Source organism: Peromyscus eremicus, chromosome 6 (genome assembly GCF_949786415.1).
Source record: "Peromyscus eremicus chromosome 6, PerEre_H2_v1, whole genome shotgun sequence".
Lineage (NCBI taxonomy): Eukaryota > Metazoa > Chordata > Mammalia > Rodentia > Cricetidae > Peromyscus > Peromyscus eremicus.
Genome location: NC_081421.1, coordinates 31,714,792 through 31,786,880, shown reverse-complemented (window position 1 = coordinate 31,786,880; position 72,089 = coordinate 31,714,792). Strand labels below are relative to the sequence as shown.

The 72,089-nt window shown below is 41.1% G+C and overlaps 2 protein-coding genes across 3 annotated transcripts; one reads left to right on the top strand and one right to left on the bottom strand.

The window, feature by feature from the left end:
* Positions 1 to 21,969: 21,969 nt before the first annotated feature.
* Ccdc39 (coiled-coil domain containing 39) lies at positions 21,970 to 54,130 on the top strand. Its single transcript, XM_059265347.1, has 20 exons — positions 21,970 to 22,191; positions 26,923 to 27,042; positions 27,514 to 27,660; positions 28,819 to 28,977; positions 30,341 to 30,433; positions 30,522 to 30,650; positions 34,928 to 35,119; positions 36,526 to 36,629; positions 38,153 to 38,285; positions 41,145 to 41,339; positions 42,175 to 42,339; positions 44,106 to 44,243; positions 45,730 to 45,938; positions 48,663 to 48,786; positions 51,056 to 51,215; positions 51,616 to 51,722; positions 52,362 to 52,502; positions 52,613 to 52,789; positions 52,877 to 52,950; positions 53,918 to 54,130. The coding sequence occupies exons 1-20, from the start codon at positions 22,102 to 22,104 to the stop codon at positions 54,066 to 54,068; spliced, it is 2,808 nt and encodes a 935-aa protein (XP_059121330.1). The 5' UTR covers positions 21,970 to 22,101; the 3' UTR covers positions 54,069 to 54,130.
* A 2,926-nt stretch (positions 54,131 to 57,056) lies between these two features.
* Ttc14 (tetratricopeptide repeat domain 14) lies at positions 57,057 to 66,706 on the bottom strand. Of its 2 annotated transcripts, XM_059265346.1 has the most exons (12): positions 66,459 to 66,700; positions 65,824 to 65,948; positions 65,517 to 65,716; positions 64,058 to 64,142; positions 63,803 to 63,932; positions 63,436 to 63,591; positions 62,986 to 63,057; positions 62,460 to 62,579; positions 62,239 to 62,361; positions 60,209 to 60,326; positions 59,185 to 59,294; positions 57,057 to 58,543 (listed from the first exon to the last, which is right to left on the bottom strand). In XM_059265346.1, exons 1-12 carry the CDS (start codon positions 66,614 to 66,616, stop codon positions 57,625 to 57,627), a joined length of 2,316 nt encoding a protein of 771 aa, XP_059121329.1. In that variant the 5' UTR covers positions 66,617 to 66,700; the 3' UTR covers positions 57,057 to 57,624. The 2 variants fall into 2 exon arrangements, 1 of the variants encoding a protein (XP_059121329.1); XR_009379791.1 differs by lacking the exon at positions 57,057 to 58,543 and having other exon boundaries at positions 59,714 to 60,326; positions 66,459 to 66,706.
* Between the last annotated feature and the right edge of the window lie 5,383 nt (positions 66,707 to 72,089).

Here is a 72,089-nt window from a genome sequence, read left to right as displayed (position 1 = left end):
TGGTCCTGGGCACCTTCCTTCCACCATGCACACCAGAGGCTCTTGTTCTGAAGAACGTCCTTGTGGGGACTGGCAACCCCGAGGAAAGACAACTAACAGCTTTAAGGAAAGCCCTGGGAAAAAATCCAGGAGATTTCAAATTCTGCTAAACCAATGCACTTACTAACAGTGAGTGGTGCTTTCCAAAGGCTCCTAGAAACTGTTGTCTTGATGTTGGTGTATTTCTCATCTGGATTACGCCTTGATCTCCAGGTTAGACAGCACTTTATACAATAGACGTGCCCCTCTGCCACACTGACAGTGAGATGGTGCCTGTCTTCCATCAGTGCTGCTGGGGCAAGGGTGGCCGATCTCCACTTGTACTAGCCCACGGACTGCTGGGTAAACCAGTCTCTCTCCTTCCCCATTATTGCACTGGAGAGGAAACTCGGGGGCCATGCTCTACCACTGAGCTCCATCCCCAAACCCCTTTGTATTAATACTTGAACTATTCTTGTTCATGAACCACCTCATCATTCTGTCATAAGGTGGAGCCCAGGCTTCATATGAGGCGCCGTGCTAAGCATGGGATTTATAGAAATCTGTAAGATACAGCATTCAAACCAACCAACCCCAAACGCTGAGTAAGTATACATAGCGAGGAAAACAGATTAGACTATACTGTGTTGTATTACATAGTTCTGTATCATCCTTGGAGCGTACCTTCTGATACCAGATTGTACCACAAGTCGTGATGAGTTCTGGAGACACTACCAGAACCAGAGGGTCAGGAGTCCCAGGTGAAAGCGCTTCTGGTGTAAGTGAGAGCATGGAGTGTCCTAGGAGTTTCTGGAGCAGCTGCTTCCCCTTGCCAGGGCATCCTGTGAACAGTGAGGAGGGGCTTGAGACTGAAGCAGTGAACAGATGGAAAGATGCCTGCCGGCCTGGTCAGCCCTTTCAGACGAGGTGAACCAGAGGGCTGAAGGCACACAGGCCAGGTTCAGGCTTGGAGGTCACCCAGGGGACACGGGTAAGGAACTGAGCTAGTCAGCTCTGGGTAATGGTCAGAAATGTGCAGATTCAAGGATCCCAGGGGAGGAACCATGCTTGGTTCTCAGTGGTGCTTGACAATGTGGACCAAGGACAGACAGACTCCAAGTGATGTGCAGAGCTGGGGAATTGGGAAGTTACTTACCTATTTCCTATTTGTGGCTTAGGGTCTTTCTCCTGCTACCCCATAATAAGGAGGAAAGGTGGGCCCCAAAATGTGTTAATTACAGGGAAACAGGTGAATATGGGATTTTAAAAAGTCTCAAGGGAAAAGTCTTCTGATCTCTTATTGAAGTCTGTGTATCTCACAAATTTTTTTTTTTCAAGACAGGGTTTCTCTGTGTAGCTTTGCGCCTTTCCTGGAACTCACTTGGTAGCCCAGGCCGGCCTCGAACTCACAGAGATCCGCCTGGCTCTGCCTCCCGAGTGCTGGGATTAAAGGCGTGCGCCACCACCGCCCGGCGTCTCACTAAAATTTTAATTATAAATAAAATATTGTAATTTAACAAATGTGCGTACTTTGCTAAAGAAGAAAAAAAACCTCTCATCTTGTATGGAACTAGATAATCTTCCTACTTTAATATACAGGCATTTTTAACTGCCTAAATTCTTATTACTTGAATTAAAGACATGAATGGGGTTGGGTAGATGGAATTTTTGTGTTCTCTTCCAATCTTTTTATGTACTCATTCATTTCACAGCATTACCTACAATTTGTGTGTGTAAATGGACTGACTTTCCACAGAGCATTAGATTGCATGGATTTTTGTTTACCAGTCCTTTTGTTTGAGGGTAGTTTTCTTTCTGAAATTATTTATTTTTCTGGGACAAGTGAGCCACTTTGAATGTGGACCTCGGAGGATGTTTAGAGCAGTTTTGTCTAACTAGAACATCACCTTCGGAGAGAAAGGGATACTCTCAGACTCAGGAGCTACACAAAAGATCCAAGTTTTTGCAGGCAGAACTTGGGAGGCTCTTGAAGTCTCCCAGTTTGACAGAAGGAGCGAATAACCAGGAGGAGACTGCCCAACAGAGGGGGAAGGAGAGGGGGTTCTTGGGCTGTGGAGCTGCCTGTGAGGTGTGCAGAGAGCTCCAGCTTTCTGAGCCATCTGTGTTGGGGTGAACTTTGGGGAATGAGGCTGCTTCGGGGTCATTCTAGTCCCCATAAGTAACTCCTTACTTGTCTCCTGTTAGTGACCCCAATTATACACCTGTTGGTTCACTGAGGTGGACTTTGGTGGAATCATACTTTGTTCTGCCATGGGTCCCTTTCTGGGGTGAGTAGACATATGTGTTATGTCTCCCCAGGAAAAGTCCCTCATATTACAGAACGCAGTTTGTGGAGACAGTTGCCCACTGCCCTACAGTCTGTTGAACCATGGACCTACTTTTTCATCATAATAAATATGCAGAACTGTATCTGCTTTTATGCCCTATTAGACTCTGGTTTTCTTCCTTAGGCTAAATCATTAGTAGACTCACTCAATGAAAAGTTATTCATTTCTTTAAGTCTCTTAATAAAGAAATACTAAATTGACCCTATGGCTTATATCGATATTTTAATATTCTACATCTTCCTTAAAAGTATTTTCATTCTGAAAATGACCTTAATTCAGGAGTGTGTGTGTGTGTGTGTGTGTGTGTGTGTGTGTGTGTGTGTGTACATCAGATATTTGGGGCAGTAGAAGAATTGGGGGTGATATATGGGTGCTTGGTGTTTCCATGCGTCCTGGACTTGCAGTCCATCCTAGCCCAGCAGTATGAGGTTGAAAGAGACCAACAAAGAGTCGATCATCTTGGGATGTGTTCCATGGAGAAAAATGAGACAGAAATCATGTGTCTGGCTTCCTATGATTCCTTCATACACTTCCTAAGTGACTGCCAGACCCTGTGTTCTTTGCTGGAGGCCAGAGACGCAACGAAGAATGCGCAGGCTTCCGGTCAGGTCTGGCTGAAACAGGCTTCCGGTCAGGTCTGGCTGAAACAGGCTTCCAGGCCTCTAGTGACTGTCTTAGGCTGGCATTCCAAAGTTTTGTGATCATTTTGTTTATTCTTAAAGTGCTTGGTGAGGGAGATATTTGTCCGGCCCCAATTTTATTACACAGAAGAAAACCATAGCTCATAGATAATCTGCCCAGGCCTGAGATTAGTGGATTATAGTGAGGAAATTTGGCCCAGGTCTGTAGGAAGTATGATATTTGCACTCTGGGGTCCAGTGCTGTGGAATAAAAATATTTTTAAGAAGGATGATGAATAAAGAGCCAGAGGCCAGGCAGCAGAGACCAAAGTGCCCATTCTACCAGAGGATGAAAACAGAGTACTGTGCTTTGTGTATTAATTAAAATTTAATTAATTAATTAATTAATTAAAACAATCAATACTTAAACAAGACAGAAAATGAGTAAAAAAGAAAAGAGTGAAAGACACAGAGATCCTGTGCTTGAGTGATGTCATTTCAAATGGATGTGCAGGCGTAAGGTAGAAAAAAGGAACAGTATTCCAAGATGAGGGATTCACAGGAGGAAAGGCTCGTTCTTTCTTTTTAATATTGGTTTATTTGCTTTATGTTTACATGCGTGTATGCCTTGAATATAAGTATGTGTACCATGTGTATGCAGATGCCCACAGAGGCCAGAAGAGAGTGTTGGGTCCCCTGGAACTGAAGTTAAAGTGATTGTGTGCTACCATGTGGGTGCTGGGGGCCAAACAGAAAGTTCTCTGAACAGCCAGCCCTCCTAACTACCGGAGCCACCTCTTCAGGCCCAGGATTACTCATTTGATGCTAACATTTCAGGACAGAGATGATCATCTTGTACTGTCATACTTCTCGTGGTATCTGCTGCCTGTAAACAATCTTCTCCGCTAAGAGACTGTAAACACTGACAACATACATAGCTCTCAAGCCTGTGTGTTTGCTGTGACCTTCTACAGACCCAAAGGCTGGTGGCATTCTTGACAACCCACTGGAGAGGAAGCTCCACTTCGAGCTTCAATGGGCACTTAAGAAGAAACATGATTTGTTCCTTCCCAGCCAGCATTTATTTACCAAAGTTAATCTGACTGCAGAATCTTCTTAGATTTCTTAGGTTGTCTCAACATTTTAGACAACTTGGGGTAAAATAATGTGTCTGGAACCATTACTTCTCCTTCTTAAATATTCCTTGAATTGCCTTTCTTGCCTCACTGCTCTTGCCTTAGTTCAAACCGTTTTGCTGTTTTCAACTAAAGTATGCTTTCTAACTGTATGGGGGCAGCAAGGCACAGAGAGGAAGCAGTGGAAAGACATAGGTTTGGAGTTGAGCAAAACGTGTAGAGTATCATCTCCAAATCTCAATAGTTAACTTTCCCATTATTCATGTCCTCTCCCTTTATAGAATATGCAGTCCTCTTTACTTCCTTCCCTAGGCTGCTACATAGATTTAAGAACGTGGTAATACGCACCGAGGACACATGTATCAAGTGCTCAGTGAAGGACAGGTGTCTCTATTAGCCGGGTTATTTTCAGTTGAGTGAAAATATACAGTTCACATGAACGTAAACAAAAGAAACATGAGTTGATGCATGAGACTTGGAATTTCCCAGCACTGTCAATCCTGGGCTGAAGTTGTATCTGCAGATCTCTACCTCCACACTTCAAGCCTCATTTGCTCTTGTCTTTGGTGTTACAGCACCTCTTTTTTATTGAAAATTTCCAGTCTACATTCTTGCATGAGTATGATTCCTCTGGCTTTTACAGTCTTTCTGCCTCTTCCAAGATGTTCTCTGAGCCTCATGTGTAGAAGCTGCGCTGTATATGGATCCACTAGGGCTGGGTACCCCATGATCAGTTGATCTCTGCATTTTGACCAGATGTGGCTTTTTGTAATAGTTTCTGTCTGCTGCAAAAGGAAACTTCTTTGTTGAGGGGTGAGCGCTGTCTTACCTGTGGACATAAGCATATTTAGAATATGTTTAGGAGTCATACTTGTTAGTGACGGTAGTGGGTTCCCTTCCAGGTTACAAGGCCTCACCAGCCACTAGCAGTTGGCGAAATTTAGAGGGCATAGATTCTCTTCTATTGATTGGACCTTAAGTCCAGTTGGGTGGCACTGGTTACCCTGGGGTATGTGTCACTAGTTTATCTTTCTGCGATGGTCATTGCTGTGGTTTGTAGGCATTACAGCTGGGTGGATAGTACTATGAATCACTTTTCTCCTTTGGCAGTTTACATAACTCCTTCTAGTACCGTAAGCCCTAATCATTCGGGAGGAGGCTTCCAGGTCAGATCCAGCCTGCTTCTTCCAAGTCCTGCGTCTGAAGTGGTGTCTTCAGTAGTAGGATCTTCCCTTCTTTCTGGAAGGCATCAAAAGAAACAGCAATAACTTTTATTGGTGGGGGTTTTCTGACTCAGAGGTTTCCCATGACTGGCATGGCGGGGTTTACTAGATAATCTATGGTTTAGGGGAACACATTTTACCCCAAATGGTGTAAATTCAGTTAAACTCTGTCTGTCTGTGTGTGTGTGTTTGTGTGTAAACAAATATGTGTAATTTTAAGTAAGCATAAAATAATGTAGCTCTCTGTCTTTTTTAGACATCTTGAGTGTTATTTATCCTTCCTCCTTCCATCTTTCTCTATGTTGCCCCTCCCTTCCCCCTCCCTAAGTCTCCCCTACCCATTTTCCCCATTTCCCCCTTCATAGCAACTGTGTCCTACTACCCCACCCCCACCCCGTTTCTTGATTTTTGCTGGAATTCTTTCTCTTGCTTGAAACAGCCATCTTGGCCATGTTTTTGTGGAGGTGGCTGACTCATTTTCACAGGCTGTGATGAACTTATGTTTGCTTCTACTTGGATCCCTTCTTCCTTTGAGAACGTGGGACCGTATTGCTCATCACAGTAGTGCCCCAACTCTAGCCACATGGCCTAACCTTCACATGCCTTCATGCACACGGGCACAGTGAATTGTTTAAGGATGAGAAAGAACCTGGGATGAGCCAACTGGAGCCCCTCCTTGATAAAGTAGACAAGAGGCTCTTTCTCCTTTTGTGTTACTAAATTGGAAAGGATGTCAGCTGAAAGCTGTTTATGGCCATGTTCGCCAACGTACATGGGAATCCCATATAGATTACTATAGACAGCGAGGCTACATGTGATCAGAGCAAGCAGAGAAGACGAGGCAGAGAACTAGAGGGCTTGAGCATCCCAGACCCTCTTCTAATAATGCACCAGACCGTCTGATTTTGTTTTACTTCCATTAAATTACTCAGAACTGAGCCTGTCACTTCAAAGCAGCTTCCAGCTTAAATATTTCTTCCTGTAAGACGCCTTTTTGGACTGTGCCCTTGCAGGCCTTTGATTATGTGGTTGCTGTCTGCATTTTAGAAGACACACACTAGTGTTTACCCATTCACAAGGTTCTTTGATTCAGTAATAGCAGCCAAGTGCGACCATGCATCTAGCTGTGCTGGATGTGGAACTTGACTCCTGCTCCTCTTTGCACAGGGTCTTGTAAAAGTAAGAGTTTGAAAAAATGGTTATTGAATCGATTTGCCAAAGGTCACTAAAAAAAGATATTCCCTATCATTGTGTTCCTACATGTCTCTCTCCATCCTAGACTCTGCACTGATAATTGATTCATAAACGGTGATCTAAAATACTTCACTGAAAATGTAATTTCTGAAAAAAAAAAACAACCCTGGAGAACATTAGCTATATTTGAAGTGGAAAAGGCTTGCATTTTAAAATAATGAACTGAAGACATGTCTATCTTACCTCTAAATAGCAGGTACAAATTGGTTTATTTGCATTTTCTTGGTTAATTACACATTTTGGAATGATCTTTCCATGTGGAAGTCATTGATAACGGGATCTAATTCCAGAGACCAAAGTGCTATTGAATTGAAGTATTTTTAGGGGTTAGAGGCTTTCCTGGGAATTAGAAATCATGGGTCTTAATTACATCGTGGTCACAGATTGAATGTTGTTGTTATTGTTGTGTGTGTGTGTTGCTTTGGAAGCATAAAACCTCAAATATTCAAGTGCCTGTAAATGGAAGATGAGACCATTCGCATCCTTTAATATCAGACCTGTATAGTTTCATGAAATATTACCCATAAAGCCTTCTAAGACCCTTAGGTGGCATTCATTAATTTCCTTAGACCTTAAATTGAGGGAAAATTTTAGCATTATGGACCAAGAAGTGAGTGGGCAATGCCTTTATGAATCCCTTTTACTGTAGCAGTTGCCATCTGCTTTGAGGCTTCTGTTCCAGTGATGTGCAAAGTCCATTTGTCTACGAAGAAGGCACAGAGGTGGGGGAAAGGAAGTAGACTTGAGTGGATCATTGGACTAAGGTTATCATTCGCTTTTTACTATATTTGGTGTGCGTGTGCTGGTGCGTGCACGTGTGTTTGTTCCAGTGTGTGTCCATGTTATTGCAGAAGCTAGAGGCTAGCCTCTGCTATTGTTTTCCGGACCACCCACCTTATTTCTTTCGACAGAGTCTATCACTAGGACTTGGGCTTGTTGGTGAGGCTAGGCCAGCTGTCCAGAGAGCCCTAGGGTTCCAGCTGTCTTCATTCACTAGCATTGAGACTGTAAGCGTGTGCCACCATACTTGGCATCTTACATGGGCTCTGGGGATCAAACTCAAGTTTTCGTGCTTACAAGGCAAACATTTTCTTGACTGAGCTAACTCCCTGGCTAGACTTGCTTACTTTTAATTCTTAAAAAAAGTTGTATGAACTTGAGAATACATTCTACACATACAGACGATGATGTTTGGATACTGTAGGCAATTTTTCAGAGTCACACAATCAGAAACTGGATGTATAGAACCCTGTGTGGTCTGTGTACTGGTCTGTACAACCAATTATGATGTCATTTACTTATGACTGACTTTAACAGAAGCAAGGCACCTGCTGTGGGTGTCCTACCAAAGAAGGACAGTGCTGTACATTTGATGGCTGATGAGAACGTCGGATTTTAGTGTGTGTCTCACTTTTTCAGAGTGACTCATAAGCTGAGATATCTTTCCCTTGAGTTGCCCTTTGATGGAACTCTAGGAATGTCATCGCAGATGACAGTTTAGACATTAGATTCACCCGTGAAGCTTGTGGAGAAAATCTGCCTTTAGGCTCATTTCATGTAGCCTCTTTGTGTGGTTACCACCTTCCTGCTTGGGATATGAGACAACCAAGACTTACAGATTCCCTGGAGAGAAGACAAAACCAGTCCTGTATATGTGGGGGTTCCTTTGATACTCGGGTTTCTAAACTGGCTTCAAAATTGATCCGCTTTTCATAAAATGCATCGGGCAGAGTGTGTGCCATCTAGAGTAGGTTAGAGCTGAAACACATCCTCTTCTGGCCTCCACAGGACCAGACATGCAGGTGGTGCACCAACATTCATGCAGGCAAACATTCATAGACATAAATTTTTTTTAAAGAATCTAAAAAAATAAAAAGTAAAATTTCAAATATATCTAAAAGAATCACTATCTCCTCCCCAGAGACAAATGTTTCCTTTTTGTCCCTAGGTTCTTCTAGTTCATTTCTATCCTTATACATATTGATAACTCCTCCACAAGGAGGTATTGCTCATTTATGGAGAACCTTGTGGATTTTCTAGCCTACTACCCTATTGGGCATGTTTTCCCAATTTTGACTTTATGAACAGATATACAAACTTCTTGTGCATTGAAGGGGGAACCTTTGGCAACAAGCCAAGAGCCTCACCATGAAGGGGTCTGCACCCCATTTGACACCAGATAAGATGGGATAGTGCAGCTGTGTCTCACTTGAGCAGTTCCTAATGTGCCCCTGAAGGGAGACAGGGCCTTGGAGCTGGTCTCACAGTTATCTGATGCTCCCTGAATGCTCTTGACCCCCCTCCCCGACACACACACACACACACACACACACACACACACACACACACACGCTGTTTGGAAGTGGTTTACTTGTTGGAGCACTGAGGCTCAGCCAACATGGAGCGTGGCTGTGGGAGGATTACAGTGAAGGGCAGTGCTGCTAAACTAATGTGGAGAGTGTGGAGAGGGGATCCTGGAGACCTATAGCAAGCCAGTTCTGTCTGCCTCAGCCAGCAGAACCAGGTGAAATGCTGGTTCAGATTTGGATGTAACAACTCTATTGGCAAGAGACAGCAATGGTTTCCTAAGGCAGGTATTCTTTGGAGCTCAACGAAATAGACTTTGAAGGAGGTGAGTACCATTCTCTTAATGTCACTTATTAAAAAGGAGTATGTGCAGATGTGTGTGCATGCATTAATTGTACGTTATCACACACAAATTTGGTGGAGTGGCTTTTGGAAATAGCTGTAGAGTACTGAGGGATAAAGCCCAGATCACATTTCATCTATATTGGAGCAAATCAAGTAGCCTACTGTGTACTCTATGTGTCAGCAAAAGATGGGCCAGGAAGGCTATATTTCTTAAGATTGGAGCAGAGCATGATCTGCCCTTACAGACTTCTGTAGCATGAGCACCATCTGTTAGAAAAAGGAAAATCCAGACAGACACAAGTACTCAAGTAAACCTTCTCATAGTATTGGGGATAGGACCCAGGGCCTCACTCTGGCTAGGCAAGCACTGCATCTTGGAGCTACATCCACAGCCAACTGCTTCTTAACCAAGAACTGCTGTTCAGAAATATGCTTTCATTATTTAACATGGAAAACTAGGGCTGGAGAGATGGCTTAGCAGTTAAGGGCACTGGCTGCTTTTGCAGAGGACCTGGAGTGGGTTCTCAGCACTCACAATCTATAACTCTAGTAGGGGGTCTGACATCCTCTTCTGGCCTCCACAGGACCAGACATGCAGGTGGTGCACCAACATTCATGCAGGCAAACATTCATAGACATAAACTTTTTTAAAGAATCTAAAAAAAAAAAAAGTAAAATTTCAAATATATCTAAAAGAATCACTATCTCCTCCCCAGAGACAAATGTTTCCTTTTTGTCCCTAGGTTCTTCTAGTTCATTTCTATCCTTATACATATTGATAACTCCTCCACAAGGAGGTATTGCTCATTTATGGAGAACCTTGTGGATTTTCTAGCCTACTACCCTATTGGGCATGTTTTCCCAATTTTGACTTTATGAACAGATATACAAACTTCTTGTGCATGTCCATAAATGTTCCCAAGAATTAATCCCTAAAATGCAGGCTACTGGACAGTAAGGACCAGATTCGGCAACCACAAATGAGCTTTATACCTTATACACTGTGAAATGTGGGAGCTGCTTGGACCCAAGTGCCTTAATTTGCCTTTCTATAAAATAGAAATGTTATATCTACCTCAGAGCTGTGCCACAGGCTTTGTTTTGGACTATTTTAGAGGAACTTAGAGCAGTATCTGATACATAGCAAATATGATGTAGGTATTTGTAAGTGAAAAAATAAATCTAGGAGCAAAAATAGTTAATTTTTGCATTGTTTTAAATTTTGAGATTGACTTATTTAAGTTTATGTGTGGGGGTGTTCTGCCTACATGTATTTCTATGTACCACATGTGTGTAGTGCCTTTAGTGGCCAGAAGAGGGCATTAAATCCCCTGGAACTGATGTTACAAATGGTGCTGGGAGTCAAACTCAAGTCCTCTGGAAGAACAGTCAGTGCTCTCAACCTCTGAGCCACCTTACGAGCCCTGACAGTCACCTTTTAAAAACTCTAATGCCTATTTTCTTGCCTCAGTGGCACAGTGGTTACAGTATGGATGACCAAATCACCTCCCCCAAGTCTGGCTATGTGATTTTTGGTGTGGGGGTTTCAATGAGATGGCTCCCACATTCTCAGGCATCTGAATACCTGGTCTGCAGTTGATGGCACTGTTTGGGGAGGATTAGGAGGTGTGGTGTTTCTGGAGGAAGTGTGTCACCGAGGGTGGGCTTTGAGGTTTCAGAAGCCATGCTCACTTCCCAGTGCCCTCTCTGCTTCTGTTTGTGGTTGGAGAAGTGAGCTCTGGTCTGCTGCCATATTTTCCCTTGGTGATTGTGATGGACTATTGTCCCTTTGGAACTATAGTTCTGAAATAAACACTTCCCGCCTTGGTTGTGGTGTTTTATCACAGCAATAGGAAAGTAATTAAGACACCTGGGAACATACTTTAAAAATGCTAAACTCCTGTTTTGTTTTGTGGAGAACAGGGTGATGATAAACAGCTACCCTACAGAACTGAAGCTGGGATGGTGACAGACACAGAGCAGGTGACTTGGTACTCAGCAGAGGACGAGGGACCGATACAGGTGGCTGGTCTTTGTTCCTTTCATTTTAAAGAAAAGGAGACTCAGAAGGCAAGACCTGCATCCTTAAGGCACTAAGGTCAAAAGACACAGTGAGTCAAAGGATATACCCAGTTCTAGGCCATTCGTTTGTTGGGTCGGGTCAGTCAGTACGGGTATTTTAGGTAGAATTTATCCAGCTTGTGTTAACATCCAGCGATGTGCACAGGGGGGGGTCAGCTGTGAAACTTGTCATCAGGATCTGAGAGGTGTGGGGCTGGATTATCTCTCCGAAGAAAGAGGTGAGAAAACAAAACACAAGACGAAAGTGAGGCGGTGAATGCGCCCATCAGGTAACAAGCTGTGTTGGCCCCCTGTGAGAATGAAAGAAACAAGGGACCCTGAGCAGGAAGATGGTTTCATGGGTAACATCCCCCAGATGCTTGAGGACCCGAGAGCTGGGTGGGGACAGCGCTTCCCATCCACTGGCCTCTTTGAGGAGTCAGGACCGAGTCCCTCCTCGGAGACAGCCCTGAGGAGTACAGAACTCGCCGTGAAGAAGATCGAGTGCCAGTGGCGGCAGGAGAAAGAGGGTCTGGCTCTAGTCACCGGGAGAAACTTAAGGCGCAGGAAAGAGCAGCCGTTACTCTCTACTCAGAACGCAACGGTAGAAGTGAACTCCCAGCTGCTGCGTGAGACACTGAAGAATCTCCGAGAAACATTAGCCATAGTGCACATTTTAAGAGACCACAAATGACTACAGAGAAAGCCATGCAGGCTCTTCAGGTGTGTTTAAAACAGGACCTTTTTGGGGGGGTTAGGGGTGGGAGGTGGGGGTGCTTGTTTCCAATTATCTTAGTGGGTCTTCAGTAGAGATGGGAACAGGCTGGGCAACTCTCAGGGTTCTGTTCTTTCTAGGATTTGATGATTTAGAAAAAAAAATGATCTTATGAAGATCATTCTGGCTTCTTTTCTATTGTAGCCACCCAAGGAATAGCTGTTGCCTTGACAACAAGGGACAGTCCTAGGTTCCTCATATGCTAATAGGAAAACGGCCAATTTTCTTGTTCATAAAAGAAAACTGTTGGTTAATAGCTCCCTCTCTCTCTCCCTCCCTCCCTCCCTCCCTCTCTCTCTCTCCTTTTCTCCTATTCTTCCCAGTCACTCTACAATGAACCTCACTGAAAGGATAGACTGGTTTATATCTTCAGAATTCTCACTGAAACTTGAGAAACTCATTCACAAAGGAGTTGGGAGTGAGCCAATGGTGTAAGCATTGGGGGAAATCAACAGTCAATGTTGGAGAAGAAAAACAACGAACGAGTGCATAAGATGCTGTGCTTGTGGTAGGGTACAGCAGATGGACCAGATCCCGAGAGGCACAGACTGGACCAGGAGACTAGCAGCTTCCTTCCCATGCAAGTCTCCCAAGTTAGAAGCCACGATTATTTGCTCAAGGGCAGAAATCATGCAATAACCTCTGATGTGTCCCTTGCTACCTTAAATATAGTCAGGTACAGGCTGAAGCAGACTGGCAACTGATAGTAAGCGCCTGAGTAAATTGACCCATGTGTTATGCAGAGAACTAAAGTTCACAGAGGAAGAGCCAGCCCTCTGCAGAGTGTCTTAATGCCCTAACTGTAAAAGAAGACAAGTGTCCCAGGCCACTGGTTTCCTTTGCACATGGCATGTGGGGTATCTATCTGCAGCTTCCTGTCAGCCTTGCTTCTGTGTGTTTACATAGAAGGCATGATGGTACCGTGACGAACCGCCTCCCCTGGAGTCCTGACCCTTCATTTCTTCATCTGTCAGCTTCTTGCTAGGTGTGTTCTCTGTTTGCGGTTTTCACTAGTCTCCACTGCCTCTAAGGATATTTAATTACTACTGTCAAAGGTTATTTTTTTTGCCAGGCAGTGGGGGTGCACACCTTTAATCTCAGCACTCAGAAGGTGGAGGCAGGCTGATCTCTGAGTTTGAGGCTAGCCTGGTCTACAGAGTGAGTTCCAGGACAACCCCCCACCCCCCAAAAAAAATCAACCCAATATTTTTCTTTAAATTATTAAACTAATCCAGGCTGGGGAGGTGGGTCAGCAGGTAACGCTACTTGTCCCCATGCCCAACAATACGAGTTTGAGCCCCAGAAGCAACAAGAAGTGGAAGGAGAGCACCAACTCCAGCAAGTTGTCCTCTGACCTCTACACATGCTGTGATGTGCTCCTCCTCCTTCAATTAAAAATGTAAATTTCAAATCGAAACATGCTCACTGTAAAGAAAAGGAAGAAAAGAACAAAGAAGGAACTAAGAGACTGTGTTGTGCTGAAGAGTAGGGCTGAGAGCAGAACACCCCTGCCAGTGTTTCTTGTCCTAAATGCCAGACACCACAGGATGCAACTCACACAGTCCCTTCCTAGCTCCATTCTGTCTCTCACCGAAGACATGTTCATGCACACTTGCAGATGCCTGTAGGTGTTAGCATACACTCTGATGACTGGAAGACACACGAGCATCTAAAATAATGAGGTAAAAACTCACTTGCCAAAGTCATCCCAGGGAGGCTGGGAGAACTTTGCTATTCGTCCTGCATTTTACTGGAAGGTTTGGGGCTGAACAATGGGATTTCCCACAGAATGGGAGACCATCCTCTTGGTTTGTCCGGCTTCTCAACATCCACAGAATAGCACCTCTTCCTCCCTTTCCTTCCCTGAGTTTAAATATTGTGTGACCTGGTACCTTTCCACCGCTCCTGTCTTATCTCGTGCCCCTCCCAGACAGACGCACCCTGTGCCTAGCCATATTGACTATTTTTGTAGTCTCTCAATCCCTTCTCCATTGCAAGGAACTTTTACTGGAAACCCAGTTTTAGGCAAGAGCTTTTTCTTTCAGGGTTGCTCCTTGACCCCTGACCCCTTCCCCCAGGAAGGCAAAGCCCCACTCTGTTTAGTGAGCCCTGTTAGCCCTGCAACACTGTGGGCACACTGTGGGCACACAGTGTGCACTTAACGAAAGTTCTGGAAGCAGTTAGGATCTGCCTCTCTGCAGCAACGGTGCTTCCCACTTGTTCCCCCAACTTGCTTCCTACTGGCTTAGGGGGACTCAGAGCTCCCCTGTCTTCTCTAGCACGAAGATCTGGGTTGAGCCACGCATGTTACCAGCACATCAGGGAACGCGTTAAAAGACAGATTTCTGGATCCCAGCTGCAAAGCCTCTCACTCAGGAAGACTGAGGTGAGGCCTGAGCCACTACAGTGTTTCACCCGCCCACACTGAAAATTCTGCTGTGTTCATGGGAATGGTTCTTTTGAGAAAGTCTGATACTGTGGCTGGGGTGGGTTTTGGAGGCTGGTTCGGGTTACAGGGTCCAGTACTGTCATGATCTCCTTTCACAACTCTAGTACCTGGGTGAAAATGTCCATGGGTTGTGGAGGCAGATTCTAGTCTGTTTTGTTCATAAATGTGTGTCCCTGTCACTGACACAGACAATGTACCTGATGTATTGCTGGCGATCAGCAACCATTAAAAAAGAATGAGTGAATGTCTACAGAATTCTTAGTGTTGGGAGGCCAGAGCCAAGAAAGTTAGCACCTCCCTGATCTAGTGGCTAACCATGGAGTAGAGGACCCAGAGAATAGAGGTTTAGTAAGAGCAGAGTTGCTTGTGAAGCGTCCTCATGACAAACAGCTGATGGGAGCTGAGCTGGGGGAACACCCAGGCAGAGGGAACATGTGCGGTATGACTGTCGTGAGAGAGAGCATGAAGACAAGAAAATAAATTGAGCTGGACCAGAATTTCCAGTACAACAGATGAAAGATGGAGCTGGGAGCAAGTAGGAGCCAGTTCATGGAAGTAAACCAAGCTTAGAGGCCATGGGGAGCAGGTGTGTCCAGATGTGAGGGTTAAAGAAATGATCATGGCTGACATATTGAGATGGCACTAGATGTCCGCTATGGGAGGCTGGAGACTGGTCAGGGGCAGCTTCCACAGTCAGCTCCTTGAGGAGTAGTGTGCTGGCTAGTTTTATGTCAACTTGACACAAGCTAGAGTCACTGGAGAAGAGGGAACCTCAATAGAGAAAATGCCCCAATAAGATCAGGCTGTAGGCACACCTGTAGGGTATTTTCTCAATTAGTGATTGATATGGGAGGACCCAGATCATTGTGAGTGGGGCCGCCTTGGGCTGGAGGTCCTGTATTCTATAAGAAAGCATGCTGAGTAAGCCATGGAGAGCAAGCCAATAAGCAGCACCCCTCCAATGGCCTCTGCATCAGCTCCTGTCTCCAGGTTCCTGCCCTGCTTGAGTTCCTGTCCTGACTTCCTTTGATGAGAACAGTGATGTGGAAGTCTAAGCCAAATGAACCCTTCCCTCCCCAAGTTGCTTTGGTCATTGTGTTTCATAGCAATAGAAATCTAACTAAGACCAGAAGGAAGACTGTGTTAATGTTGAAGAACCTCAAAGAGCAAGGATAGCTAGGTCTGCTGGTGTATGTCTAGTGTCTCTATTTAGCAAGTCCTGGGCCAGGGCTACATAGTGAGACCCTCTCAGAAACAAACAAACAAACAAAGAAACAAACAAAGGGCTGATTTTAATACAGGCCAGGGAATATTCTCTCATATTCCCTCTCTTTGTCTCTCTGTCTCTCTGTGTCTCACTCCACCACTCACCTGTGCAGGCCTGTCTGAGCTTGTTCACAAGCTGGTAAGAAACTTAAATGAAGAGATGGGTAAAGAGAGGAACAGATGACTGAGTGGTCACCTGAAAAGTTGCTCCTAAGTCAGTGTGTCTGTTTTAAAACACAGTCCATACAAAAGTATAGTCTACTGAATGAATTCATTTCATTAAGCCTTCAGTGAGCAGACTGTGAACACCTGCCTCGTGGCTGGTGCTCATTACTAGCCACGGCTTGCATTTCAAGAGTAAAAGAATTTCCAAAGAACTCACTTCATGAAATCATATCAGAGAGAAGCAAATCAAAATAGAACACCGTAGGCTACTACAGCAGAGAACTCTACCTTTTTATGAGCAGCCAATGCCATCCTTAATCTTGATTAAGTGACATGATGACACTCCTAAGACCTCTTAGCTGATTCATAACACACTACAAATCCTCCAGATAACAGAAGTTGACATGGATAACTTCTGGTTTAAATTATGTTTCCTAGTACTGCTTAGGGTCAGTAAGTAACAATAAATTAATCAATCATTGTTTTGCTGGGTGATAGATGGGGTGTCTGTGAATTCTACACACCATCCTTACTTTTCTAAAGCCTTTTGTCTTTGAGAATTCATAATGAACTTTTTTAAATATACAGTTAGCTTAATCACTGATTCATGTTTATAATTTTTTACATATTACCAATGCTAAAATGTACGTAATCTTTCTAAAAGATTGATTTACAAGTTGCAATCTTCAGCTTACATTGTGTTGTTAATTATCACCATGACTATGACTGTTTCATACAATGTCAGCTGTGGCATTTGGAAAAGTAAGAGGGACTATGCTTCCCACACTCGGGCGTTTGTAATACGGAATCAGAGTAGATGGTAGCGACTGCTAGGTTGCTATTTGGTCCATGGTTACTTGGGGGAGGGACTTCTCAAGTTCATCTCCAATGCTGCATCCAGATGTTTGGCTCAGATGTTGGGAATAATGGTCTTCATTGTACTAGTGAAGCTCTGGCGTGAACCAAAAAAGAAAAGAAAAAAAAAGGATAAAAGAAGAAAAAAGGCATTGATGGTGCTTTACATATACAGACGTGTAGCGCCATCTGCTGGATTCCAGCAAACATGAGACAGCAGAGCACAGGCTTCCACCAGCCGTGAAGGCCTAAGCAGCACAGCTCTGAAGGGACTTGGCCCACTCAGGGCTTCCGACTTCAGTCTACTAACACTGGGAATACTTTGATATAAACAGCCTTTCCGTCCCTGACTTTAGGAAACAGCCAGAGAAAATTGTTAGCTGTTGTTTATAGTCACACACCTACACAACTGAGTATACAAACACACAGTCACACATACATACAAGCACATACATACACACATATACACACATGTTCATGCATATATACACAGATCCATGCACACACGCAGATACACATATGTTTTCATACAGACAGAAACACACATGTACACATACATAAATGTGTACATACACACATGCTTATACATATCCATGCATACATACATATATACACACACACACATGCACATATACACACAACACTGTGATACACACACAGTGCATGCTGGCTTCATTTCATCACAGCATGTGAACATACGTGGACTGCACTCAGTTAGTTATACAGCACTTATGCATGCAGTGGCTGACATTGGAAAAATTAATCTTGTGACTATTTCAGAAAATGATTAGGAAGTCTTTTAGGGCTGGGGTACAGTCAGGTGGAAGAGTACTTATCCCGTGTGTGAGGTCCTGTGTTTGATCTCCTGTACTGGGAAAAAAAGGTCAATAATCAGAGAAGCCTTTTTATTGTTTTTCTGCATCAAAAAATGTTTTCTTTAAATATAACTATGGAAATTTTTCACATAAAAATACATATGTTGAACAACCCACTCATTAATTTGGCAAGTATTAGGATGTTAACAGGTACCAGAGACAATGACTTGAACACTGGGGCCGTTCCAACAATGCCATCAGAGACACTGCAGTGTCTCTACATGTCAGGTTAATGCTCAGTGGTGAGCGCTTGGAACCCACATTAATGTGCCCCCAATCCTGATAAAGCCTGTGAAGGACACATTTCCACTAGGTACGAGCCACTGGACAAGAGCCACTAAACACGTGGAGCACAGCAGCCACTGGCCTTGTGACATCCTCCCTCTGGTCTACTCCATCCTCCATCCTGCGATACTGCCTCCAGGGCCTGGGCACACACCAGCTGACGTGCAGTTCCGTACACACCTTATCCTCAGGCATGATCTAGTTCTGCTGGGGATAAATTCCCTGTTTGTTCAGGTGTAACTAGGGAGGCAAGAGGCAGGTGAATCTCTGTGAGTTCGAGGCCAGCCTGGGCTACCAAGTGAGTTCCAGGAAAGGCTCAAAGCTACACAGAGAAACCCTGTCTCAAAAACAAACAAACAAACAAACAAACAAAAAGGCCGGGCGGTGGTAGTGCTCCCCTTTAATCCCAGCACTCAGGAGGCAGAGCCAGGCGGATCTCTGTGAGTTCGAGGCCAGCCTGGTCTACAGAGCGAGATCCAGGACAGACACCAAAACTACACAGAGAAACCCTGTCTCGAAAAACCAAAAAAAAAAAAAAAAAAAAAAAAATCTGAATAAATGGAGAAACAGTGGGGAGACAACATGGGACTTCCTCTTTTTTTTTTTTTTTTTTTGGTTTTTCGAGACAGGGTTTCTCTGTGTAGTTTTGGTGTCTGTCCTGGATCTCGCTCTGTAGACCAGGCTGGCCTCGAACTCACAGAGATCCGCCTGGCTCTGCCTCCTGATTGCTGGGATTAAAGGCGTGTGCCACCACCACTCGGCGGGACTTCCTCATTTGAAGACAACATCTCAGTCACTGTTCTATTGCCGTGAAGAGACACCCATGACCAAAGCAGTTCTTAGAAAATGAAGTATTTAATCGTGGGGCTCGCTTACAGGGTCAGAGGTCCAGTCCATTATCATCATGGAAGGGAGGGACCATGGTGGCGCACATGGTGCTGGAGCAGCAGCTCAGGGCTACAGCCTGACCCACAGGCTGAGATGGAGAAAAAGTGAACCACTGGGCTGGGTGTGGGTTTTTGAAAACCTCAACCCCACCCCACCCCACCCCGCAATGACACACTTCCTCCAGAAGGCCACACTTAGTCCTTCTAATCTCATGAAAGAGTTCCACGCCTGGTGAGTAAGCATTCAAATATATGACCCTATGGGGGCCGTTTTTATTCAAACCACCACAGACGAGTTAGGGGCTGGCCAAGATGTCTCAGTGGTTAAGGGTGCCTGCTGCTGCTGACCTGAGTTCCGTCTCTAGGACTCACCTTGTGGGTGGGAGGGAAGAGCCAACTTCTGAAAGTTGCCTTTGGCCTCTGTAGGTGACATACGCCATAAATACAAGGGCATGGAGGCGCACGCCTTTAATCCCAGCACTTAGGAGGCAGAGGCAGGTGGATCTCTGTGAGTTTGAGATCAGCTTGGTCTACAAAATAAGTTCCAGGACAACTGAAGCTACATAATAGATAAAACTTGTCTCCAAAACAAAACAACAACAAAAACAACAACAAAAAAAGTACTTTTTTTTTAATTGTTTCCATTTTGGCGAGACGGCACAGAGTAAAGGTACTTGCTGTGCGAACTTCACAACCTGAGTGTGATCGCTGGATCCCACAGTGCAAGAAGAGGCTGGCTTCTGCAGGTGGTTCTCTGGTCTCCGCATGCATGTCGCGGCGTACATGCAGTGGTACTCACAGACACTCATATCACACACACACACACACACACACACACACACACACACACACCTTAAAATTAGGCGTGTGACAAGAACAGCACATAGTTTGTTTTTAGGGTATTAATGAAAGGGCCAGGTCTTGTCACACAGCTCCTCCTCAGGACACAAAACAACACATAAAGGTAAAAACAACTCCCACGAACTGCCACGGCACAGACAGATGGGCTGACAGCTCTGTGACAGCGCGGACTAGTTGGGCCAACTGTCACCACAGACACCGGAATGAAAAAGAAAACACTAGGACATGCGCAGGAAGACAGGAAAGAATGTGCTTTCTCGCCCCCGGGCTGTCTTGCCAAACATGTTACCAGGGGACAATGAAAAAGTGAGCTGTGTCTGGGTTCTTGGCCTCTAGTCAAAGGGTTGATGCAAAGGCACAGAGTTTCAGCAAGGTGACTTCATTCAAAGCAAGATGACGGCTCAGGTCAGATACACAGTTGAGACTGACTGTGGGCAACATGAGTGAGGACACTCAGGGCCTGATTATTGTTGTTGGCGATGTTTAATGGGGTTAAGAGAAGGAGTTCAGTGACTAGGGGCATAGTTGGGGTGTTTTGACTGGCAGGTTTGGATGATGTAATCCCTTGCTCAGTGTTCACGTTCCTTCCTAAGATGCATGATTTTAGCTATTATGCATAGGCATGAGATGGTAAGTAAGGGATTCTCCCTAAAAATCTCACTTAGAGGACACTGTTTACCTTACTGTACGTGTACTCCAAACCAGTTATACCAGACCAGCCCTCCTATCATCATACTTAGGTATTAGGAATATGTCTACGAAAACCACCAAAGTTTGATGGCCATTAAGGAGAGGAGAATGTCTTCTATTGTTCAGAGAAGAGTGTAGACACAGCTCAATGCAGATGGACATTGTGGGTTCTAACAGGTGGCTAGGCTAGGCTGGTTATTGTGTCTGAATCTGTGATAGGAGGGAGTATGGGGAGCTGGGAGGAAGCGGAAGAATTCCTGGTGTATATTCTATCATCTAGGACCACTGATCCTTAAGCTGCCACCTTTGTGGATCTAGAGATTATAGGGTTAATTGTGTGAGCTGCCTCTCAAGCTATGCCTCCATTTGGGGGAGTGGGGTGTACATTCTAACAGCTGGCTCCGAGAGCTGCCCATTAATGTCCTACATTTCCCCCTCCTATGTTTCCCTCTTCCTGTCCCTGACTTTAGCTGTGGATAATTAAGGCACTACAGTCACTGCCATTAGCACCTGCCACCAGAAACCCCTTAGGGGTTGGGTCTAGAGAGGCCACAGGCGACCGGAAGAGTGAGCCACTAGAGCTAAATACTAGGACTTTGGGTAGTGGCATGACCTGCTGCAAGTGGGCTTGGATGAAACTGGTGAAGACCATTACAACCGGAAAGAATTTAAGAAGTGAATTAACTTTTCAAATACCACATCCTCCTTGGCTTACTCTCACAGCAGTGTGTGGCACACATACAACACTCAAATGGCGTTTGGAAAGCAGTGTATTAGCTCTGTCAGCTTGCCTTTTGGGTAGGCAGGACTGTTGTGCTGTGCACTTCCATCCAGGCCTCCTGACTTGATCAGAACTTCGATGGTTTGAGAGCTGGAATGTTGCAGACCCCAAATTATCTTGGTCTATCTTCAGTTTCCTTAACACAATGGGAATCCATTGCCCATTTTACCAGGTAATACTTTCTGAAGTGTGTTAACTTAGCAGACTGTTAGCTTCCACCAACTCAGAAGCTAAGAATGTCATCAGATTATATCCAAAGCCTATAGCTCAGACTTCCCAACTGTGCTATACTGTCCTTGGTGACATTTTCATCAAGGCATGGGAAAATGCCTTGATTTATAGTTTCCTTTTCTTCTGCAACTACAAAAACGCCACCAAACAGTTTCCATGCTAGAACACGCTATTTGGGGCAGCCTGGATCTGTGTTCTCGGACCATGGTCCCTCACATATGGCTCAAGAATAAATTCGAAGTTCCTTTTGGGTACTATAGTCTCTCGCAACCTTGTGGTCCTCCATCCTTGCACCCTATAGTCCACCATCCTGGCATCCCAGGAACCCTGTGTCTTCCGTTCCCTGAACTCTGTGATCCTCTGGGACACCCAAGGTCGCAGATTTACTCGTTCTGGAAGTCCTGGAAGTATGTCTATCCTTGCAAGGAAAGTTGTGCCTCACAGAACCGGGCAAGCAACTCCCATCCCCACCACCCCCACTTCAGAAAGAACGAGATATTCTCAAAGGAAGTTCCGCCTTCCAGCCTTAGCACTTCCTGTTTGGTAACTAAGGGCGCCTAGCTGTTGCTAGGACCGCAGAGTACAATCAAGCAGGCTCTGCAGACTCAGGCTGCGCGCTCCAGGGAAGGTTTTTGGGGTCTGTCTGTGCTCGCTTCAAGCCCGTGCATCATGAGCAGCGAGTTTCTGTCAGAGCTGCCCTGGGAAGATGGGTTCGCCATCCCAGTGGCAAACCAGGAGAACAAGATGCTGGAGGATCAGGTGAGGAAGATCCGGTAGGAGTTAGGGGACAGACAGGAGAGGACCCGCTGAACAACCGGGAGGGGAGTGTGGGGTTGGAGGGGTGAGGGTGGGGGCTGGTTGAGCACCGCCAAGACAGCCAGATGAGGACCAGTGGTGGGATGGAGGACTAGGTAAGGACCGACTAGGATGCAAGGCCAGATGGGTATCCATTGGGAATCAGGGGAGGGCCAGGAAAGACCCTGGAGGTCTGGGTGCCACGCCGCCCAACTCATCTGCGCCTACCATGCCCTGGCCTCATCCCTTAGGTCTGATGCCCATCCTCCTCACTTTCCCTGCTGCTCCTATCATTTATAACACATTTGAAAGTTTTATCGAAGTAACAATTTCTATTCAGGATCATGAAACCCGGAATCTCGCTCCTTCAGCTGTTTTAGGTGCCAGCTAGCAGGCTTCCCTCATCCAACTAAGGACTGCAGATGGATTGTTGGTGTTTGCCTAGTAACCGCTGTTTACGCACATGCACACACAAGACAGCGATCTCGTGGGCATTAGCGTGTCTGTGATGCTTAAAGTGGCTTGAGTTGCTTTCAAGAGGGAACATTTCAGTGAAGTATGCAGTTTAGAGTTTCAAAGTGAGGATCAAGGTGTCACAGGAGGGTGAAATATTTCACACTGTAGGACGAACTTGCACCAACTAGAATACATACCGTTTAATCCTCGTGCTAAAAACATAATCAAAAACTGCAGCTGGCTCCACAAAGTTTACACATCTTTAGCAGCCGGCCTGAAGTCCCACAAATTGGTGTTAGGGTGTGGGGAAGATGGCCCAAGAACGGACAACGTGTACAAACTGACAGCGTAGGAGAGAACATTTCCTGCCCTATGAATAATGAAAATGGAAATCCCTTGAGTGGATCTGCTGAGAAGAGGGGGAACTTCAGAAGTCTCTGCCCTGATTGCGTTTTCCCTTAAAGACCGTCAACCTTGGGATCCCTGACAGTGCAGGAGTCATAGCTGCCGGCTGTTGGCTTAGAACCTGCTTGCCACCCTGGTGTGAGGCGAGTGGAAACCATCACCCTCCAGTGCTATCACAAGGCACCAAAGACACAGGGTGCCTTAAGTGGTGCTGTTCGGTGCGGCTGCCGTATTTGCCTCATAGGGCTTTATATTACGTGTACTAACCGCTTTAAAAAATTATACAGCAGTGGAAAGAAATTCAAAGGCCAAAAACTGAGTTAATGAGGACATTATCCTGGGCATGGTGCCACACACCTTTAATCCAAGTACTGAGAAGGCAGAGGCAAATGGACTACTGTGAGTTCAAGGCCAACCAGGGCTACATAGTGAGACCCGCCTCAAACCAAACCAAAACCCAACCAAATCCCCAAACCACCACCAAACAAAGGACAAACCCTGACATTATCAAAGCAACTTTGTAAGTTTAAGATACTCAAATAGAATAAAATGTGTTTTTATTGGTCTTATCACCAGGGTTTATTATATTTTCGTGTAGTCCAGTGTTGTTTTGCTGTATGTTTACATTGATTTAGTGGTCCTTTCTGTGAGTGATGTTGCTTAGTTTAATCTTTCCTGAATTTTTCTCGCTGGTTGGTGGTGGTACAACAGGTGAGTGTATTTAATTCTGTGCAATGTAATCTCAAAATGGTTAAAATTGCAATGTTTTTATTGTGTCATTTACCATTATAGTCCCTAAAATATCATAAAAATAGAAATCTTAAAGCTCATATTCCCTGATACAACAGAATTCATAGTAGATAAAACAGAAATCTTGCAAGCCATAGTCCCTGACATTAAATCAACAGAATTTACAGAGAAAATTTCAATAAATCTTTTTTTTTTTTAAAGTCTGAGACATCTTTCTCTAAACACATTCTTGGTTAGTCTTATATCAATAAGAAACTGAACTAGAAAAATCCTTTAGAAAATAATTCAAGCTGACTTCTTTGTATCCAGATCCATGGGAAGCAGAAAAAAATATTAGAGAAAATATGTAGCCTTACACACCTCCATAGTTAAACCAGTAAGTCAAAAAGTGAAGAAGCTAAGAACTCAGTGAATTTAAAAACAGCATCAAGGGACTGGAGAGATGGCTCAGCTCTTTCAGAGGACCCAGGTTTGATTCCCAGATGGCTCACACCATCTGTAACTCCAGTTCTGGGTGATCAGATGCTCTCTGTTCACCTCTGCAGGCAGGAGGCATGCACATGGTGTACAGGCATATATGCAGACAAAATACCAATACACAGAAGACAGAAAAGTAAGCAAATCTTAACAACAGTGTCAAAGTCAACAAAAGAGAGTTAAAACCGAGAACAAAAGCTAATGCAACAGCCAGTATGAACAGAAGTCTATCAGACTCCGACATATTCACAGCAGTACTAAGATCTAATAATGCTAGTCTGCAGGTTTAGTAAAATCCAAGAAACAACTGAGTAAATCAGTGTTTTTGTCTTCACTAGGTAAAAGTCCTACGACTTGCTTCTGTGTTTCAGTGGAAGGGAGGTGCCCTCGGTGAAGGCATGTAGTTCAAGACCATCCTCATGTCCACATCCACACTACTTCCTGAGCTCTCAGATGACCCAGGCTTGGTGCATTGTGTTCCAGCTTCCTGGAAACTCCTCAGAAGTTTATTTTGTTTGTTTAGCATCGATACAGTGTCCTATTTCTATTAGCAAAATTTGTTAACATACCGGTTCTAAGTATGCAAGAGTATTCTGTTAGGCTTTACCTAAATCCATTAAATCTCTGAGTGTATAAGAGTCATCCTAGAAGAATGACCCTGCTGACTATGTGTTCAGTATCTGAACGTATGGTTCTTGTTTTGAGGTTTTATGGCCCCAGCCTTCGCTTCATTCATTCTTTCTTTTTTTTGGCGTATATGTTTGGAATGTGTGGCGGTGAATGTGAGTGAATGTATGTGTGCACATGTGTGCACACGTGTGCAGAGGCCAGAGGTCAACCTTAGCTGTCATTCCTCAGGCTCCCTCCACCTTACTTTTTGAGGCAGGGTCTCTTATTGGGATGTGGGACTCCCAGAATAGGCTAAGATGGCAGACCAGTGAGTCTGAGAAATCCTCCCATCTCTGTTTCCTCAGCGCTGGGGCGACAAGAGCATGTCGTCATGCCTGGCTTTTTATATGGAGGCTTGCAGAGCAAACATTTACTGGCCCCTTTATTTTCCTGATGATGTTTACCAAGTGTGCTGGCCAGCTGGGTTTTCTGTCATCTTAGCACGAGCTTGAATGATCTGAGAGAAGGAACTCACAACTGAGAAAATATCTCCATCAGACTGGCCTGTAGGCAAGGTTGTGTGGCATTTTCCTGATTACTGATTGACGCAGGAGGGCCATGCCCACAGTGGGAAAGTGTCATCCATAGGGAGGTGGTCCTGAGCTGTATAGGAAAGCAGGCTAAGCAACCAGTGTGGAGCAAGCCAGTAAGCAGCATCCTCCATGGCCTCTGCTTTAGTTCCTGCCTCCAGGTTACCTTCCCTGCTTGAGTCTCTGCCCAATTTTGTCAGTGATAGACTGTTATCTGGAAGTGTAAGATGAAATAACCCATTTTTTCTTCAGTTGCTTTTGGTCATGATGTGTACCGCAGTGGTAGAAACCTAAGAAGACAGCCCATGGTCTAGCCATGGGATAGAGTTTCACATTTGCCTACAGGGAAATAACCCTGCTATGTGAGAAGTGTGTTCCAGCAATGACCCTGCTGGTACTGCAAAGTGAAGGGAGATTCCATCACGTGAACTATAGTACTAATTGTCCCAAAATTATCTCTAAGTTTTTTAAATATATCTAAAAGGTCAGTATGTTCAGTGGTGGTGGTGCACGCCTTTAATCCCAGCACTAGAGAGGCAGAGGCAGGTGGATCTTTGTGAGGTCAAGGCCAGCCTGGTCTACAGAGCAAGTTCCAGGACAGACTCCAAAAGCTACACAGAGAAACCCTGTCTCAAAAAACCAAAAAAAAAAAAAAAAAAAAAAAGTAGATTTTTAAGAAGTTCTTGTGGACATTTAAAGAAGCCAAATAATGACATGTACTGGATGTATCCTTTTTTGGTATCCTTCCAAAACTTTTCATTTGATGTCTGAATTCCCAGTGTGATGGTGTTTGGGAGCAAGGGTCTCTGCAGGGATGTTTGTATAAGTTACTTTTCTGTTGCTGTGATAAGACACCATGATCAAGGCAACTTATTAAAGAAAGTGTTTAATTAGGGTTAGAGGTTTCTTGAGAGTTAGAGTCCATGGCAGCAGGAACAGCTGAGAGCTCATATCTCAAAACTGTAAGCAGGAAGCAGAGAGCACGTTAGAAATGGCAAGAGTCTTTTAAAGCCTCAAGCCTGCCCCCAGTGACACACCTCCTCCAAGACCGCACCTCCTAATCTTTCCCAAACAGTTCCACTAACAAGGGACCAAGTATATGAGCCTATGGAGGGCCATTCTCATTCCAACCATTACAAAGGTGGAGCTCTCATAAATTATATCAGTGTTCTTATAAGAAGTGAAAAGAGCTATCTTCTCTGTCATGTCTAGACACAGGAAGAAGACATTTGTTTGCAAAGTAAGAAGGGCCTCACTAGGAATCTTGTAATTCTTAGCCTTCAGATACATTTCTGTTATTTAAGGCATCAAGCCTGTGGTATTTTTGTTATAGCATCTCAAACTGACTATGCTACAAAATAAGTGAAGATTTAGTTTGCTTGTTATTCATGACATTTATTACTTACAGTTATCAAAACTGCAGAAGGAAAAATCAAACTTGCAAGATCAGCTTCGTGACTATGAAGATCGAATTAATTCTATGACTTCTCACCTTAAAAATGTGAATCAAGAGTTTTTATTTACACAGGTACCGAAATATTGACACATGTTGATAGTGTTGTGTGAGATGTTCACCCTTAGTGTGTAAATAATTATCTCAAATATAAATAATATCTCAAATTATCTCTGTTAAGTATTACATGTGATTGATTCAATATAAGCACCTTTCCTCAAGTATTTATACCAAATATTTCTTACTTTTTGGTAAGGGATGGGTTTTAGCTTCTGACTGTCCTCCTACAGATTCCTTTTCTTTAGTTTATACCATATAACATTTGAACCCCTGACAGTAGTCCTTTGAGAAGTATACGGTTAACCTCCTCAGGGGTGGTGAGCAACAGCTGCCGGGTAACCACAGGCTAAAGTGGGAGAGATTCTACCCTGATGGAGTTAACAGAAGTCCATCTGAGCATTGGGTTGGGGCTGTTTCATGTAGAAGCTTATTATATTTTATAATATAGAAATGTAAAGTGCTTCTATTTTGTGCATTATTCTTCAGTCTCTTTGCAAAGCGAGGGAGTATGAAATCGAAAGTGAAGAACATTTTAAGGCCATTGCTGAAAGAGAGTTGGGACGGGTCAAGGATGAGATCCAAAAACTGCAGAAGGAGATGGAGACCATCCGAGAACGCAAGAGCGACAAGGAAGTGGGTGTGGCTTGCTGTAGTCCTGCCTCTGCGCCTGCGCTCTCCAGGGAGCACTAAGCTTTTCTGTGATTTACTTACATTTTTTTTTTTTAACAATGAAAAGACACAGAGCTGTGGTTTGAATGAAATAATGACCAAATATTATGTTTCTGCTATTATTCTTTAACTGGTTATTTTCATTTCCTCCAGGGACTGTGTTCTGCAGCCTGCCGGGTACAGGCGGCGATGTTAACAGACTTATCACTTTTGGTTTTAAATTTCACCTAAAACTTTTACTGTCCATACTCATTTGTCAACTTTGGGACCTGTCTTGGGTAGCATCTCTGTTGCTGTAATAAACACTGACCACAAGCAACTTGGGAAGAGGGTTTATTTGGTTTACATGTACTGATCTGATCTCTCTTGAGCGCTGAGAGAAGTCAGGGCAAGAACGCAAGCCAGAGCGGAGGCGGGAGCCATGGAGGAACACTCACTCCATACTGGCTTGTTTTTAGACTCACATTCAGTTACTTTTCTTATACCTCCCAGGAACACTAACCACAGTGTGCTGGGCCCTTCCACATCAGTCATTAATCAATAAAATGCATATACACTCACATGCATAATTTAATGTTGTAACGTAACATTTATATATGAAGTGTAAATAACATTTACTGATTTTACTTATACATTCTCTGCTTTCTTTTGTGATTATAGATTCCTTAAGCAATATTTACAGAAGTAATTTATCCCCTACACTATATTTAATTCAATTAAAAATGCTCCCAAATCTCTATATAAGAGGCCTCTTTAGGGTAGCAAATATGACTGGAAATGGATGGAGGGTACTTGTCAGGGGGTTTATCTATCATACCAAACAAGCTATTTTAATTGATGCACACACTCCCACACATTTAGGGTGACTTTGGTGGGGGGCAATCTAATGAGTTCTGTATGAGAGAACCACCCTCAAGCTTTTTCACAAGATCTTTGGCTTAACCACTGTTCTCGGACAATTAAAATACAAGCGTGGTAGTGATAGAAGCAACCATACTGTTGCCGTACGGAACGCAGAGACTGGGTTTCTCCCTGTGTTTCGTGGTATAATGCTATGTTTTGTTTTAGTTTGCAAAATAATGTTTTGTCCCCACCTTTTCTCCCTCATTCTTTGGAAACTAGACTGGCATATTTAAAGCTACTCAAAAGCTGGATGGCTTGAAATGTCAGATGAACTGGGACCAGCAAGCGCTGGAGGCCTGGCTAGAGGAGTCGGCTCATAAAGACAATGACTCTCTCACCCTTCAGAAGTACTCCAAGCAAGACGATAACAAAATCAGGGTGAGACGTTAGAAATTGCTAGAACGACTCCTCTCTGAGGCAGCTTTTAAAACATGACGCTGTAGTTACTGATGTTAAAGGCAACTGTCCTCGAAGGCTTATGCCAGGGACTCCTCTGAGAAGCTATTGAAATCCAGTGTCACTTCTCTAAAGAAATGACTGCAGTCAAATCCTACAGCACATTGCGGACTCTGTTGCTAATCCTTTGAAGCCCTCCGACCCACTGGAGAACTGGGTTAGGACTTTGAAGGACTAGTTAAAGCATTTTAGAAAAGAAAATTCTACTCATACTAGAACAATTAATTTTGGATACTTTGTTTGATATTTAATTTGAATATTACATGTAAGTTCTACTGATTTAATATTTTTTATTTGAAAATAGGATTTATTATTCAAATTGTCCTGTTTTCCCTATCCTTGGATGAAAATATGTTTACAATCTGAAAAAGGAGACAATATTCTACTGATGTAATGTTTCAACTAATCTTATTTGAGCATCAGTGAGATGGCTCAGTGGGAAATGTCTGGGTGTGCAAGGCTGGTAACCTCATCGTGAACACCACATGAAGATGGAAAAAAGGAGACCCCACAAAGTTGTCTTCCAGTCTCCACATGTGTGTCATGGTCTAAAAAACATAATCATATTTTATATATATATATATATATATATATATATATATATATATATATATATACATACATACATACATACACACACACAGACACGTAGACACACACCAAAAATGTTTTTATAAAGACTAAATCTCATTACCATTTCATTATCTGGCATCTCTGGATAATTCTCTTTGAAGGCAGTACTTCAAGATGAAGTGCCAAATAGATAACTAATGGGGATATTAAGAAGCGTGGAACACCAAATAGTATATACATATCCATACAACATCAAGCTATGTTCTGAGATACACAGTTGATTGCTGATTATCCTACTTTGTATCAATTTGAGATTATATTGTAATTGTTAAGTCATTGTAATATTATGTAAAATCTACTTGGAATCTCTCCTGGTGACAACGAGGTCAGTGTCACAGACATGCTATTCTCTAGCAGATTAAATACCAAATGCATTATTTTAAATATTTTCAAGTGGCAAGTTATATTTGTCTTTTTTTCCCCCCTAATTTGTGTTAAAAAGCATCTTAGAAACAAGTGCATTTTCATGAGGGTATAATCAAACAGTAGATTAATCCTTGGGGCTAGACAATGAGGAAAATACATATTATTTTATATTGTTTATATAATGTTTACATAAGATGTGATGAGAAAGAATACTAGATATGCTATATGCCAGCTTTAAAACTCAAATAACTGGTAGTTATGTATTTTCTATGTACCCACACCACAGGCACTGACCCTGCAGTTAGAAAGGCTGACTTTGGAGTGTAATGAGAAAAGGAAGCTTCTAGATAATGAACTAACAGAGACGCTAAGTGCACAGGTTGGTTTACAAAGTCTCCTTGCTTTTCAAGGTGATATTTGCATAAGCATTTTAGTAATGGAAGTGTAACCTTCTATCTGTCTGACAGTTAGAATTAGATAAAGCTGCACAAGACTTCCGGAAGATTCACCTTGAACGACAAGAGCTCATCCGGCAGTGGGAGAGCACCATCCACCAGATGCAGAGGCGCGACCAGGAGATAGACAACTGTGCCCTGGTGAGCTAGCTCAGACCCTGCAACACTGAGCTCTACTGTCTCCTGTTTAGCACATCAATTTAAAATGTACATCGTAGTCAGGCGTGCTGGTGCATGCTTTTAATCCTGGCATTCGGGAGGCAGAGGCAGGCAGATCTCTGTGAGTTTGAGGCGAGCCTGGTCTACAGAGAGAGTTTCAGGACATCCAGGGCTTCATAGAGAGATCCCCATCTCAAAACAAAATAAACCACCACCACCACCACCACCAAAATAAAATGTATATTATATTGCTACTTGAAATTCACTTTTCAGTGAGATTCAGTGGTTCTGGCAAATGGAACTCTACGGAGTGTTTTTTTTTTTTCTTATAGTATTATAATCCTTGAGGATTGAGACTTTCTTCCAGTAATCCTGACCCATGGTTGTCTGTAGTAACTTGGGTTTCACAGGGTGCTATTTGGCACTATGTTCTAGGTATGTAGAAATGGCAGTGGTAGATAATGCAGGCAAAGACGTGGGTACAGAGGTGAAGCTTGGCTGCCAGGAAGCCGTGGCACCAATGATTCAAAGCTCAAAGAGGGCAGGGATGCTGTGGTACTACTTCAGGCCCAGGATCATCACTTACAGGTGGATTTAGGAGAAAGTTTCGGGCAAACCATGAAGGAACATTGGTGGGAACAGTAGGAAGAGCAGGAGTTGAGCAGAAGAAACCGGGGAGGAAAGGAACCAGCAGCAAGAGGTGTTGAGCCCATTTTTAATCTCCATGAAGAGGCAAAGAGCAGAAGTGACTGGGAGTTTGGACTTCGGAGACTGGATGTGGTTTGCTTGGGACACCTGTTTTATTGACAGAAGGGTCACACCTCTCTAGCAAGAATTAAAGAGAACCATTCTGGTTTACAGCAACGGTCCCTGAAGGATGGAGCCAGCATCTCCTCTGAGGATCTGCTGAACTACAGAAGAATGACTACAGTTAAATCATGTTCATTCTTCATTCTTGAGGCTGACACCTGAGTTCCTATTACTCTCAAACCTCAAGTCCTAACTGTTTGTTTATGTGAATCAAATAGGTCCAAGATCACAGATCTCTGGTCAGCATTGCATAGGGCACAGGCTATTCAGTTTAGATTTCTCTTCTCTTCCTCCCTTTCCCCAGTTTGTGTCTTGCTACTGAACAACACACATGTTAAATCCAGGGTACCACTTAATCATAAACAGCACTGTTAACAAACATGGATGCTGCTGTTGGTATTAAATTATCTGCCTAGTGGCAGAAAAGCCAATGTGATGAAGGTTTTCAAGTGAGCATTTGAAACATTTAGACAGAGATTCTGACAGTCTTTTGGTTGTCCCAGCACAATAGTGATATAGAATGCTACATTTTAAGAGTGTTAAATTGTTAAAGAGAACATGTAAGAACATCACCTTAAAATTGGTTATTTGATAGAATCTCATTTGGAGAAGCTTAAAAGAAATAGGATTTAGGACAGATTTTCCCTTTAATTGATCAGTTCTGTTGTCCTGAGTCACAGTTAAAAGTCCCACCTGACATGCTCCCCAGCCCTTCAATGGCCTCTGCTCTGTCCTGTCTAAAAGCTGACCTCTCAAGACTGGCATTCGATTTTCTTCTCAGTCTGCTCCTGAAAGCCCTACTTTGCTAGCCTCGCTTTCCTGCCCTTTCTTTTGTTCATGTTTCACCCCTTCCTGCCCTGTTCCCTTTCCACATCAGCCTTCCCCTTCTATGTTTCAGCCACAAGAAACACTTCAACACAATAAACATCCCAACCCACATTTAAAAAAATTATTTATTATTTTTGAGATTTTAATATAATTACATCATTTCTATGTTCCCTTTCCTTCTTCCAAAGCTTCCCATATATCCCTCCTTGCTCTCTATCCAATTCACGGCCTATTTTTCATTAGTTGTTATATATATGTATATATATATATATATATATATAACTAATGAAATATGGATATATATACACACACACACACATATATATTTATATATATACATATATATGTACATTCACACACATATATCCCTAAATATAGCCTGTTCAATTTTTATAACGTTGTTTGCAGGTAAGTTTTCAGGACTGACAGTTTGGTATAGGACAACCAACTGGAATGTTCTTCCTTAGGGAAGACTGTTTCTCCCACTCTCAGCATTCCTTAGTTACCTGTAGTTCTTTGTCTAGGGTTGAGGCATCACAGACTTTTCCCATCTACTTTAGCATGTCACTATTGTTCTTGTTTAGCTCATGTTTGGGCAGTCATGTTGGTGAGACTTTCCAATTGTAGCTTTCGATGTTGCTAGGAGACACAGTCTCATAGAAAACGTCCAGATGCTCTGGCGTTACAATTTTTCCACCCTCTCCTTTCTCAATGTTCCCTTAACCTTAGGTGTGGGAGTGGACGAGGCTCCACAACTCTGCATTTTGATTGGTTATGATTTTCTGTTATGGTCTCTGTCCATCACAAAGGGAAGTTTCCTCGATGAAGAGTGAAGACTACACTTATTTATGAGTATAAGAAAAAGTATTTAGGATGTAGTTAGAGATTATATTGTTTAGTAAAGTGGTCATAGGTTCTCTTCCAGCATCCATGACTTCACTAATCCTGGGTAGTTGGGTAGCTTTCTAATACCAGGAATGATTTTCCTCTTAAGTGGGCCTTAAGTCCAATTAGTCCAAATAGCTTACTGCCAAGGTATGACTGCCACTGCTTCATCCATTGTGCCATGCTGGTTATTGATGTGGTTCATAGGCATCATAGATGGACTGCTGGTTGCTTCCCTCATTAGGAAGCTTGCATGCTGCCTTTTGGTACCATGAAAGCTGGTTCTCAGGGTGGAGGCAAGGCTACCTGTGGATAATATAGCCAGCAGCTTCTGTTGGGTAGAGGTTATGATCTCCTTTTTCTTGGAGTATTTTACTTGTACATAAGATATGGAATTCTGAGGATTATTTTTATTATTATACCTTTAAGATCATCAAAAAGCCTGTAAGGACATTCTCATTGAAGCCTGTAGTAATTTGAATGTAATTGGCCCCCATAATTTCATAGGGAGTGTCATGATTAGGAGATATGGTCTTGTTGGAGTAGATGTGGTCTTGTTGGAGGAAGTGTGTCACTGTAGAGTTGGGCTTTGAGGTCGCACATATGCTCAAGATACCACCCAGTGTCCCAGTTCACTTCCTGTTGCCTTCTGATCAAGATGTAGCCAGCGCCATGTCTGCCTGCATGCTGCCATGCTCCCCATCATGATGATAATGGCCTAAACCTCTGAAACTGTAAGAGCCACCTCAGCTAAATGTTTTCGTTTTTAAGAGTTGCCATGGTCATGGTGTCTCTTCACAGTCATAGAAGTCATAACTAAGACAAAATCAATAACAAAAATGTATTTTTGTTGTATGTTGTTTTGTCGGTACAGAGTCTCTTTGTTTACCCAGGCTGGCCTTGAACCATGAGCTCAGGGCTGCCTCAAACTTCAGCTACTCTCCATTCAACCTCCTGAGTGCTGGCATTGTAAATATGTGCTACCACATCTGGCTAAGTGTTATTTTTAAAAGATTAAAAATGGGTCTATACAGTATTTATAAATTTTCACTGAGGCCTAGGATTCTGTGCAAAAAATATTCGGTACTATTTCTTTTTTTTTGTTTGTTTGTTTCTTTTTTGGGGGTGGGTATTCCCTTCCTGTATAAAGGGCTAACTGTTTCCTTGCTCTTCAGCAAGGTTCCAGAGAGATATAAAAAATACATTGGCATTCAATAATGTGAATTCATAGATACTCAGGTGTAGCATATTGATAATCCACCTTATTTTTAGCCAGGTGTGGTGGCACACACCTTTTTTTTTTCTTTTTTCTTTTTTCTTTTTTGAGACAGGGTTTCTCTGTGTAGATTTGTGCCTTTCCTGGAACTCGCTTTGTATACCAGGCTAGCCTCGAACTCATAGAGATCTGCCTGCCTCTGCCTCCCGAGTGCTGGGATTAAAGGCGAGCGCCACCACCGCCCGACCAGTGACACACACCTTTAACCCTAGCTCTCTGAGAGGCAGAGGCAAGCACATCTTTGTGAGGTTAAGATGAGCCTGGTCTTCACAGAGCACTCCAGACCACCCAGGGCCACAACAACAACAACAACAACACACTCCCCGCAACAGTAAAATTATTTTTAAAGACCTTTTCCCCCCCGTAAAAAATAAGTACTGAATATAAAAATGAAAACAAAATTCCTTTGTATTTTAGTTGGTACTCAATATTTAAATACGCACATTTGTTTCAATCTTAGACATTAGCAAGGATCAAGCAGGAAACAAGAGAAAAAGAAGGTGTGGTGAAAGAAAAGATCAAGTTTCTGGAGAGTGAGGTTGGGAACAACGTAGAATATGAGAGAAGAATTTCTATCGCCGAGCGGAAAGTTTTAAAGTGCAGGATGGAATACCAGCAGCATGAAGCCAGCAGGAGTCAACTGAAGGACGAGGTGTGTCACCAAACACTGCTCTGTGTTCCCAGCAGATTGCTCAGTCATGCCAAAGGCCTATTTGATTAGGGAGTGGCTTGCCGGCTCTTTTGCTTAAATCTTTGTGTGTGTGTGTGTGTGTGTGTGTGTGTGTGTGTGTGTGTGTGTGTGTGCGCATGCGCGCGCGCTCATGTATTTTTTTCTTTCTATTTTGACAAGATTTCACTATGGCCTGGCTGGCCTGAAATTTGCCATATAGACCAAGCTGGCCAGGAAATCAGAGGTCTACCTGCCTGTTTCTGCCTCCCATGCAATGGGAATAAAGGCATGTGCCACCATAGTGCACTCATATCCCCATAATGGGACTTCAGGGTTGTTTGAGCCCTTGGACCGCAAGGCCACAGGGAGTGTCTTAAACCTCAGGTCCTGTACAGGGATCTATGCTGGGCACTGCCAGAGCTCTTTCCAGGTCTAGCATCTGTGAGGGTGTGAGGCCAGATTCTCTTCATGCTTCACATAGGGATCAGGATGGACTTGGTACACATGAGGAGTGTTGCTGTAGTGTTCTGAGAGATAGCTGGGAATGTCTTTCCAGTGTTGAGTATGTGTGACGTTGGCTGACAGCTTCTGCCAGTGACCTGCTGAAGTTGTTTTTCACTTTGTTAAGGGACAATGTTTCAGTCTGGCTGTAATAGTAGGTGATGAATGACCTTGACACAGAGAGAGCAAAGCTCCTGTCCTCAGCTTCTTTTGCAGGTTACATAACAGCTAGACTGTTGCATAGTGCAAGTTAATGATCCCATCCTCAGCAATGAAAGGACCTCCATAACGTTTCTGTTCTGAGTCCCTGCTAGCTAAAGCTACCACTACTTAGGCCAAAAGCAGAATGCTAGAAACCATTTTATTATACAGTACGTTGTACTTTCCTCTCTGATTATATTTTCTGCCAAAGAGATAATTACATAAGTTTCCAAAGGAAGTAATTTCTGCTTATTTAGACGTCACTGCTGAGAGCTGTAGAGCTTTAACCATTGCAGGGAAGTGGACAGGGCTGTAATTCCCAAAGACCCAGCCGTCCTTCACATAATACGAATGAGTGGCTTCCAGGACATTCGTGTAGTTGTGGGAACAGTCTGAATAGTCTCTGCTAGCTAACTAGAGTGTTTTTGTCACCCCCTGAAGATGTTTCTACACGTACTTTCAACTTATATATGGAGATATTTACCATTTTCATGCTATGAAACAAGTCATTTAAAATTTGATGTGGGAATCAGAAAGATCCACAGATATGTGTTAATTACAAAAAGTCGCTATTTTAATGGGTGCTATTAGCTTAGAATTAGAAGTAGGGAGAATAGAGTTTCTCAGAAATGAAAGTGATTTATCCAATGTGAATATGTAATTTTTGTCTGTCTACTGACAAACAGCTGGATACTTTAAAAGCTACTCTCAATAGAACTTCCAGTGATTTAGAAGCTCTGAGGAAAAACATTTCCAAAGTAAAGAAGGACATCCATGGTGAAGCATCAAAGTAAGAAAAACCCATATAAGTATAATACGTGTAAATATTAAATATATTTATGATCTGTATTTAGAAAATTACTAATGGTTACAATTATATAATATTTGCAAGATTGTAACTGCTACATTCTTTTTGCTGGTGCTAGGAATAAAACCTAGGGCCTTGAATATGGTAGGTAAAGTGTTTATTTTACCATTCAGTGACATCTGAGCCCCCTGAGCTCCACCCCATCTCTCTGAGCTCCACCCCATCTCACTGGGCTCCACCCCATCTCACTGGGCTCCTCCCCATCTCTCTGGGCTCCTCCCCATCTCACTGGGCTCCACCCCATCTCTCTGGGCTCCTCCCCATCTCACTGGGCTCCACCCCATCTCTCTGGGCTCCTCCCCATCTCACTGAGCTCCACCCCATCTCACTGAGCTCCTCCCCATCTCACTGAGCTCCACCCCATCTCACTGAGCTCCACTCCATCTCACTGAGCTCCACCCCATCTCCCTGAGCTCCACCCCATCTCACTGGGCTCCACCCCATCTCACTGAGCTCCTCCTCATCGCTCTGAGTTCCACCCCATCTCACTGAGCTCCACCCCATCTCACTGAGCTCCACCCCATCTCTCTGAGCTCCACCCCATCTCACTGGGCTCCTCCCCATCTCACTGGGCCCCACCCCATCTCACTGAGCTCCACCCCATCTCACTGGGCTCCACCCCATCTCACTGAGCTCCACCCCATCTCACTGGGCTCCACCCCATCTCCCTGAGCTCCACCCCAGCTCCCTGAGCTCAACTCTATCTCACTGAGCTCCTCCTCAGCCCACTGGGCTCCACCCCATCACACTGAGCTCCACCCCATCTCACTGAGCTCCTCCTCATCGCTCTGAGTTCCACCCCATCTCACTGAGCTCCTCCCCATCTCACTGGGCCCCACCCCATCTCACTGAGCTCCACCCCATCTCACTGGGCTCCACCCCATCTCACTGAGCTCCACCCCATCTCACTGGGCTCCACCCCATCTCACTGAGCTCCACCCCATCTCACTGAGCTCCACTCCATCTCACTGAGCTCCACCCCATCTCACTGAGCTCCACCTCATCTCACTGAGCTCCACCCCATCTCACTGAGCTTCACCCCAGCCCTCTGAGCTCCACCCCATCTCACTGAGCTCCACCTCAGCCCACTGGGCTCCACCCCATCTCACTGAGCTCCACCCCATCTCACTGAGCTCCACCTCATCTCACTGAGCTTCACCCCAGCCCACTGGGCTCCACCCCATCTCACTGGGCTCCATCCCAGCCTACTGAGTTCCACCCTAGACTACTGAGCTCTACCCCAGTGCAGTCGCTCCATTATTAAGTTCCAGATTTTCTTGTTTTTGTTTTGTTTTCCATGAGAGAGGCTCAGAGCAATACCTTTATAGCCTATTAGATTTCATGATGGCAATGAAAATGTCTGCAGCAAAAGAAGCAACTATGTTTTTGTGTGTCAAATATCCTTTTAAGCATGTTTTCTATATTTCCTTATAAACCCTATTTAGATTACAAAAACTTAAACGTCACAATGAGGTTGTAAAACAGAAATTAAAAATGATAACTGAGAAAACCATATCTGTTGAAGAGAAAGCTACGAACATGGAAGACATGCTGAAGGAGGAGGAGAAAGGCGTGAAGGTAAGGTTTGCTTTTAATTTTCCCAGAACCACAGCAGTTTTCCAAAGAGTGAAGTAGTTATTCTTGGGATCCGAGGACTGTGAAGTCTTACTTACAGGGCTCTGTTTCTAAGGGCAGCTCCACACTGTGCCCCGTAGCCCATTCCTGCAGTGCCTATTGTGCGCATGCTCCCCACCTACATCTGTCACTGTGCTGCAGTACACATCTTAACCAGTGTCCTTGTTTCACAACTTATTCTGCTGCCTTACCATCTCATGTGTATTTGTGATCAATTTCTCCCCTCACCATATTTTGGCCAATTGCTTGTACTTCCTCATTGTTTTAACCTCTTACCATCTGGCAGTATTTTTGGCAAGCGGCCTATGAAATGTACCATTTCATTAATTATATTGGCCTCTTCTTCCACCAGTCTCTGGTGTGCTGAAACCAACTTTAAAGAAACTGGAGAAGGTGGCCTTGCCATCCTCTCTTTGGAATCTTGAAGATGACATCAACATTTTTGACATGGTAGCCCTGCTTCCTGATTTTTCTGTATTTTGCAGACAGAGGAGGAGTTGGGATAATGAAGACGTTACAGTTTTTGAGCACTTGATGAGGCTCATAGAAAATACAACTTTGCTTATAGTTGATGACACCTGGTTCCTCAATGTGTTCTGAATTCCCAAGTAACAAAGCCATTTAGCCTGAGTGGTATTTAAGTATAAATCATGCCTTTTTGTTTCACTTTGCCTTAAGAACATGATCTTCTATGGTACAAATATGGACAGCTATTAGAATTTCTGAAAAAATCCTTGAAAGACTGAAAGTATATGAAATAGATCTTTTGATCACAAAGCATAATGAAAGTTGTGACATTTAAAAACTAATCAGGTGAATTGAACTCACTGTAGCTGCAATTATCTGTATAAGACTTGCACAAGACTTGGCCCATCAGCATTTCATCACGGAGTAGGGGAGGACCCTTGAGACTCGCTACTTCTGGAAAGACATTGACAATTAATCCTTATTGCAGGAGCTGCCAATAAGCTACCCTTGCAACACTGTGTAACTTTTCACCCATGCTCAGTTAAGTGACTAATTAAACTCAGTGGACCACATAGAAAGAAGTCATGGAAGGCCAGGTGTAGTGGCACAAGCCTTTAATCCCAGCACTTGGGAGGCAGAGGCAGGTGGATCTCTGTGAGTTCGAGGTCAGCCTGGTCTACATAGTCACAGGACTGCCAGAACTTCATAGTGAGTCCCCATTTCAAAACAAACCAATAACTGAGAAGTCATGAAAATAGGAGGTAGACTCGATGTGAAGAAAGGTGCTGGAGGGAGAGGGAGGGGGATAAGGGAAAAGAAGTCGGGGTGCAGCGACTACAATTCATTATATAAATGTATGAAACTGGCAATGAAAACTGGAATAAAGAAATAAACACCATTTGAAGACACATGGTAGGTATCTGACTATATTGTTAGCTAGCAATGCTAAATGAAGTCCCTAAATTGAATGAAAATGATAGTAGGAAGACACCCAGGCTTTCTTAAAAGGATGAAGAGGATTGGACATGTCACACATGGCAAACAGCTACAAAAGACTTTTTAAAACTCATATTTAACAAAGAAAACTAGATGAAGTTGACCATAAGAATACTGGTGCAGATGTAGCAGTGATACGTTAGAGGGCTGTGCTTGTCACTGTTTTCATTTGTTTTGGGAAAAGCTCAATGGACTTTGCCACCACTTAGTCTAGACTTTCAAATTGTGCTGAGCAATCCTTGGGAAAGTCTTGAGTTCAGTGAGAAGTGACAATTGCATGAGAAATACCACATCAATTATTGGTTATTTCTTGATTTGTGAAGGTTTGGTCATGTACTTGTTTTGTTTCACATTGAGGCTCATTAGCTACAAAGGGGAAATGTGGTTAGGAGTGAAAATTATTTCAGTATTTGAAAGTGATTTGCAGTTGGTCTGGGTTTGGTAGGTCAACAGGAAACTTGGAATGTTTGTCATGAAGCCTTGAGGTCAAGGTAGGTGCTCTTAGAGAAGCAACAGGATCGGACTTACTCCTCTTTCCCAGAGGCCAGCACAAAGGGAGACCAAGGAGTGCCAGCCTCAGTGAAAGGCTGGGCATGAGGTTTGCTGGGGGCTGGTTCCTACCAGTTCTCAAGAGCTGGCAGTTAAATTTTCAGGAATGTTGTTAAGTTCACTGCTAAATACAAATACCATTGAAACCCAAATTGTGTGTAGACTTATAACTAAACACATTATATTCAAATCAGAAGTAACAAATAACATTCATCATTTGTGAATTATACTCTATGATTAGCTGTGTACTCAAGGTTAAAATGACATCTCTTACATATGCCATTTGTATGTTGGTTTGGTTCTGTATGACATCTCATAGTAGTGTAGCTATACAAGTAGCTTGAAATTGCTCACTGTGGGTGTGCTTACACCATAGAAGGAGTATTTGCCTTTAGTCCGCATCCACTGGAAAGCTGACGGCTAAGTTTTCACCCTGATAGTGGCCCTAAGAAGTTCCCAGTTGGACAGTATGATCTCTTCCTTTAAATCCTCAAGACTATCCAGTGAGCTCTAAAATCACAGGGTGTCTAGTTCTGAGGCTAGGGATGGAGTTAGGATGATAGGTCAAATGATGCAGGACTAGAAAATTATAACCTCATTTCCAGTACAGGAGAAAGGAGATTTGGAGGAGTGGTGGAAACTTGGGAAAACTTTCTATTTTCAGGGGCTAAATGTTGGCTGGGAGGGTCTTGTTTGTTTCTGAGCTCCTAAATTTTAACGTTCATGTAAATACCAAGTTTAAGCTGTTATAATTTAACTAACTGCCATATTTTCACAATTTCTTATCAGGAAGTGGAGGTTCAACTGAACATAGTGAAGGACGTGCTATTTAAGAAAGTTCAAGAGTTACAGAATGAGACAATGAAAGAGAAAGCCCTGGTATCAGAGATTGAAGGAACCAAGTCCTCCCTGAAACATCTTAACCAGCGGTTACACAAACTGGATTTTGAAACCTTGAAGCAGCAGGAAATAATGTACAGTCAGGTAGGTGCTCTTCTCTGTGAGTATCTTCTCTGAGGACTTGTAATGCCTGTGGTGGTCGAGTTACCCCAGTGCCTCAAGAAAATGAGGTGTTCTAGATATCCTAGATGGATAGCAGATGAGAACAGCTGGCTACCATGCTAGGAACGCAGAACCTTAAGTTATTGTTTTCAATGTAAAAGGAACAGGCCAGGGGACAGCCACTCCAGTGAGGGAGAAAGGACTGTGCTGTAAAGGAACCTGGAGCGGTGGGAGCCCGAGTAAAACAAAAGAGGTCTGCAGACACGAGCATCTCCCCCCACCTCATATCCAAAATACAGAGGAAGGCTTTTCCCCTCAGTCTTGCCTACACACCCTTTCATGTTTGTGATCTATTTCTAAACACCTCTCCCTCACACCTTAATTTCTTAATCTGAAAATATTACTAGTTTTGCAATATCATAATGTCATAGATGCTAAAATAAAATTTAAAAAATTCACTATACATTGAGCTTTCCATGGTTACTGTGACAGTTTTTTTTTTTTTAAAGCCTTTGAAAACCATCCCTTAGGAATCCTCATGGATACAGATCCTGCGATTTCCTAAGCTCCCCGAGGCACTGCAGTTGCTTCCTGATGATGCTTGTGTTGCTGTCCTGCACCCTCACCGTTGAGCAGTGTTGTTGCTCCCTTTAGTCTGGAAAGGATTTTATCCTAATTTTCTGAAGGACCAAGTTGACTTTAATAACTAATGGTGCCCAGACCAAAGTTAAGAGTGCATGTGCTGCTTCTACATTTACACATAGACGCTCTTGTTTGTATACACTCACTAACTTCTTTTTTTAAAAATGATTAACAGGATTTTTACATTCAGCAAGTAGAACGCAGAATGTCACGATTAAAGGGAGAAATTAATTCAGAGGAGAAACAAGCCCTTGAAGCAAAAATCGTTGAACTTAAGAAGACACTGGATGAGAAAAAATCCACACTTTCCCTTTTGGAATCTCAGATCAAGAAGCTCCATGTAACTTTTTTTTTTTTTTTTTTTTTTTTAACATGTTCTGTATCCTGCTGAGTGTTCAATACATTCCTGTTGTGGTCAGAGTGATTGCCTAGCTACCCACACATATAGCAAATGCTTATATTTCTACACTTTCAGAATGTCATGCCCCTCACTTGAGCTTTTACTTTATATAATGTTGCATTACATGTCTCTACCACATTGTTTTGCTTAACTCTTATAAATGCCTTGTAAAGAAGATGGTTGCCATTCTAGGCAAAGACACTTGTTCAGGGTTACACAGTGAGTGCATGGAGAGGAAGGATTTAAACTCGGACCCATTTGACTTCAAAGCATCCTTACAGAGTACACTGTTTAGGATATTGGCAAACTCCATTTTTTGCCACAGTAAAAAGTGCTACCAGGAAGCTTTTCTTTTCTTTTCTTTTCTTTTTTTTTTTTTTTTTCATAACTAATTTGTTCTCATGCAACTATGCAGTTATAATGTTTGGAACAACTACAGCTAGAAGGGAGAACATTTCATCTTTAGGGATTTGATTATGCCTGTTGTGAACCTCTGTTGAAGTTTAAATTGTGGGAAAGGGCAAGGGAGGGGGATGCAACCTTAGCTGGTGAGCACTAAGTTGGAAAGACTGGTGATGAGTGGCCTCCAGTGGTCAAAAGTAGAATTGTTGAAGGCAAGACATTTAATTTTACAATGAAGCTTTTTCATTGGAGTTCATAGTTTGTAGCTTGATGACCTAGTTTTCAAGTGGTACCTTGGTTTGCTGGAAAATATCACCGGCTTTGGGATCAGGCACAAGTTTTAATGTCAAGGTTACATGGCTACTGCTATTTTAACATTCTTGAGCATAGTTTTCTAATTAGCTAACAAAGGAAAAACAGAAGCAATTCATGCTGAGTACACTCCACATGCGGTGCTGTTTTGACCATTTACAGTAGAACACGAGGACATGAGTGTAAAGATGGGAGTGGGCTTTTTTAGCTGCGCTGTGTGGGGAGCCCCCAATGGTCTTCGGGTTCTTAACCACCCCAGCTGCTCGTCACTATAAAGCTGGCTGGTGCACATACCCATTCTGTTTCACACAAAAACTCACAGAAATGTAAGGAAATTGCAAGTTAATGCTGGCTAAACCACGGAGGATATGCTCTTCTCTGCAGTGGTCAAGCTGAGAGATTCTGTGAGAAAAGTCCCACAGTACTTGAGCTCTTACCTTCGAGAAGGGGAAACCAACCTCAGGTTGAAATGATGTTAACGATTTTGTCTATTTTATTGTGTTGTTTTATTTATGATATATGTGTGCGGGCATGCGTGCCACTGTGTGTATGGGCCACCTGAACCCAGAGCCATGCTGTTAACCAAGGGTCCTTCGCTCTCCAGACCTGCAGTGTTTTGTTTTTTTTTTTTTTTTTTTTTTTTTTTTTGTGTGTGTGTGTGTGGTTTTTTTTTTTTTTCCACCCAGCACTTGGTGCCCTGTAATGAGCTATTAGCAGGGTCCTTTCTCCTCGTGGGTCGTGAGCACCTTGAAAACCAGGTTGAATTGGAACTGTACACAATACTTCTTGGAGTTATTGCTCTCAGGCTAATGCTGAAACATCCCAAATGATAAAAATAACATTTCTGTGTGAATACATGTGAATATAAATAACACGAGGAGAGGTTGAAATTCTTAGCTGTTGTGATGAAACATGACTTAATGCAAGGCATATTTATTATTGTCTGCAATTCATTCCATTGTTTTAAACATATATTCCTTCCCCTTTTACAGAATGATCTCTATTTCATTAAGAAGTCAAACGGCAAAAATAATGACGAGAAACAGTCTCTCATGAATAAAATAAGTGAACTGCACCTTTTCGTTGACAGATCAGAGAAGGAACTGAACAAGGCTAGAGCTGCAAAACAGGTGAGCTGAATCTGCATATGTAGTAGATAAGTCACGCGCTTCCACAGGGATCACAGGAAAGGTAAAACAAGGAAGGAATTAAGGGTAAGTCACATGCTTCCACAGGGATCACAGGAAAGGTAAAACAAGGAAGAAATTGAGGATAAGTCACATGCTTCCACAGGGATCACAGGAAAGGTAAAACAAGGAATTGAGAAAATTATCCATAATAAACACTATATCCAAAATTAAATGTTAATGTGTATTATTTCCTATTTTTAGAAAATTGCCTCTATTATGTTTTACTCACAAATGTTTGATATATTACACGTTTCCTACAACATCAACTCTTCAAGATGTAATTCTCCAGCATTTCCTACGGGGACAGTTTATGAGCTTAGCATAATCTATCTTGTGATCTGGGGCTGTTTCTGATAATATATGTTAAGTGCTGTGGTCCAGTGTGTTGTAGAGTTGCTACTGTGTAATTAAGCTAACAATGAGCATGTTAGAAACTTTAAGCTATTTTAAAGCCAAATTGTCCTCTAGATGGTTCCATTAATAATCTTCCACCAGCCATGTGTAACATTCTATTTATTTTATCAGCACTGTGGCTGGATCATGTTTCCAACTTGATGGGACAAATATGGAATCTCAGTGTTTTAGTTTGTACTTTTTATTTGGTAACACTTTAATGCCATTTATTTAACGTTTAAAACATATCTAAAATTATATCATGTTCCATAATTTTAGTTTGATGGTTCACTTTCTTCCATTAAGGGATTTATGTTTTGTTGTAAATTGTTATGTAAAAATAACTTTAATATTGCCAATACTTCCTCCATTTGCCTTTAAATTTCGAGTGTTTTTGACATGAATCATTAACATTGTTTCAAGGGTTTTTACTCTAATGTTTATGTTTAGAAGCTTCTGCTAAGTCAGACAAATGTTTGCTCTTTCTACTGGGTTGCACTGATTTCATCTGTTGCGTTGGCGCTTCTCATTCATCAGGAGTATCTTTCTGGGCATGTGAGATGTAGTGATCTCATTCTTGCAAACTAAAAGCTGTGCTTGAGAAGCAGCCCACTTTACACTCCAGGCTGTTTGCTCTGTGGTTTCATTGTAAAGTCAATCAATTTGTTGATTTTAATTAATACTCTACACATGACAGAATGATTTTAAACTACAGATGTATTTCTACATTATTTTGTGATAGCTATTTTGGAGCATAAAGTGTTTGTTTGTAGGACTATATGTTTCCTGGGCATTACATTTCGATTGTAAGAATAACAGTGTATTCTAGTAAAGCTTGAACTTAGATTTGAATAAAAATGATTTGGAGCAGCCATAGCTCTCCACCCTGCCTTCTTCCCTGGCTAATGTCTTAGTCCGTGGTCTAACTGGGAGACATGTTTTCAAGTTTGACTTTTACCACAATAAAGTAAAGATACCTTGGTTTTGGTATAGAAACAATTATTTCAATAAATGAAAACTTTGTTGTTGGTAGGATTTGATGATCGAGGACAATCTTTTAAAGCTTGAGGTTAAACGCACCCGAGAAATGCTTTACAGCAAAGCAGAGGAAGTACTTTCCCTGGAGAAAAGGAAACAGCAGCTGTGCGCAGCAATGGAAGAAAGAGCTGAAGAAATTAAGGTGCACAAAGCGATGCTTGCCTCACAGATCAGATATGTTGACCAGCAGCGGCAAACTGTGAGGTAAGTATCAGGTTTTTTTTTTTTTTTTTTTTTTTCTTCTCCCTGTTAAAGAACTTTGTAAAACAATGTCAGGGTGGTGTCAGGAGAGCCACCTGTTCCCTGACAACACCCTTATGTCCACCTTTCTCTGACTCATCTGAAAGGCTTTTGACTTCAATAGAAGACAAAGGATACACTGAGCCAGAGGTCTAGGTTGCTTCCTTTAGGCTAATTCTGCTAATTCTGTACCCTTGAAACATATCCCTACTAAGATAAGTAATCTATTTGGACTTTCTTTTTTTTCTTTTTGGTGTTTTGAGACAGGGTTTCTCTGTGTAGCTTTGTGCCTTCCCTGGAACTCACTTGGTAGCCTAGGCTGGCCTCGAACTCACAGAGATCTGCCTGGCTCTGCCTCCCAAGTGCTGGGATTAAAGGCGTGTGCCACCACCGCCCGGCGGACTTGTTTTTTAATGCATGTGTATTCATGTATATGTATACGCAGGTGCATGTGTATGTTCCTACATGTGGAGGCCACAGGACACTCAGGTGTCATCTCCAGGAATATCCTATCAGACAGGGTCTTTCACTGGCCTAGAGCTCACCAATTAAGCTGGTCTGACTGTCCAGTGAGCTCCAGTCACCATCTTCAGATTCTGGGGTCACTGGTTCCTGCCACTGTACTTGATACTTTTACATGGGTTCTGGAGTCAAGCTTGGGTCCTTAGGCTTGCAAGACAAGCACTTTGCCAATTAAACTATCCCAACCCTTGGAATTGAGTTTTGTATTTCTCAAATTTCTAATATGGTCCAGTAAAACATTCCCCATATCTAGCTCTAATATTAAGCTTACTGAAGCAATTTTCATGTAGAACATTTTACTATCATTTACATGATTATTGCTGGCTATTTTTTTATTACCTCCTTTTAAAGCATGCCATTTTTGATTGGTTACTGGCATATACAAATATTATATAGTTAATTTCTATGTACTAAGTATTCAATATTCTTACTAAAGTTGTAATTTTAACCACACACACATTTTCTGGGCATTCCATTCATATCATTTTTGAGTAATTGTTTTGCTTCTTTCCAGCCTTTAAAGCTTTTTTCTTTACTGTACTTGCTAGCTCAATACTAAATAATGGTAATTACAGGTACCTTTGTCTTTTGCCAGATCTCAAAGGAGGGTTTCCTTATAATTCAAGGGCTTCTGTAATCTAATAAATCTATTTATTTTTGTGGTGCTGGGAATTGAAACAAGCTGACCTACACGCCCCAGTCCTGTTTTACCCTTCACCATGTTCAAAGAGCTAATCTATTTTTACTTTTTGCTCAAATCTTGCTTCAATTTTATTTAACTGGAAATACACATTAACTTTTAAATACTTGTCTGCATTTATTGACATATTTCCTTTGATCTGTTAATTACAATGATCAGTTTATTGAAGTTAAGCCAACCTTATATTCCTGGAAGTAAATTTACCTTTTGTACACATAGGATTTTGATAGTATTTTATGCATTTTTAACCTGTATGCAAATGACCCTTGGTTCTCTTTGCTCCTGTTACCAGGTTTTTGCAGTGTGTATTTCTTGATAAAATGATTTGTGTGTTCCTTACCTTTCTCTATTCTGGTTATTAAGTATGCAAATGAAGTTTTTCTCTTTATAGAATTTTCAAGACCTCACTGGTGAAGCCATTGGGGGCCTGAATATTTTAATGGGGAATGTTCAAACATTGATTCAATGTACTTATTGTTTCTATATGATTTAGTTTTTATAAATTGTATTTTCTTTGCAGAAGCAGCTCTTGCTGCTGCCGTAATACTCCAGGAGTATATTTTTGTTGCTCCATCTCGCCTTCCATTTTTTCATGAAAAGATTTTTTTCCCAAGTGATTTTTTTGTCTTTGGTGTTTCTTTTCTTTAAAAAAATTATATTTTATTATTTGTTTATTTTTGAGATTGGATATTGACACATAAGCTCAGGCTGGCCTTGTCCTCACAGTCCTGCATTAGCACGGAAGGCGTTTGCCACCATACCCAGCTTCTTTTCTTGTTTAGAAAGCTGGAAAGGTGAACTTCTGCTCAGTCTGCCATCTTTAGCTGATGAGAAAGTTATGATCACACAAGAATGAATACCTTAGGTCGTTGCAGGGAGTCAATCTACACCCTGCCATACAGATGTTAGCATTATTAGTGTAACTCCTGAACACAGCTCATAAGGTAAGTTTACTGAAACAAAAGGAAAAAGTAACTAACATTTACAAATCTGATACCAAATGTTGGAAAATAGTCCATGAATTATTTTATTTTAATGCCTTGTAAAGAGAGGTACTAACCCATGTTCTACTGTTTGAATAGCAAATTAAGAGGTCATATTTTCCTCCAGAGCAAAAATTAGATGTGTTTATTTCCCACTTGAAAATATTTGGGATTCCTGAACTGTAACACAAACCTGTTTGTGTAGTATCTACCTGGGCCCCTTCTTGCCTTCATGAGATGTGGGAGCAAGCCATGGAGACAGAAAGCTCCTATCTGCTCCTATGTTATGAATGATAACACCCTTTATCTCTGTTACACATCTCATGTCTTCTGCTAGCATCCATGGAGCTATGACAAGTCAACTTCACACAGAATTATTAAAACAGGGGAGCACTTAACCTGCTTGAGTACAGCACAGTAACAATACAAGGCCAAAGCTTTTCAGTAAAAACACTAATTTTAATTTCTTTCTTTTCATATTAGTGCTGAGTTTCATGAGCGGTTAAGTAAAATTGATAAGCTTAAGAACAGATACGAAATTCTTACTGTTGTGATGCTGCCTCCTGAAGGAGAAGAGGAGAAAACACAGGCCTATTATGTAATAAAGGTAACATTTACCTGATGTACATTTATGATTATATGAAATACACACATATACATATACTCACACTTCATATCTCAGATATACAATGTATTTTCTCTGTAACTAAACTTAGTCTAGCTTTTATCAGAAATTATTCATGGCCAGAAATAGAGAAAAGCAGTGTCATGTCTTCAAGGTTGTCAGTTCTGTTGGATTGAGGCCCACCATAGTCACCTCATTTTGCCTAGTGACCTCATCTTGCCATCTGCAAAGGCCTGACTTCTCCTGAATGAAGTCACACTAAGTTACTAGGTGTTGGGACCTCAGCACATTGGCCACAGTAGCTCCTGGTGTTGGTCCTGCAGTAGCCTTTGGCCTATGTATGGGGCATACCAGGTTGTTTTTCATATTTCAACTTTAATGTCTGTTTCTGCTTAAAAGCAAAACTGGAAAACATACCAAAGAGCTATCACTCTTCGTATTTCATTCCCAAGATGCTCAGTCTTGATAAGCTAACAGTCTTGTTCTGACCAAATTGGAGTGATACTGTCCAATAAAGCTATTTTAAAAAGCTGTGATATTATATTTCAAAATACAAACTTTCCAACCCCAAATAAATGTACATTTTATATATACATACAAAATATGATTTACCAACAGAGGGAACAACTATTTTAGGATTTAAAGGCACACCTAGAATTAAGTCAGGAATTTATAAAGGATGAACAAATCAAACTAATTTGATAGATTTTGGGGAAATAACTAGGTTCTGAGGATACTAACCTCATCAGTGGATTAATCCATTGATATTTAATTTAGTGGAATTACTGGGAGGTGGTAGGGCTAGCTAGAGGAAGTAGGCCACTGGAGGCATTCCTAGTTTAGGTTTATCTTGCTCCTTTGCTTCCTGGCTAGTATGAAGTGAGCAGCTAGGGCTTAACCACAGACACCCTGTTCTGCTTTACTGCAGTCCAGTAACAGGACCAAATGAAGGGACAAAGCCTTGGGACTGAGCAAAAATACACGTTTACTTCTTTATGCCAAGTATTTTGCCATAGTGACAGCTGACAAGTAATATTTGTTACAAAAGTATGTGTAACTCATGTTTTGAAACATAATAAAAATGCCAGTCCAAATGTACAGAATGGGGGCTGGAGAAATAACTCAGTGGTGAAGACCATGTATTCTTGCAGAGGACCAGAGTTTAATTCCCTCATCAGGCAGCTTACAACTACTTGTAACTCCAGCTCCAGGGACATTCCTAATGTCAGGCACACATGCATATGCAGACATACACACATACACATAAATAATTAATAATGAAAAAATGTTAAGAATGAAAACAGCTTTCCCATCGACTTGGTTTAAAATATCTAGTGATTGAATACGATTCTGATTAAAAAAGGGGGCTTTACAGCAAGCAGCCTTTAATATATACTGATGCTATTTTGTCAACCTCAAAGTTCTTTGGAATTGTAGAGAATTTTGAAGGAGCCCATCACAGAAGTTACCTTTGTAAAAGTGCATCATGTAGGAAATTTGGATTTTTAAAGCAATTTACAGGACTTCATGTTTCCTAGCTACATTTATTACAAACATTACCATCATTTGTACAGTTATCTTCAACATAAAAAAAAAAAAGTTTTTCTTTATGTGTAGGTATATGTGTGTCTACATGTGAGTGCAAGTACCCGAGGCCAGAGACGTCAGATCTATTTGAACTGGAGTTATAGGTGGCTGTGAACTGCCTGATATAGGTACTGGGAATCAGACTTGGATTCTCTGGAAGAGCATCAAGTACTCTTAACTGCTGAGCCATCTCTCAGGCTCCAAAGCTTTCTTTTAAATTATAATAAAATATATTAGGAAATATACCCACATTGTGTTTCTGGGTATAACTCTGGTCACCTTTTACCCTTATCTGAATCAAGTTAAGAATCCAGTTCCCAAACCTTTCTCAGACCAAAATATCCTTCTGATTTATAGTTTCAAGACCTTCTTTGAGTCACCCCATTTATCTTCCTGCTTAGCTACTCCTCTCATCCCCGACCCTTCCTCCTGGTGTTTTATGTAAGCACTGGCTACATTTCCACCATGGTTTTGTACCATATATATATGCTGTATTTTGATGACTAAGGATTAGGTCTTGTGTTTGAAACTGAGTGCAAGAAGTAAATGCCTAGTAAGTACATGCAGGCCCTAAGGTAAGTAGAGATTGCTGTGAGTTAACTGTTCTCTGCTTCAATGCCAGATCCTGTGATAAATAACATCAGCATTATTCTGTACTTTATAGGCTGCTCAAGAAAAGGAAGAACTTCAAAGGGAAGGTGACAGCTTGGATGCTAAGATCAACAAAGCTGAAAAAGAAATCTATGCTCTGCAGAACACCTTGCAAGTACTGAACAGCTGCAACAACAATTATAAGCAATCTTTCAAAAAAGTGACTCCATCAAGTAGGTAGCAGCCATTACAACACGTGATGAGACTACAGTTAAATGAATGTAGAGGAGGAATATTATAATTCATGGAGAATAAAATGTGCCATGATTGAGCCTAAAAAACAAAACAAAAAACCCCAATTGTTCACCTCCTTGAATCAGTATGAGGTGATTTACATCATTAGTTTTATTGGTATATGGCATATCTCTTCTTTAGGAATTCGTTTTGAATCTGAAAAATAGATATTGCTGTTATATGCTGACTAAATAAGAAATGTCTACTACATATCTATGCTGTTTTTCATATGGATCTAAGACATTTAACTTTCATAACAAAAAAAGGTAGTGGTTTGTTACTATATATATATATAGTGGCTTTCTATATATTACACTGGAAATTAAAATTCTCTTGTAGGCGATGAGTATGGATTAAAAATTCAATTAGAAGAACAAAAAAGGGCCGTGGAAGAGAAATACAGATACAAACAAAGGCAAATCAGAGAAATTCAAGAAGATATCCAGGTGAATTTTACAGGTTTTTTAGTAATTAGCCCTAAAGGTCAACTACCATTATTACTACTTAACTCTTCTACAAAGAGCCTCTTTAGGAAAACAAACCACAAAAGACATAAGCCTCATATAAAGGAAAACAAGTGAAGGAAACATGGAGTCAGTCAGTTAAAATCCTATTGCTGGGCGCCAATAACTTTATTAGTTATCAACCACAGCTGGACAGTTAAGATTTCTCCACCAACCATTACTCAGTGACCTCACTGAATTCCTTAAGGAGCACATTAAGATTGTAAACACAAGGTTTAAAACAGAAGATCTAGGGTAAGTAGACACTAGAGCAAACCCCGGAAAGACAAGAACATGCTTTGTTATGTAGGCTCTAACTTAGGGAACAGATGACACAAACTGTGAATCTTTAAAAACTGGGTAATTTCAAGTAACTTTAGTTTTTCCAATGCTAGAAAAAGTTCGTGGAATTACATTCAAAACTAACTCACAGCATCATTCTACTTCTTATACACTAATACAGTAAACATAGTACATATATAAGCAAACAAAATAATTAAAATTGAGGGAACAGCTGGCAATTGGCAAGTAAGTCATTTTTTTATTCTGACCATAAATATGTTACTATTTTATTTTCTACAGAGCATGGAAAATACTTTTGAAGTTATAGAACACTTAACAAACAATGTGAAAGAGAAATTATCAGAGAAACAAACTTACTCACTTCAACTCCGCAAAGAGACTGAGGAGCAGCAGCCGAAAATGGAGCGCGTGACTAAGCAGGTGCTGACAATTTCTAGCATTCACTGTCATGGACCAAATGCACTCAAACCCCATTTCCTGAACTTGGTGGAAAGGAGGTTTATGTAATATCTGACTGTTGTTATTAACAGTGTGCCAGACTCAGGAGAGAAATCCGTATTTTGAAAGAAACAAATGAAGAAACACTGGAAGAACAAGACATTCAACTCCGTGAGATTAAACAGTTTCACAGGGACATTGACCAAATGTTAGTGAATGTCATGGAAAATGCTGAAATGCACATCATTCTTCAAACATATTTTGAGCAGGTAACAGAGTATAATATAGTATGTCTGTGTATCTAATTAGTTTTCTTCTAAAATGTGGCAGTACTAATGATTCAAATATTCTTCCAGAATGGGTTAGAACTACCTACAGCGAAAGGCCCGAGCTCCAGATCTTCTTCACAGTCTTCACAGTTATCACTCAGGTAAGGGCAAGGTTAGAAAGCAGGCCTCAACTCTCACAGCTGCTGCTGGCCAGCATGCTACCCACTCTCCTCACCTTCAGCAGCCTTACTATGCAAACACAGTATATAGCAAGACCCCTGCAGCCACATGCATTCTAACTAGTATGCTATTTTAGGGGTACGAATTGGGTGAAAACTGAGGTGATACAGCTAACATTTTGGGTGAACTCCAACTCTGGGAAAATTTAAATTTTTTAACTGTAAAAGGGCAAGTCAGATGTACAGAGGTTTGTAATTACAGCTGCTTCTTTGAAATTCTATGTAACCAGCTTCTATTTATGGTGTCTTACTTAGCTTAATGCAACCCAGAAACCTATCAGTAGGGATAAGTCATGGCCACGAAGTCTTTGTTGACAGATTTATTAATGATGACGCTGATTTTAAGATTTCTACAGCTGACAGCTATTTACTAGTTTTTATTAGTCTGTGAAACTCTCAGAAAATATTAATAAAAAGGGGATCCCCCGAGACAGTGCTTTAAGTTTAAAAAGCCTGCTTCTACATAAATATTTTAAGCCACTCAATATACTTACTATTACATATTCAATTTCTTGTACTTTTTATAAAATTATTTTAGAACTGAATGGCTACTTTCCAAACGCTCTCACCATTTTTCCTGCCAACACACCTCACTTTCCTCTTCAGCCCAAATGACTTAAGACTAACATTTGATGACTTTTCAAGCACTTGCTCCTCCTTTTTTGCCATTTTACAAACTATTGCTTCCAATTCTAAGAAACTGATTACAGTTGAAAATAATTTGCTCACAGAAACAATTATTGAACTACTTACTTAAACTATGTTCATTTCTTCTTTTTATACTTTATTGTTCTTTACTTATGGAATTATGATTTTTTTTTTTTTGCCAATAAGGTCTATTTTAAGCACATTTTGCATTATGTTTATAGTAAATCCATTCTTGTTCTAGGTCGCCTGAGAGCCCAGGTTCTCCCGCTTCTCCTGCTTCAGCTAAAGTATTACAGCTCAACTTCCCTGGGTCTCCGACAGGAAGCAATGGTTCTAGGTCACCTAGTAATGGCAGTAATTCGAGTACTCCTAAAAAAAAGCCCAGCAAATAAGCATTCTTTAAAATCTCTTGTGCAAATTTTGAACACAAATGAAAAATCTCATTAATGGTTAAGTCTCCCTTTTTCTGGGGTTCCATTTACTAATGATACATACAGTCCTACTAAAATAGTATTGGAAGTACCACAGAGCAAAGTTCTGCATAGTGGCTAAAACAGCTGTTGAGAAAAGAACAAAGGCAGTTGGTTTTGTTTTCCCCTAGTGTTTTATTCATAGAGAAGGAAATGCAGAACCGTAACTAGGTTATGTGTGATAATGTGTGGGGGGTGGGGGTATGGGGGGGGTGTGGGGTGGGGGAGAGCACACTGATGTCTGTAGTGTTAAATGTCTTATGCAGTCACTTAGATTGGAAAAGAAGGTTCTCTTAGGAATACACTTCTAAAGGTTCACTGCATGTCTTAATAAGGAAATTTTCATTTACTCCAGAGCACAAAATGACTTTTTAAAATTAAAAACAAAAAGGAAACAACAACCATATTCCTTCAATTTTTTTCCGAGGGTGACATACACCTGTTAAAGGCCTTATTTTTGGTTATAATTTGTAACAAAAAGATAGCATCAGTACCCCTCCCTTGGTAAGAAAAACACTGTATGTGTATATATATGTGCGTGCATGCACATATACATTTACCTCTATATATGCATACATAAAGTACAACTTAAGTTGCTAAGACTTTCTGTACTCTGACCTTGAAAAAATTGAACATATTAAATTTACAATGGAGGTAGATATTGCATACTATATTTAAAATTAGTTTTTCCAGCTAATACTTTATATCCAGCACTTTGAACTTTTTGGACTAGAGTGTGAAATACTACTATAAAGCTAGATTTTAAATATATTAGCATTCAGGTATATAAAGGAATTTCTCCTTTAAACCTTACAACAGTGATTGTCTTAGAACCACTATTCAGCTATTTCTGAAAGCAGTAGTGGTAGTAGATCTGTTTCTACTCATAATCCTTTTTTAATTCAGAAATAGAAAGGCATAGTTAAATCTAAAAACTAAAATGGCAAAGAAAACTGTGGGCACTTTTTAGTTGAAACGCTGCCAAAATGCATGATGTTTAGGATCTAAAACTGATTAATCCTATCATTTTGTTTATTAATGTTGTGATTCTCAGTCACTTATTAGTTTGTAAGTTAATTGGAACTTAAACATTAAACTTTGTGTTCTATGAAGGCGGGGGTTTTGTTTCTTATTAGGAGGCTTACTTTCCTATGCTTTTTCTTCTTGTAACACAGGGATGATTAACTGTATTACAGACTTATTGAAGTAACATATAAGCAAAACATACTGGCCTTGAAGCATAGTAATAGTACTATAAGTAGTTAATTTCTACCTATGGAGTCACTACTAGACCTTAGTCTGGAATGGCCAGCATCCAAGTTGACATTTAATCACTACACTAACTGTATGTAATAACGCTAAATGCCAAGGCAAAGGCCCAACCCCTCTGTTTGCAGATCTGGAGTTATCTTAACATCCAGAAGTCACAGTTCTACTCATGGAAACCAAGACAAAGCTAGCCAGGGTACATACAAACTATGGACATATTAATGTGAAAGAAACAACTGAAGACATCACTGAGGATCAATTAAAACCTCCAATATTTTTTCCTGTGACGACTCCTTAAATATCCCAAGGAACTAGATGCTTAGATTAGTGTAGACTGCTTAAATTAGCATGTCCTTTCCTACTAGGAAAGATGTAATCCTATTAGAGAAGGCTGTAATTTCCAAATTCTGGTAGCCTACCCCACAGGCACTTTCCTAAGGGTAAAGTAAGATGATATGGTTAAGATTAGGTATATAAGGGATTCTCAATGATCAAGCAGTGTGCAGAGAGGTGGTTTCTACTCTTTAACAAACCCCCACTATGTAGAACTAAGACTGGAACTAATAATACATAGAGCACTCTTAAGAGTTCCTTGGTGCTGGCCTGGCAAAATGGCTCAGTGGACAGAGGTACTTGCTGTCAAGCCCAATGATCCAAGTTTGATCCTTGGGATCCGTAAGGTAGAAGAGAATTGATTCCCTCAAGTTGTCCTCCAATCTCCATATGTGGTAATAATATAATAATATATTGAGTTCCTTGGTACAAAAACTAATACTGAAGTGATTATCTAATTTCTGCCGCCATTATTTACTGTTCTTAATTAAGGTTTCTTTTCCTCCTGTACTGTTTTTACAGTAGTTTTCTATCACTATAATTTGGAACAAATAGTACATATCATTACTAAAACTTACTGTTTTAAACAAACAGTCTTACTGTTATAAACAAACATGCAATGAGTCTTTTTCTGCCACTCCCTATTCCCCTCATGTATGTCTGCAGGTGGATTATGTTTAATGACCAACAAGAGATTAAAAGCTCATTGCCATTTACACTTTCTAGAATCCTAAAAGAGCATCTTTAAGTGCAACAGCTACAGTACCTACTAATGTCTCCAAGAGTCTACTATTCAATTTTTAGTAATTCAGACACGTTCTTTGGAAGTCCAAGATGATTCCTTCATTAGCTGTTTGTGTAGCTATGGTGTTTGTATGTGGCTGTCTTAGGACAAGCTTTGAGAGTCAGTTCTATCCCTGTGCCTTGGGGTCTTGGGATTGAACTCAGGCCATCAGCTGGGATGGTACTTCTACATACTGAGCTATCTCAGAGGCTTGAAATTTATTCTATCATTCACTAGGATTCAGAGAAAGGCTTCAATAAAGAGGAATAGAGAAGAACTGCAAGCCAGTCCTCCCCTATTTAGAAACATGCCTACTGACTTCCCAAGCATTTGCAATATTAAGACAGAAAAATCCAGATTTACAGGGTGCTTCTCTGCTGCTATTTTTGCTAAAAATTATTTTCTATTCTCATCTAGTCTTGTCTAGAATTCCCTAAGGGTTTTGTCAATATTTAAAGTTAAAAATTTTCTTACGACCATAACCATTAAGTACAAATAATAATGGAGAAATAAGTAAAACAGGCTCTGATTAACCAACTTCCATGGTCTTATTATTCTTAAGGTATTTTGTTAAGCTGGGAAGAAAACAATGTTCACAAACCATTTACATCAGGCGTTAAGAGGTAAACCAAGTCATAATTTATCACTTAAAAATGAAACGGTGCAAAAAATTTAATGCCTAAAACAAATGACTTAAAATAGTACCTAAGAAACATTCAACCATATAATATTTCCCCCCAAAAGCTAATGACCTTTTAACAAAAGAGAATAAGTATTTTTTGATAAAACATCCAACTGTTTAGCGTAAACGTATTTCTCTCCAACAGTGAGATGTGATAGGCCTAGGGTTCTCACAAACCATAATACAATGAAGAAACAAAGTGCTCAGGAAATATCTTGAGGTGAAAAGTTTAAGTTGCCAGAGTAAGAGCTCTATCTGCACATACCTGCAGCACTATGATGAAGGGGATAACTGAAACAAAACCTAGAAACTTCTTGTCATCTGCTACAAATAATTTTAGACCCAGAACGTTTCTTAGGATTAAAGCATCCCCAGACTTCTGAAAATTTAGTGGACATTTCCTCAGCAGATCACTTTCTTGGCTTATTTCCTTTTTCTTTCTCAAATTCAGCTATCTGATTAAATATATTGAGTAGATTTTGAGGTAAGTTTTTCTTAATTCTGCTTTCTGGTTGCTCTTTGCTATTTAGTGTGTCTTCTGGAGCCTTGGTTTCGTTACCCTCCCCACAGCTGTTCGTCTTTACATATGCACGCTCTCCCTGATTTGTACTGAACTGGTATCTCTGCTCAGGTCTACTGTCACGTGATCCAGAAGAAGTGTATTTTTTGTGTTTTTCAAGTGACTTCCAAGAGTAGTCCGAACTTGCTGGTGAAGTAGAGTACTTCACAGACCCTGGCTCCCACCTCCTAGAGTGATCTTTTCTTCCCTCTGTGTCCTTTTCAAATCTCCTAGAACTAGAAGCTTTCATCTTGTCCTCTGAATTTCTACAGAAGGAATCTGAGGAATTTCTCCTACTGGAGAAATATCTTTCTGACTTATATGGCTTTTCGGTTTTGCTACTACCTGCCTGGGTTTTATAGTTATTGTAAGACTCTCTTGCGTCTTCAGACCTACCTCCCAAATCATCTGGCACTTCAACTGAAGATGTGAGAAGGCATCTCTCTTTCTCTTTTACCTGTGTGTTTGGACATTGTAACCTATCCTGCTTTTCCAGCAGTTTCTCCACTTCTTGTTTTTGATTAAGGAAAGATGCTGAAGTATTAGTTGGAACTGGGTAGCAATCATCTTTCCTATTCTGATCTATGTGACTTGAAGATGTCTTAGACCAGTGCCTCTTTGAACTGCGAGAAGACTCTGAACGATTCCTCTTACTTTTCTTATGCCGTTTGTGACTAGAAGAGGAAGAAGATGAGGAAGAAGAAATGGATTCATCAGCAGAAGAAACACTTGAAGAGGAAGATGATGATTTTCTTCTTTTCTTCTTCAGCCTTAAAAAAGAGTAGTTAGCTCATCAGACATGTTAAGTACAAAAAAATCAGTCAAATAGCCCTCAAGACTTGACCTTATTTTATATCACTTGCAGATATTCTATAATCTGTCACTCAGACATAATTACAATCTCAATTACTGCATCAAGTTTTACCATGAAGCATGACTTTGGAGAACGTCTATGGAGACAGGTGTCACTATAAGCAAATCCAGCTCCTTTTTTTTTTTTTAAGGGCCAAACAGCTCTTTCCTGAATGCAGGAGCAGACTGTCCTGTGCACTGCAGGATGTTTAAATGTTCTCTAAACACTAGATGCTAGTATTTTTCCACAACTTACAATGACTACAGAACAAACCACCAGTATCTAAGAACCACAGTTCTTCTAAAAGCCTATCATCTCCCAGAAACAGTTAAATAACTTCTTCTCTATTTTAACCCTAAGTTTTAAAAAGAATTCTAAGCTTAGACTCTACTTCGCTTAATTTCTTTGACAGATAAACATGTGGAACATATGCTTGCTAAGAATTATCACTTGGGATACTTCTTTTTCTTTTTTTACTTACTTTACCTCCACATGGCACTTTGGTTTCAACTCAGTAGTTGCTTTTAAATTTAAAAAATACTGAATATTATAGTTTACCTTTTCTCCTCTTTTAAGAGCTTACGCAACTTTTCTGCACTTGTTTCTATTTTCTTTGTTTTCTGCTTTTCTTCCTTTTCAGCTTGTTTTTCTCTTAATTCCAAAGATTTCTTTTAGAACCCAGATATCGGAAAAAACCACACGTTAAAAATAAAAATAGCAGAATAAGCAATAAACAGTATTTAAAAGACCACCCCCCCAACCAGAAGCCCAATTTAGTATAATCAAATCACCATACAGCCAGTATTAAACAAGTTATTTTTTTCCAAATAAAAAAATTAATGACACACGTTTGGCATTAATCATTTGAATGGCCAGAACAGTATTGAGGACCATATTGCAGTTGGTATCCCAAGAAAAACAGGGAAGCCATTGCAGTAGTACCAATGACCCAGAATGCAGGTAAGATAAAAAATTATTTTTAAAAGTTGAAAAATGTAAGCAGGACATAAATTTTACAATCAATATTCAAATAAGGACATTCCACAGAGGTGAATTGAGGGGAAAATCACCATGTTCAAATACAAACCATTTTAAAAATAGCACAGCCCAGTTGGATGCATGATTACATAAGAAATCATTTTCCAGTTTGTGGATGGGGATGAGCAGCACCAGATGTCAGACACAGCAGCAATGGTCCAATTCAGAAGAAAATGCATGAGAAAACATCATCATCAGTATTACAGGAAAGGACAGGTAAAAAATGTCTACAAAGGTTTGTATAATTAGCCCAATTACATCAGCAATACTCATAATCTTATAACCACCAGGTAAGCTCTCTACAAAGGGGAACACTCAAAATCACACACTGAGTTTAGGTATAGGTATTCTCTAACAGGGCTATTTTTACTTTGGAGTATAAACAAAAAAGCAGTAATACTACAATGCAATGTCAAACCTAATTAGGAAAAGCTACTCATTTTCATAATAGTTCATCTATGTAACCTAGTTTTTCCTAAAAGAAAATGACATTTTGGCATTAATTTAAATACCATTAAATTTCAAAGAGGAAATAAAGAATCACCTGCATATATTTATGAAGTTTCTGCAAAGCATCCTCTGCGTCTTTAAAAGTCTCATCCAAAGCCAGAGCTTTCTTATAGTAACTTTCAGCATTTAAAAACTTTTCTTCTTCTTCTAACCTATTAGGAAGATTCAACATTTTGTAAAAACAAATTTAGCCAAGTACACACAGAAGTCATCAGAAGCTTATGACAGAACTCAGAGGAAAGTTATGTTTAGTAAATTATTTTCTAATTACCTACTCATGTGCTTACTTAGTAAAAAGACAACTTACATAAGATGGCTTCTTAAAAGCAGTTATGAAGTTTTCCTTTCTATGGAAAAATCTGCACTGGAAACCATTAAAATTCTTTGGAAATAATAACGCACACAGAGTTGTAGACATCATTATAACCTACAATCATTATCATATAATCTCTATGCTCTGGAAAATCAAAATTAGAAAGTTTGGCTGGGTGTGGCGACATACAATCTGTTATCCCAGCACTTGGGAGGCAAAGCAGCAGAAAGTTACTATGAGTTTGAGGCTAATCTGGTCTAAATAGCAAGTTCCCAGCTACATAGAAAAAGGGAGTTTGTATATAAGTCAGTGAAAGGACAAAGTACTTCTAGTGAACTGAAGGAAAAATTATTACTGAAAAACAAATGGGGTTAGTTTTGTGTCAGTAGACTGGATGTAAGGACCTGAGGGACAAGAAAATCATGACTAATACTTGTGGTTTGGATAACTGGTTAATGTAGCCACTCACTCAGCTAAAAGATGCCAATACTCCAGGAATAAGACAGCTGCATTTCAGTGATACTAGTTCTTTTCTTGGTAACAATGAAAAAGCTTCTCCAGTCACTAACTGAAATCTCATTAATTTGGAATTTGTGGCCATTCTCATCCTACAAATACTTGGATGGAATGTTCATCCAAGCAAGAATGGCTAGGCAGAAGACATATGCTATAGAAGATATCAATCTTTCTTCAATAATAGCAAAGATGGCTAGGGATGTAGTTCACTGGCAGAGTGCTTGTCAGGCATGTTTGAAATACCCTGGATTCCATTCCCAGTATTGCAAAAAGAAAAGCAGCACAATGATGTTATAACATTTTACAGCTTTTAGTTATTAAAGCTGACTATTGCCTGCTGGAACATGGTCCATGAATGAAGCTGTGTGAGATTTCTGAGAGCTTGTGAGAAAGCTCCAAGTAAACAATACAAGAGTCTTGTAACCTGTTACTCCATACAAGGATTTGTTATTGGCATATGCTTTCATGCCCCTCCCAGAAATAGTATGTAGGAGTGGGTTTACTTTGGATTTCACATTGCTTCTTACTTTCATTACTGAAAAGTGTTTTCACACATGGGTTGTCCTTGTGACTGTACACAGCATAAACTCATCTGACCCTGCTTAACCCTCTGAGTAACTTCGGAGTATAAATTGTCTGATGCTCTGAATGAAGTTGGCTATTGCATGAGACTTTAGCCTGCCTCATTTTTAGGCTCTATCCTCCCAGGTTCAGGCCACCAACTAGAGTGGCAACACTTCCAAATACTTGTAACTCCACCATTTAATCTGAATTTGTGGAGCTTACCAGACAGAGCAGAGCTACAAGCTGAATATAACAGCAGAATCTTAATCACAATTCACTAGTAATCTCTCAATTCATATCTGCAACATTACATACTATTAGAATAAAATGATTTAAAAACTAAATCCTTCATTAGAGCAAAACCTGGTATATACTCTGGAATAGAACACTTATTCTCTTGTACTTTTCTCTGTAACAAAAATATGCATTTAGAGCAATTAACCCTGAGGCACTACAGTATCTGAGGCACTATAGTATCTGCGACCCCCCCCCAACCCTCCACAGTAATAAGGCAGGAAAAAGGGACAGAAAGGAACCTGCCACCCAAAACTGAAACAAAGAGTACTTTGAATTGCACATGTTAAGAAGCTACTTCCTTACATAAATCTCTGGGCATTACAGGAGCTGGTTGCTAATCAGACTTTTACTATGAAATGAAATCCCATACTTACTGCCCTCCCCTTTCGACAAGTGTCTGGCAGAGGTATTTTCTTGCATTCCTGTGAGTTGGGCAGTTTTCTAATGCTAGCTCAAAATCTTCTATTGCTTTGTTCAGACTTCCTTTGGTTGCATATCTAGAGACATTAAACAAAATTAGAGAAATTTAATCTCGTGACCTACTTAAACATTTTTCATCCTTAAAAATACTCCTTAAAATCCAAAATTCACTTACAGTGCTCCACGAGCTACCAGAGCTTCCACATTTTGTTTGTCTATTTCCAGGGCTTTATTGTATTCATTCATAGCATCCACGTGTCGCCCAACCTTAAAATAATCGACCCCAATCTTCACACTGAAAACACATTTATAAAACATCACAAATACTTCACAAAGTATCTAATAAAGAAAAGGTTATTATGGATGATTATTAAAAGAAAATGCCTTTAAATTGGACAAAAATTTAGTTTTCAAATTACTCTCTGTATAAGTACAAAGCATCCTGCTTTTATAGATTTTCATAGCAAACATTTACAAAACTCAGATATCAAGACACTAATTCTGGAAAACAATTCTGAATAAAACTAAAGTCTGTTAAGATTCCAATATTAAGACCAATGTACTACCTATAAAAGGAATGTCAAAAAGGTGTTCATTCATCTGTAAACACATTCTAGTCTCTATGAGGATGAAGGAATGCACCAATTGCCAGAACTTTCATACTGAGTAACTGCCACTGTTAGACAAAACAACCTCCATACCATTTCAAAGCCCACGATGCTGACTGCTTCTTTCTTAAAGCCAAAGCAAAATCATCTTCAGAGAAATTTTTGCTGTGAAAGAAAGTAAGAGTCAAAAAATGTAAATACTTTATAAAAGTATAGTTCATTCTATCTCTGGTAGATACTCAACAGTGAAATGGTGAATATCAAGTAGGAAATTTGTATTACATTTATACAGCAAAATCCTTTAACTATCAGATATGAGTATTACTGTTAAATAGCTATTTTTCTTAAGCACATACACAAAGTTTCTGTACCCGTCTCTTTTTGGTCACATGGCACATCCCTATCATTGTTTAGAGCCCAGACCAGGAGCAGTTATGGCCTTCAACATATTCCTGTTGCTATGGTCAAATACATTCTTCAGCTATTCAGCTTCTGAGCTAATTCATTCCCCTCACCACTTAGAGAATGCAGATCTACTTTTACCTTTGTAGGCCTCTCATTAAAGATGGTGGATGAGACTCATCTATTCCTAGTTTCTCTAGAAGGAATTCAACTACTCCTGGATTAACAAATCCCAGAGAACTTTGCATGATGTTTTCGTAGGACTCTAAGGAATTACTATTTAGTTCAACACTCCTCCTTAAGGGGAAAAATCAGAAACACAAACACATGAGTACAATGCACACCTGCTTCTACTAAAGATATTACTATATGATATATGAGGTTTAAAAACTAATACCATTTTTGTATACCAAGCTTAAAGTAATTTAAAGGTTATGAAAATGAAAACCCACTTTACAATAAAGAAATTATAGTTCTACTTTGTTATGAGTATATAAACGATAAGTACCTGTAGTACAAAGGTAGCTCTTCAGAAGTAATCACACCTAGTTTAATGCCAGATAGGTGTGGTGGAAGAGATGAGCTATACAGAGATACTGCAAGCTTTTCATGATATCTGTCAATATCCTTGATTCCAGCTTTAAAAAAAAGAGGATCAAACAATAAAAAAGTGAAAACAAAAAAATAAGCTTTTCAAACATTACCTTCATTATACTTACAACATTAATTTGAAAATTTTAATTACTAAGTTGAAACTGATCACCTCGAATTATGTCACCAGTTTGGTAATATGATAAAGGATCTCCATGGTTACTGTGAGAAGGCACATCTCTTAAGGGACAAAGAGCCTGCAATGAGAAGTATTTGAAAACACCACACATTTCACTCTTTGACAAGAACAGTATCTCCTTTTATCTTAGCTATTCATTATGACTGGGTAATACTTAACATGAACATTAATAACACTAAAGTCTAACACTATTTTCTTTTTAATCAATGCATTATACATATTAATAGGGTACAATTATACAATACTTATAGGGTGGCCATTCAATACACAGATATCCTATTATCCTAGTAATAGAAATACAACATTTCTTTGTATTTAGAGTCTTCAGACTTTCTAGTTATAAACTTCAGTCACACTAGTGTGCTACAGAACACTTTCCTCTAATCCAACTGCATTCTGACAACAGTTATCTACCTCCTGTCTATCCTCATCCCCTTTCTGCCTCCTCTTACCACTATTCTACTTTCTTTGTATCAACAAAAATTTTGGGCTTTTATACATAACATGAATATGTGGCATTTGTCTTTCTCTGTTTGGCTTATTTCACTAAAGATTGGGTCTTTCAGTCTCATCCACTTTGCCAGAGATGGCATAGTTTGATTCTTTTCGATGGCTTTATGCATCTGTTAACAGACATGTCAGTTACTTAAATTTAAGATTTGTAGTTACAAACAATTTGTGTCCAAACACAATAAAGCTTTTTTTTTTTCCCCCCCGAGACAGGGTTTCTCTGTGTAGTTCTGGTGTCTGTCCTGGATCTCACTCTGTAGACCAGGCTGGCCTCGAATTCAGAGAGATCTGCCTGGCTCGGTCTCCCGAGTGCTGGGAGTAAAGGCGTGCACTTTCATTTGCTAGTTTTGTAGTTCTTCCTTTTCAGATGGTAAGACAGCAAAATCAACTGCTTTAAAGGGAAACATTCCAAATTGAGGAAAATTATTTTATATATTTATTCTGAATATATGATAGGAAGTTTTTGCTAAATTACTCACATGCAAACATCTAATGCCCAATTATTAAGCTTGTGTTTAACCAGAAGATGTATGTCCAGAATACCAATGGACATCATCATATCAATTAGTAGATCTTTATAATTTTAAAAAAGAAACTGACCTGCAACCAGAGTCCCCCAAACCCTAAAAAAACAAAAATGGAGGAAATGTAATACTCTAGTATTTGTTTTTTTGAGACAGCATTTCACTACAGAGATCAGGCTGGCCTTGAACTCAATAGAGACCTGCCCACCTCTGCCTCCTGAGTACCAGGGTTAAAAGCATGCACTACCAATGCCCAACTGTCTAATGCTTTTAGTAAGAAGAGCCACTGTATTTTTCTTCAGCTTATATTTACTCCCCCAAAGTATCCTAACAGGTAAATTTAAGAGGAACTGACTAAGCACAGAATTTTTGCATGGGATTACTACCAAGTAACTTACTGTGATTTCTAAGTGAGAGATGTCTCTCATGATGCCACTTCCTAAACAGATCAACACCATGAAAAAACCAAATTCCCGAATAGAGCTGATTCTTCCAATCACTATATCACCACGTTCAATATCTCGGAAAAACAGCTCTCGCCGGTCCATGCTTGGGATCTCCATGAATTGCTCTAAAGGTGGCATGACCGCATAATGATCTGAAAAAAGAGTTTTTAAAACAACCACAATAATTTCGACCTTCCTCTCCCTTGCGATCCCGCTGAAAACCAAACCACCGCTCTCTAGCTTTCCAGACTCAACTTACTGTCACCGTCGTCGTGCACTTCGGAGGGTGCAGGCGCATCTGACTTCCAAGACAGTGCAAAAAGCAGGTCTGCTTTTTTGGAGATGAATTTTTGTATTTCAATGTTGTCAACTCTCTTCTCTTTCCTTAAAAGACGAGTGATTAAATTTGTGTTACGAGCAAAGTTCTCGTGCATCCAAACTCGTGCCAGTGGTGTTCACCACCCAATCCTCCCCAGGTTCCATCCAGGCTGTGTCTCTGAAGGGATTTTTATTTCATTTATTTTTATTATTTTGCCTTTCGATATGTTTATTAAGTGCAGATGTGCGGCATCTACGTACCACTGTGTGCAACTGGGGCTGTGTTTGTGACAGGACAATCTGGGGAAATCATCTCCCACCACGTGAGTCGTGGGAATCGAACTCAGGTCACGAAGCTTGATGGCAAGTGACTTTACCCACTGAGCGCTGGAAGAAGTTTTAAGCCCCATCTCCCACGCTCGCCACTTGGAAATGGGGGCGGGGAAGCTTTGAAAGCTTTGCCAGCGGTTCAGAAGGGGCAGGCCGGTCTTCCTGCCAGGAGCCAGTGGCAGGCCACACACCCCGACTCCCGCGCACCGGCCGGCCCCGCGCACCGCCCGGCCCCGGTCCCCGTACCTGCCCGCTCCCTGAGGCGGCGCCGCGCCGCGGGCGGGCTCGGCCGCCGTGCCCAGCAGGCTCCGGAAGTGCGGGTTGTCCTGCTGCTCGCTCCGCAGCAGTGACAGCAGCGCCGGGCCGTGGCAGCCCAGCGACTGCCGCAGCAAGTCGCGGTCCATGACGAGCCCGCCAGGGTCCGGCTCCCGCAGGGCCAGGCCGCCACGGTAACCTCCCGGAAGCGCTCTCGGCGGCCTTCTGCCTCGGTCTCGCGAGACCCCGCGGGACTACGGGAAGCCGCAGGAAGCGCGAAGCGTGTCTGCCGCCGAAGGCGGGGAGGCCCGGAGGCGTGACTTCGAACGCTTGCGTTCAGCCCGTACGTCGGGACGCGGCTCCCTCAGCTCCGTCTGCTGGGGGCCGGTGCCCTGCTCGGTGCCATATCTGCCCCAGCCGGCGGTCCCAGGAAAGAGGCCTGGTGGACGGAAGCAGCCGGAGGTGTGTGCACCGTGTACCCCACCGTCGGACACCAGCCCGGACCGCTCTAAAGTGCCGCACGCACGCTCCCGTTCTGGTTGTGGCTCTGTAGGAGTTGTGATGGAAGTCGCTTGCTTCAGAGGCGATGTCTGTCGCACGCCTGTGGTACACAGTATGACGAAGAACTTTAGGGAGGCGAGCCTAGAACCCTGGCGGCGGCTTGCTGCCTCTGCTGGTGCTGGCCTCGCACTCTGTGACACCAGGCACCCAAGACCCACCCCCACCGTAGAGGGCCAGACCTTTTAGCGTTACAGGAGTTTTGAATTCATTTCTTCTCTGACAAATACCTGATTTTGAAAGGGACAGAACACTGGATATTTGACCGGTCCACAAGGGGTAAAGAGGGAGTGAGAGGATTAGTGTCAGGGTTTTCAGCATGGCAGTCAAGGGCTCTATCACTGAGCTACAATCCAGCCTACATTTTTTTAAAACTTGAAAAAAAACTCAAAGAAACTTTTAAGAATTATAAATAATTTAATGAACTATAGGGTTGGGGGCCGGTGCAGAGGACAAAGATGGTGAAGGAAATCGAGAATGCTAAGTATCCCGAACACATTTTCAATGTCTGGTTTCTAGGACCACTTCTATCGTGATTTCAGATTTCATTTCTCAGTAACACATCCGTGTATCCTTTAACAAACACCCTAGACTCTAAAGATGAAAATACTTCTGGCTCAGAGTGTCTCAGTCTAGGGGTGGACTAGACAGAAGAATACAGACATAAAACTAACGCTACGTGAATGGAAGTGCTAAGGTGTCTACTCGGGTCCCTCTTCTCTAGGCAGAGGGTAGTCAGAAAAGGAGGTGAGCAAGTGCAATCCAAACCGGGGCACTATAATTAAGTTCAAGTGTGAAAAGTCAAGATGCATCCTGGAGACCACAGCATCTTATTAAATAGATAGGGGGCATTTCCAGTAACAGGCATTCTCATTATATAAACATGTCATTTCAGATTAATGGGAAAAGGACCCTTACCCTCTGTGCAGAGAAAGAAAGAGAAAGAGCGAAAAAGAGGAAAAGATTAAGTTCACGATTTATTTAGCAAAAAACAGAAATTTAGGTGAAGCTCGGTAGCCACATCGAGCAGTAACAGAAGTGTATTTTAATACAGTTTTTTTTGGATTTCTCGTTTCCCCAAATAACGTGTACAGCTTATGTGTTATCATTTATGAGGGATGTACAAGTAGTACAAGTAATTTTTTACTTCGTAAGAAACAGATGTATATAGACAGGTTCTGGTTTTGATCCCACTGCAAACTGCCAACAAGACCTCGTTCCCGTTTAGGGTCAAGAAAGGTGTATATCAGGAAAGGCAGGGACCAAGGATTTTTCTAGCTATCTCTTGGCCTATCTCCATTTTTCATTTTCAGCTTCTTTTAACGATTGTCTTCCCCTTCTTTAAAAAAGTAGACATTACTTGTTTATATATTTCTTTTGTTTCCTTGAGCTAGAGTCTCATGTAGCTCAGGCTTTCCCAGAACTGAGTAGTTGAGGTGACTCTTTGAACTCCGATCTTCCTGCTTCCATCTCTTGGGTGGAATTACAGTCGTAGGCCACCATGCACAGTTTTATTCAGTACTGAGTGTTGAGCTTTGTGTAAACTAGCAAGCACTCTGCTAGCTGAGTTAACACTCTCAGTCTCAGAGAATTAATATAGAATCTTAACAAAAATTTTAATGTGTTTTAGTATACCAGATAGTCTTATGCATATGCTGTCATTCTTTATTTATGTTTGTGTATTCACTGTTTTTGTTTATCACAACTCTGTAAGTCTGTGATGGTGGGCCTTATTTCATAGGGAGTTTGCTATCAGTTGAATTCTGAACATAGAGGTGATGAGTGTGAGACGCTGGAAGATCACCAAGAGGAAAAGCTCTCAGGGACATGTGGTCACAGGGAACACCACTTAGGAAGCTGGTGACACATGCACTAACAGTGGTGACACATTTCCTAACAGCACTCCACTCTGCCCAGTTATGTAGTAGGCAACACTCTAAATATTAGGGAAGGGAAAACAAAGAAAGCCAGGATCTGGGAGGTGAAAGCCATAGCAGAGAGTAGACACTAGCTGTGGGAAAGGAGAGACAAACCACAGCCCTGGCAGCCAAGGCAGTAGATGGCCAGTGCTGCCAGGTTCCATACAGATGAAGATACAGGGAGCATCAGAAACAAACAGAACCTGAAGAGGAAGAAATCATGCATTTAACTGTTTTGAGATGAGTTAAGAAATGCTTTTTTTTTTCAAGCATAAAATATCAACATAGTTTACAAAATGTTTTGTATTAAAGAAAACAATTTCAAATAAAAAGGCATTCATTTTAGAGTAAATTTAGCTTCACAGCAAATGTGAGTAGAAGATACAGACATTTCCCTAGTATTACACATGCATAGCCTTCCTCGTTATCAAAATTCCCCACCAGAATGGGACATTAGTTGCAGCTAATGAGCCTACACTGACATACAATATCTCAGATACTCCATATTTTACCAAATAATTCATATTTCATGATACAGACAAATATATATGATACATGTTCCACATCATGGTAGCCTACAGAGCAGTTTCACTGCCCTAAAAAAATGCTCCGTGGTCTGTCTATTCTTCCCTCCTTCCCCAGAAGTCCAGACAACCAAAGAACTTTTTACTGTCTCCATGATTTTTCCTCTTCGAGATTATCATTACTTGGAATTATTCAGTGTGTAGCCTTCTCAAATTTGCTTCTTTTACCCACTAATATGTATTTTAGGTTCCTTGGTTTCTTTTCATGGGTTGGTGACTAATTTCTCCTTAATGCTGAATAATAAATATCCTATTGTCTTATGATACTGACAGCAACCTACAGTGAGAAGTTAGTCTTCTTTACTGAGTCCTTTTAAATAGCACTTTCATCTGAAAAATCTCCTCATAGACACACTCAGAAAGAATACTGAGTCAATGATTTGGGCATCCTTTAATACAGTCAAACTGATACATAACTTGCGTATTCATACGTTTTTAAACGTATATCCTGAAAGAACATGGCTTCAGCTAACCCTCTGAATTGCATGGAATGGTGAAATGCTGGCAACTGCGTACACACTTAGACAATACAAATTTGAAAGGTAATATTTTGACTCAAACACTTAATAACCTCTCCATAGCTCTTTCTTCATTTTTCAAATGGCAGAAGAGAAGACAGAGACTACTAGCTGGTGCCAATCAACTCTTTGTTTCAAGCCGGGCACGGTGATTGGTGCACACCTATGTTCCCAGAATTTGAAGCTAAGGCAGGAGGCATGCTGGCTCGTGACTAATCTGGACTACACAGAGAGAACTTATCTCAAAACAAATGAAACGAAAAGGATTATTTAGTTACAAGTCATTAGTTCACTTATTTTGGATAAAGTAATAAAAAGGATTTTTTCAAGAATAATGAGAACAGTCGGAGAACTTCAGATTCTCTACAAAAGTGTAATCATCAAGACAGTGTTCTATAGGTACAAGAATACACAGTTCAGTGCGCTGACTAATGAGCCCAGAAATACAATTATATAAATAACATCAACTGATCTTTGACAATGATGAAGATAATCTATGGATAAAGATGGATCTTTTCAACAAACTGTACTGCAATAACAGAACATTCACATGCAATTTTAAATTAGAATTCCACATATAGACTTACCTTTTACAATAAATTAAAATGGATCATGGATCATAACATCGTGGAAGTCCAAGAAGGTAACACAGGAGAAAACACAGACCATATTGGCTTTAGACATCACACCAAAGGCATGATCCATGGAGAAAATAGTGACAAGCTGGTCCTTACTGAAATTAATTTATCTGAGGCTGGAGAGATGTCTCAGCAGCTAAGAGCTCTTACTGCTCTCTTGAGAACCCCAGGTTCTTTTCTCTGTTCTCACATGGTGGCTCACAATCACCTACAGCTCTAGTTCTGGGGGAACCCAATGGCCTTTCCTGACTTCCAAGGTCAACAAGCACACATTCAGTGCAAGTATATAAACACAAACATTAATACACATAAAAATCTAAAAAGTTAAAATTTTTCTAACTTACAAAAGATTCCATTCAAACAATAAAAAGATAAACCTGCAGAAAATATTAACAAAAGGCACATACAAAAAATTCTTAATAAGAAAACCAATCAAATGATTTTTAAAATGAGCCAAACATTAACAGCGTGTCTGCCACCAAGAAGATATACAGATGACAAATGCACATATGAAAACATGTACTATATCATATCATATCAGGAAAATGCAAATTAAAACTACAGCGAGGCACCACTACAACCTTATTAGATCAGGTTCCAGAACATTGGCAATACCAATGTGATAATATGAAACAACAGAATTCTTCACTTGTTGGTTTGAATCCTAAATGGTACAGCCACTTGAGGAAAGTTCTAGTGCTTTCACAAAAAAAAAATTGCCATAAAAACCCAGTGATACATTGAACTTATCGTGGTAGCTGAAAACTTATACACACAAAATGGTACACATGGATATATATCAGTTTAAATCATATTTATCAAAAGTTAGAAACTAAGCTGTCTCTCCATGGGCGGATGGATAAGCTATGATATCATAAGACAATGGGGTATTTGTTATTCAGCATTAAGGAGAAATTAGTCACCAACATATGAAAAAAAATTGAGGAAAGTTAAATACATATTAATGAATGAAAGAAGCAAATTTGAGAAGGCTACATACTGAATTATTCTAACAAATGAGAATCTTGAAAAGGAAAAATCATGGAGGCAGTAGAAAGTTCTTTGGTTGTCAGAACTTCTGGGGAAGGAGAGAAGAATAGACAGACTACGGCACTTTTTTTTTTTTTTTTTTTTTTTTTTTTTAGGGCAGTAAAATTGCTCTGTAGGCTGCTATGATGGTGTCATCCAATCCTTCTGAGAGCTTGAAAAGGAAATGAGGCAGAGGAGAAAGGAATCTGTATCTTCCTTGCTCCAGTGCCTGAACTGGGACATCTGATTTCATCTCCCCTCAGATTAGAATTTGTATCATTGACTGCTCTTTCTCAGTCCTGTGGACACAGACTAACTTTTCTGGGTCTAAAGCTTGCATATGCCAAATTATAGGTTTCTCAACCCCTTTAATCTG

Excerpts from the sequence above, each read along its gene's own strand:
- Ccdc39 (XM_059265347.1), top strand. The coding sequence starts at position 22,102 with ATGAGCAGCGAGTTTCTGTCAGAGCTGCCCTGGGAAGATGGGTTCGCC. Across the intron at positions 27,043-27,513 it reads AAGAGTTTTTATTTACACAG|TCTCTTTGCAAAGCGAGGGA; the intron begins GTACCGAAATAT and ends ATTATTCTTCAG. Across the intron at positions 51,723-52,361 it reads AAATTCAAGAAGATATCCAG|AGCATGGAAAATACTTTTGA; the intron begins GTGAATTTTACA and ends TATTTTCTACAG.
- Ttc14 (XM_059265346.1), bottom strand. The coding sequence starts at position 66,616 with ATGGACCGCGACTTGCTGCGGCAGTCGCTGGGCTGCCACGGCCCGGCG. Across the intron at positions 65,717-65,823 it reads AGTGCACGACGACGGTGACA|ATCATTATGCGGTCATGCCA; the intron begins GTAAGTTGAGTC and ends CTCTTTTTTCAG. Across the intron at positions 63,933-64,057 it reads AACTGGTGACATAATTCGAG|CTGGAATCAAGGATATTGAC; the intron begins GTGATCAGTTTC and ends TTTTTTTTAAAG.